The sequence below is a fragment of the Nicotiana sylvestris genome, chromosome 1 (assembly GCF_000393655.2).
Source record: "Nicotiana sylvestris chromosome 1, ASM39365v2, whole genome shotgun sequence".
Classification (NCBI taxonomy): Eukaryota; Viridiplantae; Streptophyta; class Magnoliopsida; order Solanales; family Solanaceae; genus Nicotiana; species Nicotiana sylvestris.
The window spans coordinates 124,250,241-124,322,329 of NC_091057.1; the positions used below are offsets into that span (position 1 = coordinate 124,250,241).

The 72,089-nt window shown below is 36.9% G+C and overlaps 3 protein-coding genes across 5 annotated transcripts; all 3 read right to left on the reverse strand.

The window, feature by feature from the left end:
• Window positions 1-9,784: 9,784 nt before the first annotated feature.
• On the reverse strand, window positions 9,785-16,093 carry LOC104214530 (uncharacterized). 3 transcript variants are annotated; one of them, XM_070167595.1, is made up of 9 exons: window positions 15,842-15,860; window positions 14,731-14,799; window positions 14,413-14,467; window positions 14,018-14,287; window positions 13,106-13,188; window positions 12,899-12,974; window positions 11,377-11,562; window positions 10,834-10,962; window positions 9,785-10,430 (listed from the first exon to the last, which is right to left on the reverse strand). In XM_070167595.1, the coding sequence occupies exons 4-9, from the start codon at window positions 14,138-14,140 to the stop codon at window positions 10,266-10,268; spliced, it is 762 nt and encodes a 253-aa protein (XP_070023696.1). In that variant the 5' UTR covers window positions 14,141-14,287; window positions 14,413-14,467; window positions 14,731-14,799; window positions 15,842-15,860; the 3' UTR covers window positions 9,785-10,265. The 3 variants fall into 3 exon arrangements, with proteins under 3 accessions (XP_070023696.1, XP_009762521.1, XP_070023698.1); XM_009764219.2 differs by lacking the exon at window positions 14,413-14,467 and having other exon boundaries at window positions 14,018-14,134; window positions 15,842-16,093; XM_070167597.1 differs by lacking the exons at window positions 14,413-14,467; window positions 15,842-15,860 and having other exon boundaries at window positions 14,731-14,754.
• Window positions 16,094-17,057: 964 nt separating this feature from the next.
• LOC138874337 (uncharacterized) lies at window positions 17,058-17,550 on the reverse strand. Its single transcript, XM_070152761.1, has 2 exons — window positions 17,449-17,550; window positions 17,058-17,363 (listed from the first exon to the last, which is right to left on the reverse strand). The coding sequence occupies exons 1-2, from the start codon at window positions 17,548-17,550 to the stop codon at window positions 17,058-17,060; spliced, it is 408 nt and encodes a 135-aa protein (XP_070008862.1).
• Window positions 17,551-28,102: 10,552 nt separating this feature from the next.
• Window positions 28,103-45,987, reverse strand: LOC104214531 (cullin-associated NEDD8-dissociated protein 1). The gene is made up of 29 exons (XM_070167599.1): window positions 45,739-45,987; window positions 42,567-42,639; window positions 42,271-42,440; window positions 41,144-41,354; window positions 39,796-39,961; window positions 39,418-39,547; window positions 38,551-38,665; window positions 38,307-38,464; window positions 38,099-38,222; window positions 37,829-37,879; window positions 37,677-37,759; window positions 36,567-36,651; window positions 36,386-36,487; window positions 36,187-36,285; window positions 35,390-35,500; window positions 35,236-35,319; window positions 35,020-35,160; window positions 34,373-34,465; window positions 34,157-34,278; window positions 33,849-34,011; window positions 33,504-33,743; window positions 32,191-32,439; window positions 31,913-32,089; window positions 31,677-31,823; window positions 31,351-31,467; window positions 29,683-29,851; window positions 29,378-29,455; window positions 29,152-29,290; window positions 28,103-28,666 (listed from the first exon to the last, which is right to left on the reverse strand). Exons 2-29 carry the CDS (start codon window positions 42,600-42,602, stop codon window positions 28,570-28,572), a joined length of 3,657 nt encoding a protein of 1,218 aa, XP_070023700.1. The 5' UTR covers window positions 42,603-42,639; window positions 45,739-45,987; the 3' UTR covers window positions 28,103-28,569.
• Window positions 45,988-72,089: the final 26,102 nt, after the last annotated feature.

The following is a 72,089-nucleotide window of genomic DNA, read 5'->3' on the forward strand; positions in this document are numbered from 1 at the left end:
ATCATCCCTTAGGTCCTTGAACCTCTTAAATATTTCTTAGCACTACTCACTCTTCCAAGGGACTCAGAATTTTGGCTAACTCCCTAAATTTTCAAAAATTTCGGCAGAGTTTCCCTTGTAAATTGGACTAGCCAAAAAAAATATCTCTGTCACAAATACCACGACTACGTCAACAACAACCAAATATACCATAACAGGCCATTCATAGGCACCATACGCAGCTCATAAATTAATTACTCATACTCCGTTAAGGAAGTACCACAATAACTAACAAGAATCTAAAGCACAACAACTTTAGCACAAGTAAATCACTTTATGAATTAAATATACTACGGCATAACTAAATTACTACAACAACTAAATATAATCTAGGAAGGACATAAATACTTGCTAACTTGTATTTAATAAATAAAATATAAATGTCAATCCAAACCTAGGTTCACATACCTTTTTCCTCAAATAAATATGGATATTTCTTTTTCATATCTTCCTCGACCCCCACGTAGATTCTTTTGAATCGTGATTACTCCACAAAACTTTTACCGATGGTATATCTTTTGTTTTCAACTTTCTTACTTGTCTATCGAGAATTTCTATAGGTACCTCTTCATAAGTCAGGCCTTCCTTAATTTCTATGGTATCGACATGTATTATATGTGACTCATCATGGATATACTTTCTAAGCATAGACACATGAAAGACAGGATGAACAGAGGACAACTCAACGGGTAGCGCTAGCTTATAAGCCACGTTTCCTTTCTTTTTTAGAATTTCATAAGGTCCGATAAATCTAGGGCTAAGTTCCCTTTCTTACCAAACCTCATAACCCCGTTCATTGGTGAAACTTTCAAAAACACCTTATCACCAACCATGAACTCTAACTCATGATGCCTCTTATCAGAATAAGACTTTTGACGACTCTGAGCCGCTTTAAGTCTTTCTCTAATTAGCTAAACTTTCTCCAAGGCCTCACAAACAAACTCTGGACCAATCAACGGCACCTCTGTTGGTTCAAACCAGCCCACTGGAAACCTACATCTCCGCCCATACAACGCTTCATAAGGAGCCATACCAATGTTGGCATGATAGCTGTTATTGTAAGCAAATTATATAAGTGTCAAGTGATCATCCCAATTACCTCCAAAATCTATAACACACGCACGCAGCGTATCTTCGAGAGTTTGAATGGTTCTTTCTACCTGGCCATCGGTCTGTAGATGGAAAGCAGTGCTTAAATTGACCTTGGTACCTAATCTTTTCTGAAATGCCTGCCAAAAATGCGTTGTAAACTGAGCGCCTCTGTCGGATATGATTGAAACTGGAGTACCATGCAATCGGACTATTTCTTTAATGTACAACTGCGCATACTGCTCTGCGAAATCTGTCGTCTTTACTGGTAGGAAATGCGCGGACTTTGCCAGTCGGTCTACAATAACCCAAATTGAATCATGTTTACGGTACGTGCGAGGTAGACCTACTACGAAATCCATATTAATCATCTCCCACTTCCACTGTGGTATCTCTATATCTTGAGCTAGGCCACCCGGCCTCTGATGCTCGGCTTTGACTTGCTGGCAATTCAAACATTTAGCCACATGATCTTCTACTTGTTTCTTCATTCCTTTCCACCAATACAACTCTTTCAAGTCTAGATACATTTTGGTAGCACCTGGATGGATAGAGTATCTCGAACTGTGAGCTTCTTCCATTATGGCCTTCCTAAGACCATCTACATCGGGCACACATAACCGATCATTCAACTTCAAAACTCCGTCACTTCCTAGAGTGAAGGCAATGATTTCTTTATTTTTGACTCCTTCTTTTAACTTCAATAAGTACGGATCTTCGTCTTGCTTAGCCTTAACATGCGCAACAAGGGAGGATTGCGCTAAGGCATAAGCAGTTATATCTCCTTCTTCGGTCTCATCCAATCTAATTCCATCATTTGCTAGTTTTTGAATTTCTCGACCTAAAGATCGCCTTTGTACTGCAAGATGGGCCAAGACACCCATTGACTTCCTACTAAGTGCATCTGCTACCATATTAGCTTTGCCTGGGTGATAAAGGATATTGATGTCATAATATTTCAATAGCTACAGCCACCTTCTTTGTCTCAAATTTATTTCTTTTTGCTTGAAAATATACTGGAGACTTTTGTGATCTGTAAACACTTCAGAATGCTTGCCATAAAGGTAGTATCGCCATATTTTTAATGCAAACACCACTGCTGCAAGCTCCAAGTCGTGTGTGGGGTAGTTTTTTTCATGATTCTTTAACTGCCTAGAAGCATAAGCAATAACTTTTTCATTTTGCATAAGAACACAACCAATGCCCACTCTAGAGGCATCACAATACATTGTGAACCCACCCAAACCTGTCGGCAAGGTTAACACAGGTGCAGTGGTCAACCTCTTCTTTAACTCTTGAAAACTCTGCTCACAAGCGTCTGACCATTGGAACTTAACTGCTTACTGAGTCAACTTAGTCAATGGAGCTACAAGTGATGAAAACCCCTCTACAAACCTTCTATAGTAGCCAGCTAGCCCCAAGAAGCTCCTGATTTCGGTTGGCGTTGTCGGCCTAGGCCAGTTCTTGACTGCTTCTGTCTTCTGAGGGTCTACTTTTATTCCTTCGCTAGATACCATATGGCCTAAGAATGCCACTGACTGCAACCAGAACTAACATTTTGAAAACTTGGCATAAAGCTCATTCTCCTTCAAGGTCTGCAAGGCTATTCTAAGGTGTTCTGTATGTTCTTCTTTGCTCTTAGAGTATACCAAAATATCGTCTATAAACACCATAATAAAGGTATTCAGGAATGGCTTGAAAACTCTATTCATGAGGTCCATGAATGCAGCTGGAGCATTTGTCAACCCGAAGGACATCACTAGAAATTCATAGTGCCCGTAGCGAGTCCTAAAGGTTGCTTTAGATATATCCTCTTTTCTGATTCTCAACTGATGGTACCCCAATCTCAAGTCTATTTTTGAAAAGTACTTTGCACCCTAGAGTTGATCAAATAAATCATCAATTCTTGGCAGTGGGTACTTGTTCTTAATGGTAATTTTATTCAACTGCCGATAGTCGACACATATTCTGAGAGACCCATCTTTCTTCTTGACAAACAGGACTGGGGCACCCCACGGTGAAACACTCGGTCTGATGAAACCCTTGTCAAGAAGGTCTTTCAACTGTTCTCTCAACTCATTAAATTCTACTGGAGCGATCCTATAAGGAGGTATAGATATGGGTTGAGTGCCTGGCATGAGATCAATGCCGAAGTCTATGATTCTTTCGGGAGGAAGTCCGGGAAGGTCATCTGGGAAAACTTCTAGAAATTCTCTAACAACTGGCACTGACTGAAGAGTTGGTAGTTCTGATTCTGGATTAATAATGTGAGCCAAATAGGCAAGACACCCTTTATCGATCATTCGTTGTGCCTTAAGGTAAGAAATAAACTTACCTACAAGAGATGCTAAGCTACCCTTCCACTCTAAGACTTCTTCATTTGGAAATTGGAACCTGACTATCTTGGCATGACAATCTAACATGGCATAGCAGGAAGACAACCAATCCATACCCATGATCACATCAAAATCCACCATTTCTAACTCTATGAGATCGGCTTTGGTGTTGCGACCTTGGACCGAAACTATACAACCTCTATAGACTCTGGTGACTTTCACTGACTCGCCAACTGGAATAGATACTAGGAACGGCTCACTAAGTTGTTCAGGTTCTAGTCCGAGGTTAATTGCAAAGTATGGAGTCACATATGAAAACGTTGAACCTAGATCCATTATGGCATAAGCATTATGTAAGCAGACTAAAAGTATACATGTAATAACTTCTGCAGATGCTTCTACACTCTGACGCAAGTGTAGCAAACAAACGGAGTTGTCCCCCTCCCTGAGTAACTCGGTCTGCACCTCTACCTGCTTCATGCCCGGTCTGATTATGAGAACCACGAGCCTGGGGGGTACAACTGTAGTAGCTGAGGAACTAGAAGGAAGAGTTGATCCACCACTGAAATTACGTCGCAACTTTGGGCAGTTGGCCTTTATATGACCAATGTCTCCACAATGGTATCAACCATGAAACCCGAGCTTGCACTGACCTGAATGTTGCCGCTTACATGTTCCATAAAGACTTTGCTGGTGTGAATGTTGCTCAGCATGACTCTGGCTATGTGAGGATGATGTCCTAAAATTCTGATTCTGGCGATACTGATTTCCATAACTCTGAGTACGTCTGAAGGAAGGCCCACCACCTTACTGATGACTAGACTGAGTTGGTGCTAATGACTCCTTATTAGAGGAATCCCTTCCACCTCCGTTGGATGTACCATTAAACTTGGCCGTTGTCAGCGCTTTCTTGTTATGATCTTTTTCTTCTCTCCTTAGTTGTCTGTCTTTCTCTAAGTGCTTGGCAAATCCGACAACAGAGGAGAAGGCTTCCATCCCTACTGTTGCAGCTGATGTCGTATCCTTAATGTGGTAAGCTAAACCGCCAACAAACCTGCGAATCTTTGCTTTTTCAGTCTTCACCATGTGAGGAGCATGCTTAGCTAACCTTTTGAATTCCATGTAGTACTCTTGCACACTTTTATTCCCTTGCTTGAGATGTTCGAACTCTGTAGCCTTAGCTTCTCTATCCTCTTCTGGGATAAAGTTAGCCATGAAGGCTTCTTCAAATTCTTCCCAGGTAGGCGGACCATCATCTTCATCTCTTTCCTTTTCCCATATCTCAAACCAAGCGCCGACCACATCTCTAAGCTGGTAAGCAGCTAGCTCCACAGCTTCATCATCAAATGCTTTCATCACTCGGAGGGCTTTCTTAACACCGTTCATCTATAACATTGGACCTTCATCAACTATAGAACCATGGAATACTGGAGGACTCAACTTCAAAAATTCATTCACTCTTGATGACTCAGAATTGTTCTGTCTATTTGATTGAGGTGGAATCTCATCTCTTCTCTCGTTCTGGTTGGTCATAAAGGTTTTAAACATCTCCATAGCATTGTTGACTGCATTAAACATCTGACCCACCTCTGGGGATATAGTTGTTTGAGTCGGAGCTGTTTTTGGGGTGGCGTTGGATCCTGAGGTACTTGCTCATCATGCTCCACCCCTTCTACATGTTCAATCTGGGGTACTAGAACACCCTTTGTGGATTTACCTCTCCTTTTCTTAGTTGAAGCCTTTTTAGTTCTGCCTTGAGCCATAATAGTAGCAATAGTTTCTTGAGCAGCATCCTGAGTGTCGGTGTCAGAGTTGCGAGTACGAGCCATTTCTGCGAGTTGTGAAGAACGAATACATTAGATAATTTCATATAGGTAGGATCTACTACACGATCTAAAGTATGACAAATATTTTTCCTAAATGCTTGTAGCCTCCTGTTTATAAGTATGGCGCGCTTCATGCCCATAAACAAGACTCTACTAACACGGCTTCATAGACCCCTAGGACTCCATAAACTTGAGGCTTTGATACCAAGTTTGTCACGACCCATTTTCTGAGCAAGCCGGGACCGGTACTCGATCACTAAACATGACCGAGCGAACCATCTCTGCTTATCAAATCTATTATAACTCCAAACTTTATATGCAACAAGGCAATACTCTAACCAAATACTTTTGATTACTTTAAATATTTAAATAAATCAACTCCAAAACTTTATTCGTAGTAACTACTGAATTACTGCTAAGTTATTATAAAAAAAACATCTGAATCTTGACCCAACAACTATGTCTATGAAGCCTCTACTGATAAACTGACGCATTGTTCAGGACTTGAGATTTCCTGGCTAGTTCTCTAAGTAAACAAAGAAATAGCTAAATAAAAATGACTATAAGGAATACTCCACGAACAAAAGCGGAGTTCACCAATAGCACTGGAAGAAAGGAAGTCCTAACTCGTAGCATGCTCGCCTGCAAATCCGGTTCTTACGTTATACCGCAGACCAACGTAGGTTCCCAAAAGAGAACGTCAGTACCATCCATTGTACTCAGTGAGTCTCAACAACAAGGGGCAAAACTTTAATAACATATATATTACGAGCAAAGGTTCTAAATGCATGTAAAATATAAAGCTTATAAGAATAATTCTAAAATAATTGCATAATAACAGTTTATGAATATTCTAAAAGAAATTCTCTTCTTTTTCTTTCTTTAAAAAAAATACTTCACTTTATACTTTGGTAGTTCCAATTATCCTGACTTAATTCTGTCTCAGTCACCGTGTGATCGGCACGGGTTCGATCCCAACCTGATCGAATAGGCTCAATCCACGAGGTGCCACTCGATTCATCGTTCTCAGCGCTCATGTATCATACCTTAGCATGGCTAATTAAATTCTCAGCAATGAGACCCTCGGCTCGTGTGCTCCCTACTTCGGCACAAGTAGTTTCAGGAAGTCAACGCCTTGGTCAGGACTCTCGGCCTGTACGATGACCCCATCTCAGAATAAAAGATACTCTCAAAAATCTTTTCTTTCTAAAACTTCTTCTTGTGATTTTTCAAGTCTAAATTTTTTATTTATAGAACATCATGTACATGCTCATTCTGGTGTCCTTAAATGTAAAGCATGGCATAAGAATGAAATAAACATGTAAAAGTATTTCTAAAGATTCTTTCTTATTCATAAATTTTCAACATGAAAATAACATATAAGAATAACCCAAAAATCTGAAAATTTAAGCACACATATCATAATAAGTCATCTAAAAATCTAATCTTTGACTTTCTATGCAAAGCTTACCAAATAACAAACCATTCTGCCTGATTGAAATTTCAAACAGAAACACTTGGAAATCCCTCTATTCTCCATGTAAAATAAGAGTACACTAAATTTATACTTACAAGACTAGAAGATGCAGCAGGAATGGACTTGCTGCCATTAGGCGCGAGAACACTAAATTTTGCTAGAACAATTCTAAGTTAATAAGTACTCACTCGCTCCAATTAAATAAATATAAACTCTTTTAAGAAATTCATCAAACACCTTGTTTGCGTGCTTTTATGAGTTAAACCACTTTAGTAAAGGGTTATATAAACTCACCTCAAAACTTCTCGAGCCAATACGTAGGCCCCAGTCCAATTGACATCATTCAAACAATCGATTCTACAACAACCAGTGCATTTCAATCAATTTTAAAGTACTACACATAATTATGAAATTTATTGATGATATAGAGGAAGAAAGAAATTAGCTATTAAATTCTTACCTATTACTACTATAGGGTAATTGACAATAGGGGATTTTACATACCTGAGTTCAAGAATAAATGAGTTATGAAAAACCCTAGGATTTTTTTCTGTTGCCTACGTGCTCTGTTTCGTGAGCGAACAGAACTTAGTCTTCTGCTTTTCATCTAAGGCAAAAGCCTTCGCCCTTTTTGAAGAATCAGAACGTGGGTTTTGTTCTCTTTAAGGCTTAAAGCCTTTAGTTTCCAATAGCCCTTTTATGGGCTTTTAGTCCCCTTTCCCTTTTTTTTAACTAATAATTAATGATACCCACTTTTAATAATTAATAATAATAAAATTATTAATATTTTTCTAATTGTATATCCAAATATATATATATATATATATATATATATATATATATATATATATATATATATATATATATACACACACATACACACACATCACTATAGGCAAGATAAAAATAGTAATAATTTAGTTCTATAGTTAGCGTGTCTCTAAACTTTTATAAATTTGAGGAGTGTTACAGGCAACTTTGGAAAGAAGTTAATTGCTTTTTGATATCTAAAAAAATCAAATATTATGGACCACAAAAAATGCCAAAAAATCATTTACAGCTTGTTTGGATGGTTGTTACCTGTTGTATTATATCGTCTTGTTACTTAAATTTTATTATATCACATCGAAATTCGTCGTTATGCAACTACGAAAAGTGTCACTTTATGGAACGACTGATTTGGTGTGGTCACGTTGTTCCCTTATTTTTTTTTTCTCTCATCTTGCTTCTATATTATTAAATAATCTTATTTTATCCTTTACCCTACCTTTTTATATAATAATTCTACCTCATACCTTATTTTTTCTTTATAATATTGCAAATTTACTCTTCATATTGTTGGTGCATGACACCCTAAAACGACATAAAACAATACAATCTATCCAAATATTGTATACATTAAAACAGTACAATATATTATGAAACGATACATATCAACCATCCAAACAAGCTGTTAAAGTCGACCGGAGGGAGTCATACTTATCATAGAAATTTATATATAACTATATGAATATTTTTAACACCCTCCATGCGCATAAAACTTACACTGAAATAAAAACAATTTTATTTGATTGTATAAAACAGTTTTGAAGTTGCATATATTTTGATGAAAAAAGGAGGTCCCCTTTTCAAAGGTTCTTCTAGTCTTCGGTCTCCGGCCACGAGCCTCTGGCTTTGAAGAATTAGGTAGCTTTCCATTTACAAGATTCAATGTATTTAATTTTTCTAGTACATCAATATCACTTCCTCGATCATGCAGAAAATTGTGGACCTATTCACTCGCTTTTGAATGACAAAAAAATAACAGAAAGCAAGTACAATAAACTTACTCACGATCGTTCACTCTAATTCAATAAATATATGACACCCATTTTTTTTTTTTTTTAGACAATCATCAGTTATCCTCTCAATTAACTAAAACACATTCTATCATTTTTTTTCCACTAATGATAATAAATTAATATACTTTTTCCAGTAAATCTAAAAACTGCTATGTGGTGCATATTCGTGGAACATAATGAAAGTAATATGCATAAAGTCAAAAAGAGTAAGTGAAAAGGGCAAGGTGGGGCTTTTTTTGGTGGTGAAAGGAAAAGGACAAACATAGATTACTCCAATGGAAAATCTAGTAAGCTTTTGAAGATGATGTCTTCATTATACTGTTGTTTCCTCTCTTCTCCAAAGAAACATGTCTGAGACATGTTTTTTATGTTGGAGATAGGATAGGCCCTCCCTCTTATAAACCATTGCTTCATTGCTCATTAATATGTTAACTAAAAGGGTTACAATGGCCCCTCCATACATTATTCTTTTTTATGAAAAAATATTTGGTTCCATTCTTTTGGTCATCATATGTATCATAGCTTATTGTAATACAACTGGTATTGATATGACTTAATTCTTTCAAATATTACTATCATTCTCTGCTTGCCCATTTAAGTGTGTTCTATGATCATGTATTTGTATATTGCATTAAATGTCACCATCAAATTAAGGGCATTTTCAGCTTGTGAAATAAAGGAACTTGTCGAGTGGAAGCTGAAACAACCTATCCAACGGCAAATAGAAGGCTAATCTGCACAATTTACTTCAATCTAGGAGGAAATCGAGCTTTTATTGTTGAAGATGCCGTCGTGACAATTATCTGAATGAGTTCAAGTTCTATACATAGGAAGTGCAAATTTGTTTTACGCTATCTTAACTTTTTTTACACAACCTGGTGATAAAAGAAGAAAACTACAGTTGATGGTCCTTAAAAAAAGGGCTTAATAACCTACAAAATTAAGGCCGGATATCATCTACAACTAATTAAATTATACAGATAATGCAAAAAATATTTATACCATCATTATATATAAATTAAATTGTTTTGCAGTCAATATTACTACAAGTGATCATTTATGTTCAGTTGTATATATTAATGACCAAAATGCAATACTTATATTTGCTTTTTCTCTTACGATGTTTCATTCTCATTCTATTCCTCTTGTACAAATGAACTCAATTGAAGGCCTTCATTAGGCAACAACCCTCTACTCATCTATTGACCACAGTTCCTTAATGGTTGAAGTAGATAAAAGCTTACAAGCTGCGATCTACAACAATAACAACAACAAAAAAACCCAATATCATCCACAGGTGAGGTCTGGGAAGGGTAGTGTATACGCAGACCTTACCCCTAAACCCCTACAAGCTGCCATCTGACTGTCTAAAATAGCTCAAGAAGAATCGAGGCCCAGGTAGATAAGAATATATCCAAAGGGGTATCAGAGTTAAGATTCGTCAGAGGTTGATTTTTATCCATAAAATCATGCTCTTCCAACTTAGGATTTATAAATTTCTAACAATCGCATATGAAGAGAACAACACCTATAGTCCTACTATGCAGCATCACGTTAACGAAATTGGGGAGGAACATCTGTTTACATATAGGTATGACACCTTCTAAACTTAGGCAGCAGATGGACAATGGTCTTGCAAAACTATGGGGACCAGCATCTATTCATCAGAAGCCTCAGCATTTGCGCCTTTTAGATGCAAATGTTTTTCCCTTCTCTGAAAATCTGTCAAACCTTTGCCACTTCCGGTTACACCAACCTTACCATGAGGATCTTCTGGAGACTTGAAGATACTCTCACGCTTTCGACCAGAGAAAAATCCCACCTGAAATATAATTAATACATTAGCAACGCATAAGATATCAGCAGCTTAAAAGGCTTTAGAAATAATAAAATGATATAAGTGGTAGTGCCACACGGATCTGGCTACTACTTTTAAGACCAAACACAACTATGGATAACGAAGACAACTACAGGATAAAGATATCCAATAGCAATGTGAAGTACTTTACAAATAAATGCAGATTTTTACAGACACAAGTAAAATCATAGAGTTGCTTATGAACATGAAAAGCATGTGATTCTAGTGAGAAATATAATTTTTTTGATAAGATAGAAGTGAGAAATACAATAGAAAGAGAAATCATCATATTACACAGTACGCACAATCTCTTAAAATTGTGATTCATATATGAGGTTATCAACCTGAGAATAAGTGACCAGCATACCTTCTTAGTCTGACCTTTAGTTGATTGAAATTGTTGCCAAGCGTTTTGCCTCTTGTTTTGAGCAACCTCAAGTTGTTCAATCCGCATCTTAGACTTGAAAGCATGAATCTTTTTACGTTTGGCAGCTTTCTATGAAGAATAAAGATGAGGTCATTAGTCGGGATGAAAATAAAAAAAATAAAAAAAAAGACAATTTTTGCAAATAAAGAAACAACAGAAGGCAAGAGGTGAAAGCAAGTAAAGGTGGATTAGTCACCATGTACAAAAGCCAATTAGTCCCTGCTTTTATGAAGCCTTTTAACTTTTACATTCAGTATGTTGGACTACTTGAAACTGCTTTGAGATTATAGTACCTAGCCCAGCCTGCAGATGGTGCAGAGCTAACCTCAAGAAAATTAGGCCTACTTTAAGCAAAATAGATCCCAACAAATAGACTGTCCTATCTATCAACCCAAGATTCAGACCTTCACCCCCAATCATATTTCTGAAGTAAATAATTGGGCAAAAGACAACAGACAACCCTAAATTTGACATTCAACATACCACATCTTCTGGATCATTAGGATCAATGAGAAGCTTTGCTGGCAAACTCCGCGATTGGACATCACTAGCTGCAGCTTGAGCTATCTTTCGTTTGAGAGCTTGTTTTGTGGCCTCAGCTATCTTTTCTGCTTCAACCAAAGGGTTGACAGGTCCCTCTTGAAGTGGTCTTATATTAGCATGATCCACCTGAAATTACAAGTTGATGTTACACTAATCTAAAATAACTCCAACACTTGATGAATATTTTTTTTATTTTTTTTGAAACTGGTAACAACACTTGATGAATAATAATAAAGTAGAACCAAAAAGTAACAGAAAAAGAAAACAGGAAGTACACAAACATCTTTAGATGGAGCGTGCGCGCGCACACACACACCATGTCTGTGTATTTATGTGTGTGTGACAGTACGATATTAGCATTAACACACATCTCACTGTACTTCCATTTCAACATCTATATATACATGTATGCATACACTGAAACAATTATTCTCCAAATCTTATAACAAACTAATACTACACTAATACTTGACACATTGTCCCCTTTTGCACAAGTATATCAGAGGAAAAACAAGAGCAACAATTTAAAATATGATATAATCCAGAGCGGCCTAGAAGGCTAGAACAGAACTATTAAGAATTACCAAAAAGGGAAGCAATCCTTTCTTAATTTCAATACGAGAACTAAACCAAAACAGTCACGGTGGGAGTAGAACCTGGAAGTCGGCAACCACAACAACTGCACACGCTTAAAGAAGAAAAATTGACACAACTCAATCCTTACTTGTGATTACATAATTAAATTAACAGTACCCCATAACCTATGCTCAATTTTCAAGACAACGAGAGATTTTAACCCTTGGTTGATCACCAAATAACTGCCTTTTTATAACAACAATAACAATAATTATTATTATTATTATTGTTGTTGTTGTAATTATTACAACAACTGGACATATTGTTTGGCTACAATGGACAACTTCCCCTTGCAAACACAGTTTCTTTATCGATTAACAACTAAATAAGCAGAATAAGCATATCACCAGACTGATTCTTGTGATGTTTGCATACTTCCGTCAACATATTTATGTTGGTCGGACTTGGGTGCGGGTACCGTATCCGGGTGCAGATCTAGAGGTCGGATTCTTCATCACTTAATATTTAGGATCCGGGTTTATGGATCCGAGTGCAGATAAAGGTGTTAGGATACAGCCAATAAATATATATATTACGTCATGTATAAGTATATATTTTATTAATTAAAGTTATTGAACTAAAACTAATAAAATTTAATTCCTTTTTCCTTTGTTGGCACTTTGGTTTAGACTAAAGACAACAGAGAAGCTGGAAAATAGATATGGTCTAGCCTAGCTAGAAGGATAAACAAAATCACAGATCATTTAGACGAAAAACAACATAAGGAAAAGAATTTAAAAGAGAAGAAAAAACAAAAAGAAAAACTGAAACAGTGCTTTAAAGCCAATCAAGACACTTCCATTAAAGCATAAAAAGAAGGCAATACCTCTTCCTTGTTACCCCAGTCATCATAGCAAACATAATAGCCATTTGGAGTATGTGCATGAATGGTGGCATCATACCTGGAAAATCAACTAAATCAACAACAAGAAAGAGAAAGACAAGGTAAAGAATAATTGAAGAGATTATAAAACTTCAAAAATTGAAAAACAGAAAAGAAAAAAGAACAATCACCACAGAAATTTCTACTCACCACTCTCCATCTTCACTCCAAACAGCTTGTACTTTAGTGCCTACAGGAAACTTATCGGCATGGTCCAATGTTGACCCTGATTCCTGCGGAAAGAGGATGTTAGGAACCAAACATAAGAAAAAGGACTTTGTTCCATCCCTCTCTCTCTCTTTCTTTCTTTTTGGAACACCTCTATGGGGGTATAGTGCATAAATTGATGAAAAGTGAAATGGGAGAAGCCTTACAACAAAACATTTATGGCCATTAACCAAAAAAAGGATAAAATCAGTAATACGCACGTACAAAAAAATGAAGATGCCAATTACTAGTGCAAAAAAAATGAAGATGCCAATTACTAGTGCTTACTATGTAGATAAATCTATAATCCATCAAAAGGAAAGAAAACCAATACTCCATGTTGACCCAACAGAGTATTTATGATATTGAGGATTCATACAGCTGACCCCAAATAGCTTGGATTGAGGCATGGTTGTTGTTGTTGACGAAAAGGATAAATCTATTATACTATGATTGAAGCAATAATGTCAGTCTTCTTCCCTTAAGATAATATCTTTATTGTTTGCAACTTCCAATTCCTTAAAAAGCTAAAGGAACTATGATCCATCAGAAACTTACCCCCCCCCCCCCCCCCAAAACCAAAAAAAAAAAAAAGCCTTGCAAAATTACATCCACAAAGGTTTCCTTACCAAAATAGTGGTTCCGAATTCCAACAAATTTTACAATCTTCATTGGGGAAGGGAACTTGGTCTTTGGTAGAAATCAGCCAGAAAACAATTTAGATACACCATCATTAACTGCACGAAGCTAATTTTCATCCTTTCCAACTAAAATCTAACACTTTTCAAGAATTATAGGGAGAGAAATATCCACCAAAGGATGATAACTCTTAACAATCTAATCTTAAGGATATACCACATTAGAATTCCCAGAATGGTGAAAACCATGAGATGCATCACCACTGGTCCCGGTACCCATCCCATCATCACTTTGTTTTGCAGTTGCAAGGAGCTCCTCCGTTAAGGCAATCACCTGCATTTCAGAAAGTTATCCTGGTTTAGAACTATTTTCCTAGCACAAGCCAAGAAACAAATTAATCTTTTTTTAATTCCAAACTTAGATTCACAGAGTGACATCTGAAATCATGGGATAGAGGTATGCTGGCCACCATCAAATATCGCAGACCTGCAATTGAATCAAGACATGAAAGTGATGGACACCTTGAGAAAGTTGCTAGCTCCAAAATTTTACAATCGCCACACCCCTCACTACCATTGAGGTAATTTACTCTATCAAAATAAAATCCTCACCTTCAAAATCAAATGATTAACTTATGTTTCTTCAGTCACGGATAGTTCCTTCACACTGCTTGTTTATCGGCAATATAATGTTCGTGTAAGAAAAAGAGAGAAGAAATAGATACTTGTAATAAATTCAGAATAGAAAAACTAATAATTAACTACGAAGACGACTTACCCCATTGTGCTAATGGATATAGAGACTAATAAATATCTCACGAAAAAGGATAGTGGTAATAAGCTAAGGGGAGATTTCATTAAGAAAACACTTTAACAAAAAGAAACGAAGGGGGAAAAGTAGAGAACTAAAGAAAAAGCGCAAAATGTCACCTCAACAAGCTCTTTCTCCATGTCCACATATTCGGAGTTGCGTGGTTCATCACGTAACAGTTGTCGCACCTGGTATATAAGTAAAAGAAAATTTATAAATTTGAAGTGCAGGAGCAGCAACAGTTTAGATACGAGATTTACTTAAAGTGAAAGAAAGTGCAACTAGGATTGACATATCAGCATCTTCTTTGCACAATACAGTCTTGGTGGTTGCAAACCACTTTCCTGACCTTTCTAACGCAAAAACATTTGATAGTTTTCAGTGCTACCAGTTCATTAACCTTTGTAGCTAAACCTACAGGAACCATTCACTTCGCTTCTCGTCCCACCCTCAAACAGCACTAGTCAAATCTTCCAAAATACAGTGAAATACTGAAATCTCGTAATGTTCTAATGTTTCCAAGTTGATTTAATATCTATCATACAACAAAAAATCAGACACAGCACAGTCATCAACTGGGACAATTACCTCTTATGCCTCCTATCACATAAAATTGTCCTTAAACAAAGGTCCTTTTTTTGGTTGAGAATTTGTCCTTAAACAAAGATCATTCTGATGCAACTTTATGAATTGTTCCACAGGCATGAGTTGTGGTATCTATATGGGTTGGATCACCAAGCTGGAAACCATATGTATATTAACTGCAGCTCCTTCAACTCAAACGCAAAGAAAACTAGCCCGGTCGTGCTATTCCTTTCTTCAAATTACAACACAACAGAAAAGTAGTAGTACCTAGGGATTTTATCTTTTAAAAGCAAACGAAAAAAGACAACCCCATCCAAAATCCTTTTTTTTTCTAGTACCCGTACTAAAACTAATCTTCTTATCAAGGACATGACAGAATGTGCCTTTTTAATTAAAACTCCACACCAATACAATTATGTGCATGCGCACACAAGCTGAATTTTGCTTGTATAAACAATAGCTTGAAGATAATCAATACAGTAAAGTTTGTTCAAGAGCACAACTAATTATCAACAACAAAAAAGAAGAGAAAAGTGCTTTTGAGCTGAACATGGCATAATTTAAATGAAATTAAGGAAAAATATTATTCAAAAAACTAAACTTACAATTCAGAAAGCGCAGAGGGAATAAGATTAGGGTTTATACCTGCAGAAGTTGTTCTTTATAAGTAGAAAGATTCGAAGACAATTCGTCAATGCTAACTTCATCTCCACCGCTTTGCATTTTCTCTCTTTTTTTCTCTATCCAATTGAGGACTTTCCAGTAACAAATTCGATTTCCCGGTATACGCCGGAGAGAGATAGTCGAAGAAACCCTCGCACCTAGGGTACAAGATTTATCAGAATCGGGTCTATTTGATTCCTAACTTTCGGGTATTTTCAGTTTCGCCGCTTTGCCTGCGGTTCCCCACATGTGTATCTATATTTATTAAAAAGTTGCACTGCACCCTTTTAAGTTTCAAACGGTAGCATTTCGACCCCTTTCTTTTTGTACACCTTGTCAATTTAAAAAATCCAACGTTCTCTTTTGTTTAAATTTCTATATAACATTAATCCAACCAACTATATAGACTGTAATGTCTATCTTTTGACTCTCTTAGTATACACTATTCCCTCCGTCTTACTAAATAATACATTTTCCTTATTAGTCCCTTCCAAAAAGAATAACATATTTCTGTATTTGAAAACAATTCAAATTTAAACTTTTAATTTTACCTTTACCCTTAATAAAAAGTTTTTATAGTCACACAAATATCATGACCCCACAAAATTTTTGCCCCTTAAGCTTTTAGGACTAAATGTTTCAAAAAGAATTTCTTAAAAGTGTGCCAAGTTTAACCACATCAACTGAAATAAATGGAGTATTGTTTATCATATTTTATTCGAAAGTCTACATTTGGCTATAGAAAGGAAACAAAGGGAAAGTCTGCATTTGGCTATAGAAAAGAAACAAAGGGAAAGTCTACATTTGGCTATAGAAAAGAAACAAAGGGTTATGCTCATATCGTTGAATGATATTTTCCCACTCTACTTTCTAGAAATTGTAGTAAAATTTGAAATTTGATTGATGTAACAAGAGGAATCCTCTTGTTACTAGCGAGAATAGAGAAGAGAGGGAAGATGAAGATAAGGAAGAAGGAAATTTTTGATTAATTATCGGATGCCTTTCTCTCAGTACAATGACAACCTAAATAGCAGAGAATCCAATCTGGGCTCTTCCTAATAGCTTGACACATGTCCAATTCCACTAACAGAATTATGGCCTTCATTGAACATAAATTATAACCTAAAGGACTCAAATAAACATAATAAAAACTTAACTAACGACTAGTAATGACTCAGCTAATTCAAATAATCTCTACTCATAACATTTCAAAATCTGGAAACTGAGATACTATGAAGTTGTAATCCTCCCAGGTAGCTTCTTCTGGTAGCAGGTTAACCCACTGCACCAAAATCTGAGTAGATGCTTTGTTTCCGTTCTTCACCATCCTCCTGTCCAGCACAGCAATTGGTTCTATAAGAGGTTGTCCATCAGAAGAGCAAATTGGAGGATCGATAGATGGAATGAATTGTTGTCCAATCCTCTTCTTAAGCTGAGAGATGTGGAAAACAGGATGTATCATGGAAGCAGGAGGCAAGTTGAGCTTATATGCAACAGCTCTAATCTTGACCATAAAACTTGGAAGTCGGCTTCAAACTCTTTCTCACAGCTACAGAGGTCTGTCTATAGGGTTGCAGTTTCAGAAATACCCAGTCACCAACATTGAACTCTCTTTCTGTCCTCTTCTTGTCAGCATTCACCTTCATTCTGTTTTGAGCCTTATCCAAATTCTCTTTTAATACCTTAGCCATAATTTATCTTTCCTTCAAGACTTGATCTATAGCAGCCACTTTAGTCTGTGAAATCAACTCAAAAGAGAGTTGTGGTGGTTCATACCCATACAATACCTTGAAAGGAGTCATCTTTAAGGCAGAGTGGTAATTACTGTTATACCAAAACTAAGCCAGTGATAGCCATTTATTCCACTCTTTAGGTCTATGCCTTGTCATGCACCTCACGTAATTCTCCAAGCATCTATTCACTCTCTCAGTCTGTCCATCTGTTTGTGGATGATAGGCTGAGCTAAAGCATAAATGTACCTGCAAGTTCTTAAAAAGTTCCCTCCAAAAGTTACTGAGGAAGACTTTATCCCTGTCAGATACAATGCTCTTAGATAAACCATGCAACTTATAAATGGTATCCATAAACACCCCGGCAATCTGTGAGGCAATGAAAGGATGAGCCAATGCAATGAATTGTGCATATTTACTGTATCTATCTATCACTACTATGATGGTGTCTTGCCCTTCTGACTTTGGCAAACTCTCAATAAAATCCATTGATAAGTGTTCCCAAGCCCTCTCAGGTACTGGCAGAGGTTGTAATAATCCTGGGTAAGCCACTTGCTCATCTTTGCAGCTTTGAGAGACTTCACACTCTTGAATTATCTTCTTCACATCTTCTATCATAGCAGGCCAATAGAAAACTGCCTTTAGCCTTTGATAGGTTGTTGTTACTCTTGAATGACCACCTAACCCAGAGTTGTGAACGGTTGAAATCAGTTGTTGTTTTAGAGTTCCATGGTTACCAACACACTTTCACTTTATGCCTTAAGATACCTTGTTGTAGGGTGTCATCCACCAATGCAGAAGGGTTGCCGCTGAGTAATGTTACAACCTGCATCGCCTCCTGGTCTGCTTCATAACTTGCAATCACTTCATCAAACCATTTAGGTTGCAACTGAGTTATCAGTAGACAGTGTGGCACACCAGCTTCAGATGGCTGCTCATTTATCCTCGACAATGCATCAGCCATAATATTCTCCACTCCCTTCTTGTACTGGATTTCAAAGCTTAAACCCATCAGTTTGGTTAAGCATTTATGCTGCAGGGATGTTGTGATCTTTTGTTCCTGCAAGAATTTCAAACTGAAATAATCTGTTTTGATTATAAAGTGGTGTGGGTGCAAGTAATGTCTCCATCTAGCTACTGCTATAAGTAGAGCTATCAACTCTTTCTCATAGGTAGATAATCCTTGATGTCTCTTGCTTAAAGACTAGCTTAGGAATGCTAGAGGCCTTCTATCCTGCATTAATACTGCTCCCACCCTAGTGTTGCAAGCATCCACCTCCAAAATAAAAGGTCTACTGAAATCGGGTAAAGCTAGAACTGGAGCAACTGTCATAGCTTGTTTGAGGTTCTGAAAGGCTACAGTAGCTTCCTCATTCCAGTTGAAATTCCCTTTCCTTACTAAATTGGTTAGGGGCTTACTTAGCTGAGCATAATTCTTGATAAACTTCCTGTAGTAACTAGTCAGCCCTAAGAAACCTCTTAACTCTTTTGCAGAACTTGGTTGTGGCCATTCTAGAATAGCTGATACCTTTTTATGATCAGTGCTTACCCCTTTGCCTGAGATTACATGCCCTAAGTATTCCACATGTGATTGGCCAAATTTACACTTGCTTTCTTTTGCAAATAGACAGTTCTTTCTTAGTAGTTGAAGTACCCTTTCGAGATGCTCCAAGTGTTCTTTCATACTCTTACTGTACACTAGTACATCATCAAAAAATACTAGTATGTACTTCCTCATTTGTTCCTTGAATATAGAATTCATCAATGATTGGAAAGTGGCTAGGGCATTAGTTAATCCAAAGGGAATGACCCTGAATTGCCACAGCCCATGATGAGTTCTAAATGTTGTCTTGTACTCCTCTCCAGCCTTCATTCTCACCTGGTGGTAACCAGCTCTAAGATCTATCTTGGAAAACACAGTAGCTCTATGTAGCTCATCCAATAAATCATCAATCATAGGGATAGGATATTTATTTTTTTATAGTTAAACTGTTCAACCTCCTATAGTCAACACATAGTCTTCAAGTGGAGTCCTTCTTTTTGACTAGCAAAGCAGGTGAAGCAAAAGAAGACTGACTGGGAACCAAGGTCTCAGCTTCCAACGTGTCATTGATAATGAATTCAATAGCTTTCTTTTGATCATGAGAATACCTGTATGGCTTTAGATTGAAAGGTTGAGCAGCAGGAATTAGGTTGATAACATGATCACAATCTCTTCAGGTGGTACCTCAGTTGGCTCCTGGAACACATCCTTGTAAGTTGTCAGTAACTTTTTCAATGCAGGGTTCATCTCTTTCTCCCCCTTTGCTCTAGGACCAGCAGTTGTTATAGATAATTCAGCCATCACCTCGCAGGTACCACAATGCAACATCCTTCTTAAAGCTTCAGTATCTACTGGGATCACCTCAGGTTTAGCATTAACTCCAATTAGAGTCACCATCTTGCCCTCCTTCATGAAGCTCATGCTGTAAGGTCTAGTATGCAAGACCACTGGGGCTACTGCATCAATCCAGTCCATCCCCAAAATCATGTCACATCCCCCAACCTTGAGTAGCCTGATCTTAAAAGCAAAAAGTTCATTCTGCATTTTCCAATTGAACAGAGGGCTTTCCTGATCACATCTCATGACTTGGCCATTGTCCACTACCACTCTTAACAGAATGGTCATAGGTTGCACAGGTAATTTTAACAGTTTCACTATATGTGGATCAATAAAAGAGTGTGTAGAGCCACTGTCTATCAATATAGTAAATGGGATCTTTTTTGCATATCGCAATATTTTGATAGTTGAGATGGCTCCTTCAGCAGAACTTAACCCCATCACCACATTGAGGGAGACCTCAGCTTGCTCCTCCACTTGTTCCTCCAAAGTCTCAGGAACATCCACAAATTCTTCTATCTTCGGTTCCCCTTCAGTTGTGACACCTTCCATGGCAAGTAGAGTTTCAGCCTTGCATTGGTGTCATGGCTCATACTTCTCGCGTCACTTATAACAAAGACCTTGAGCTCTGAGTGCCTCAAAAGTGTTTGGTTTGAAGGGAGCTCTATTGACAGCTCTTTGATTGGGATAAGTAATTCTCAGAGGTTGGTTAGAGGTTGGTTGGGTGCTGGGAGTTGTGCTGGTCTTGATGTTTGTGGTGCTCTTGGATATGTAATGGCTAATGGTCTGGGGTAGGGAAGGTTTTGGTTATTTCTGGTTGTGCAGTGAGAGCTGAAAATGACTCCTCATATAGCTTTGCAATCTCATAAGCATCCATAATAGTCACAGGATTGGCCAGCTTGACTAATGGTTTAAGCTCAGGTTTAAGACCACTAATGAAACTGGAAATTAAGTGAGCCTCATTCAAAAGGGGGTTTATAATAGTCATATAGCGTGTCAGCTCTTCAAACCTTTCCTGATAATTGGTTCACACTCCCAATCTGCATAATTTTGTTAAACTCATCCACAATATCTTGAGGCCTAATGTTACCAAATCTCCTGCAAACCTCAGCACAAAACCTTTGCCAAGTCATCCTTCCCCTGTGGTTCACTAAATAACTGTCAAACCATACATCCACCTTATCCCTCACATGCATTGAAGCGTAGCTTAGTTTTTCTTGCTCCGAAATGTCGTACAACTAAAAGAATTTCTCACACCTTCGTAGCCATCCTCTAGGATTAGTTTCATCAAAATCAGGGAAATTGAGTTTTGGCTTCAAGGTTTTCCTGGTTTACTTTAGGCTCAACAGGGTTAACAGGGGTTGGCAACAAGGGGGCTAGAATGATAAACAGGGTTTTGGAAATTAGGTGGGTTATTAAAAACTGGGGCTGGATGGAAGGTGAATCCACGGCCAACAGTGTAAGTCGAAGGGGTGAAAAGAGTATGATTTAAGGGAAAAGGATTCTTAGTACCTGAAACGCCTCCAGTTTCTGTTATTGTTTGACTGAGTAAGCAGTGAACATCGTGACGGGTTGAGCAGAGTCTGAAGTCACCGGTGTGAGCTGATGATCTGTGCTTTTGGTTGCCAGAGATGGCGTCACCGGCGTAGAGTCAGCTCGTTGCGACAAACCCATGGTCGAGATAATGAAATCGAGCTTTCGATTTGCGTCCTTAACATCATCGAGTTGAGTTTGAAACTGATTCTGGCTGGTTTCTATAGATTCGAACCTTTGGCTTGCATGTTCCACAAAGGAGGAAAGCTGCACACGCATCTCTGTTTGCAAAGTTTGAATCACTGGATTAGGGGTCATGGCAGCTGAAGATTGTAACAAGAGGATTACTCTTGTTACTAGTGAGAAAGAGAAAAGATGATAAGGAAGAAGGTGTTATAAAATAAAATGTAAATAAGTAGAGATACAAAGAAGGAAGAACATGTAACATAATGTGACTCGTTAAGAACTTACAAAAAAAATTCTTGGTATGTACATAGTTATTTATAATATACCTTGCCTGTTGTCTCATTAAAAACCTTACCAGAAAAATTCAATGGGATAAAACTTTGGTTAAGCAAAAGAGTGCAGCGTGTAGTTACTTAATGTCTCGAAGACGACGCATTCCAACCTTATATATCAGCTTTTCAAATATTGAGGTTGGTAATGCCTTAGTGAACAGATTAGCCAAATTATCACATGAACGAACTTGTTGTACATCTATTTCACCATTCTTCTGAAGATCATGAGTGAAAAAGAATTTCGGTGGAATGTGTTTTGTTTTATCTCCTTTGATATATCCTCCTTTCAATTGAGTTATGCATGCAGGATTGTCTTCATACAATATTGTTGGAATATTCTCTTTCGAAGAAAGACCACATGTTTGCTGAATGTGTTGAGTTATAGATCTCAACCAAACGCATTCTCAACTTGCTTCGTGAATGGCTATTATCTCTGCATGATTTGAAGAAGTAGCAACCATAGTTTGTTTTGTCGAACGCCATGATATGGATGTACCTCCACTTGTAAATAAATAGCCTGTCTGAGATCGACCTTTATGTGGATCAGACAAATATCCTGTATCTCCATAACCAATCAATGATGGCTTGGATTCATTTGAATAAAATAAACTCATATCAATGGTCCCTCGGAGGTATCTGAATATATGTTTAATACCATTCCAGTGTCTTTGTGTTGGCAAAGAACTAAATCTTGCCAATAAGCTTACTAAGAAAGTTATATCTGGTCGGGAATTATTGGCAAGATACATTAATGCCCCAATTGCACTAAGATATGGTACTTCGGCACCAAGAAGCTCTTCATCATTTTCATGAGGTCGAAATGTATCTTTCTTTATATCAAGTGATCTCACAACCATCGGGGTACTCAATGGATGTGCTTTATCCATATAGAATTGCTTTAAAATCTTTTCGGTGTATGTTGATTGATGGACAAATATTCCATCTTTCATATACTCAATTTGTAGACCAAGACAAAATTTTGTCTTTCCAAGATCTTTCATTTCAAATTCTTTCTTCAAACAGTCTACTGTTTTTGGAAGCTCCCCAGGAGTTCCAATGATATTTAAATCATCAACATACACAACGATTATAACAAATTTATATTCAGGCTTTTTTATAAAGACACAAGGACAAATTGGATCATCTTGTACCCTTCTTTCAACAGGTATTCACTCAGGCGATTGTACCACATACGACCTAATTGTTTCAATCCGTATAAAGATTTCTGAAGCTTTATTGAACAAGTTTCTCGAAAACTTTTATATGTTTCTGGCACTTTAAATCCCTCGGGTACTTTCATAAAAATTTCGTTGTTTAATGATCCATATAAATAGGTTGTAACAACATCCATTAGATGCATATCAAGTTTTTCTTGCACTGCCATATTTATGAGATACCTGAAGGTGATAGCATCCACTATAGGAGAATATGTCTCCATATAATCAATTTCAGGCCTTTGAGAAAACCCTTGTGTCACAAGTCGCGCTTTATATCTAACGACTTCATTTTTATCATTTCGTTTTCGCACAAAAACCCATATACCCAGTAGGCTTTATGCCTTCAGGTGTTCGAACTATGGGTCCGAAGACTTCACGTTTTCCAAGTGAAGTTAACTCTGCCTGGATAACTAAGTGAAGTTAGTCTTTCCATTTTGGCCAATCATTTCTTTGTCTATATTAATTGACAGATTTTGGTTCAAGATCCTCATCTTGTTGCATTATTTCAACAGCAACATTATAAGCAAAAATGGTATCGATAACAATATTATTTCGGTTCCATATTTTCCCGGTTGAGACGTAACTTATTGATCTCCATTCTCATTATTTTCAGGTACCTGGACCTCCCCTAAGGTCTTCTCATTTGTTACGTCTTGGGGCTCTTCTTGAGCCACTACCTCTGTGTTATGTTCACTTTGATCACTTGCTCTTTTTCTTCTTCGAGGATTTTTATCTTTAGAACCGATTGGTCTACCACGTTTCAAGTATGACTTACACTCATTTGCTTTAATTAATTGTCCTGCCGGGATATCAACTCAAATTGGAGCATTAGCAGCTGGAATATGTGACTTAGTCACCCTTGGTAGGTCAGTGAATGCATCTAGCAATTGATTTGCAATATTTTGTAAATTAAAAATCTTTTGAACCTCTTGTTCACATTGATTTGTTCGAGGATCTAAATGAGACAGTGATAATGCATTCCAATCTATCTTCTTTTTCAGCTGCTTATTTTCTCCCTCCCTAATGTTGGATATACTGATTCATCAAAATGGCAATCAGAAAATCTTGCCATAAATAAATCTTCAGTCATCGGCTCTAGATATTTTATAATAGAAGGAGATTCATATCCAACATATATCCTCAATCTTCTTTGAGGACCCATCTTTGTGCGTTGTGGTGGAGCAATTGGAACATATATCGCACAACCAAAGATCCTAAGATGGGAAATATTTGGCTCCTGACCAAAAGCCAATTGCAATGGGGAGACTTTATGATAACTTGTGGGCCTTATCCGCACAAGTGCTGCTGCGTGCAAAATAGCATGACCCCATACTGAAATGGGAAGTTTTGTTCTCATAAGCATTGGTCTAGCAATTAATTGGAGGCGTTTGATCAATGATTCTGCTAGACCATTTTGTGTATGAACATGAGCAACCGGATGCTCAATTGTTATCCCAGTTGAAATACAATAATCATTAAAGGCTTGGGATGTAAACTCACCAGCATTATCAAGACGAATTGTCTTAATTGCATAATCTGAAAATTGTACTCTTAGCTTTATTATTTGAGTCAACAATCTCGCAAATGCCATATTGCGAGTTGATAGTAAGCACGCATGTGACCATCTTGTAGATGCATCTACCAAAACCATATAATATTTGAATGGTCCATATGGAGGGTGAATGGGCCCACATATATCACCCTGTATACGTTCCAGAAATGCAGGGGATTCCATCTTAACTTTAATAATTGATGGTCTAATAATTAATTTTCCTTGAGAACATGCAGCACAAGAGAATTCCTTAAATTGAAGAATCTTCTGATTCTTCATTGCATGTCCATGTGAATTCTCAATTATTTTACGCATCATATTAGAACCAGGATGGCCCAACCGGTCATGCCAAATAATAAAATTATCTTGATTAGTAAACTTCTCGTTTACTACGGCATGTGTTTCAATCTTGCTAATACTTGTGTAGTATAAGCCGGAGGAAAGAGCCATATTTCTTACAGGACATTATTGTGGTAATATAAAGATATTCAATCTTTTCATCATTTGTAGTCTCAATATGATAGCCATTTTGGCGAATATCTTTGAAACTTAATAAGTTTCTTTGAGATTTACTACAATATAGTGCTTCATCAATAGCCAAATTTGTTCCTCCTGGTAGTAATAAATTGGCTCTTCCAGAACCTTCAATTAATCTTGTACTACCGGATATTGTATTAACATTCGCTTCTTTCATTACCAAATAAGAGAAATATCTCTTATCTTTTAAAATAGTGTGTGTTGTAGCACTATCCAGAAGACATATATCATCTTTATTAATCTTGAGTCCAACTGAAGACTGGGGAATTTTCATATTCTTCATAAAAAAGACAAATAATACATCATAAGAAATATGAAAGACAAGCAGGAAAAAAACATTAAGAAATACATTAGAAATGTAGAAACTAGCAACACATGATGCATTAGGAAAATACACTCAAGAAAAATAAACTAGTTGCAAACATAAACATAACAACTTTTATAGCTTCATTCCCCAGTAAGATGATTAGTTCTTCAGTCAATATCCTCAAAGAAGTCCCCAACTTCTAAATGAGTAATATTTGTTAGGCCTTCAAAATCATCATCTTTATATGCAAGATGTGCCTTAGAATCATATTTATTTGAGGGACCTGCTTCATCATCATTATTTTGAAAGGTCAAGTGTGCCTCCACATTATTTTCTTTTTTCTTGAGGGAGGCTTGATAAAGTTTGACAAAATGTTCTGGCGTACGACAAATGCGTGCCCAATGACCTCTCATACCACATCGGTGACACATACTAGCTTTACCTTTTGAATGATTAATTTGAGAACCCTTATTGTTCTCCAATTTATTTCCACCATAATGACGATAATTGTTTCGCCCCCTGCCACGTCCACGTTTACGACCATGTCCACGACCACGGTAATTATTTTGTTTTCTTTCAAACTTATCATATGCTGCTACAACATTCACTTCCGGAAATGGAGCTAACCCGGTGGGACGGGCTTCATGATTTTTCATTAATAGAGTATTATTCTGCTCTACCACAAGTAGGCATGTGATTAACTCAGAATATTTCTTAAAACCTTTTTCACGGTATTGTTGTTGTAGCACCACATTTGAAGCGTGAAAAGTAGAAAATGTTTTTTTCAATAAGTCTTCATCTGTGATAGTGTCTCCACATAATTTTAATAGAGAACTTACTTTAAAGATAGCAGAATTATACTCACTTACGGTTTTAAAGTCTTGCAATCTTAAATGTATCCACTCATACCGAGCTTTCGGTAATACCATAAGTTTTAGGTGGTCATACCGATCCTTCAAATTAATCCATAATTCAAGTGGATCTTTTACGGTTAAATATTCAATTTTTAACCCTTCATGTAGATGATGACGAAGGAAAATCATGGCATTCGCTTTGTCCTGATTTGATGCTTCATTTCCTTGTATAATAGTATTTCCAAGACTTTTAGCGTCAAGGTGAATTTCAGCATCAAGAACCCATGATAAATAGTTTCTCCCGGTGATGTCAAGTGCCACAAATTCAAGTTTTGATAAATTTGACATAGTGAAAACTATCATAAAAGATGAATAAGTTAGAGAAATAATTATAATAATAAACAATTAATGAAAACAAAACGATTAAGGTAAAAGAAATGAAAATAGAGCTATATCATGTTAACAATCTACTATTTCATTTTATTCTTGCCATAAAGTAGAAATTACATACTTGTTTCATTTCACTTTATATTATTGATATATATGTGTTAATAGAATTGAACGTGACTAACATTATTTATATGTTCCAATAAATATAAAGTAATTAAAAAATTATTGCTTGTCAATTCATTTCTCACAGTTCTTCAAAATGCCTTAAAGATATGTTTTGATCCAGGGAGTCCATGACATTAGTGCATAGCTAGTTTGATGACTTTGAGGTCCTCTAAGAGTTGAGCACGGAAGGAAATAGTTATTTAATCACTGCAATGTACTTAAACTATTTAAGATGCCCAAGCGCACAAGTAATCTGCAAACAGTGAGCATATGATATGTACTGCCATAAATAAGATGATTATAATGATACATACCTTAATAAAATATGGCTCAACTTAGCGGGAGTTAAGAATAAAATTAGAGCTTCGTGCTGATAACGTGTAATAAAATAAAAGTAATGCAGTAAAATGTAAATAAGAAGAGATAGAAAGAAGGGAGAAGTGTTTTCTTCTTTCACTTTGGTGTATCTTTCTATTGCAATTACATGGCCTTTTATAGGCATAAAAAGTAAAGACGAAGTAGGAGATTTAATCTTTAAGTTATTCACAACATGAACATCCAATGTAGCATCCAATGTACAAACTATTCATAACAGAAGGAATTTTTTAATTAATTATTGGATGCTTTTCTCTCAATACAATGACAAACTAAGTAAGCTCTTCCTAATAGCTTGACACCTTTCCAATTCCACTAACAGAATTATGGACTTCGTTGAACATAAATTATAAACTAAAGGACTCAAATAAACATAATAAAAACTTAACTAACGACTAGTAATGACTCAGCTAATTCAAATAATCTCTACTCATAACAATTGAGCGAGATGGTGCATAGCGTGATAGTGATAATATTAACAATTTTACGTTAATCTTGATTGTCTGCACTATTTACGATCAAGAAATATAAAGTATAACGAATTTGGTACATATAATAATTTGGGAATCGAAACCTTGTCTAAACTCCTTGTGCCATTTCGTTGTTAGAATTGTGACAATGCTTCCAAGCGATCACTCAAAGATACCAAATTCAAATTACAATTATTTTAAGATAACTCCCTAAGTAAAAATTCAACAGTATTATAACTTAAAGAGAATCCAAAAAGAAAAGTATACGTATTTAACCTGAATAAATACATGCTTCAAGTAAATACCAAAAAAGGGGAAAAATATCTCATGAAGTACTCTAGAATAGGTTCAGACTTCCGCACAAGAAAACTCAAATGAACATCCATGAACCCAAAACCAATTAGACAAAAATAAGGAGCCAAATTACAATGTGCATTGCATATATGACAAACCAAAATGCTAAGACTAAACCTATACAAGGTAAAGTGCTTTAAATATTCCATGGTAGCATTGATTCAATTAGCAACCCTATATGCTTCTTCGCCAGGCCATTTTTCTATCAGAAACACCAATGTACTTTCCTTGCTGTAAAACTATACTTGTACAACTGAAATTTAAGGAACCTTGTTTGGAAGTTCTCTCTCTGGCACTTGCAGCCGAAAGGGTAAAAAGGCTAGGAAAGTCACTCATTCCTGATAGAACAATACTTCTCCCAGAGTGTCTGTGACTTCCCAATTTCACCCATTAGATTCTTGAACTTGTGGCTGTAGTCTCCTCCACTGCAAAGGATGGGGAGAAAAGAGGAATACGTCACCAAACTAGGTCGTGCAAAGCAAGATTGAGAAAACGGGAAGAGAGAAGTATCAAATAGCATTAAGAATATTTGTCTATCATGCATACGAATATTAAGCTAGAATGGAACTTGTATCTGTAGCAGTAGAAGAGTAAAAGTTCCACTATCTGAAATTTTTTTGCTACTACTTGTACAATATCGATGACACATTACTTCATTTTGGTCATGAAATTCCAAAATTGACGCTACAATAATCCATTCAGCAGAGTGAACAAGAGCATTGATGAAAAGGATAAGAAGGTAATATCCACCTATATTCTCAATTAAATTCACACCCCACTAGTGGGATTTTACTGGGTATGTTGTTGTTGTTGCAATTTAATTCACATGTTTATTTCTTGGGGGTAGATTCTCATTCCAGTAACCTGCTCACCAAAGTAGTTATGATTTTAAAGTACTGAAGATGCTCACCTGATACGATTTAAAGATGCAATTGCTCGAAGGGCACTTCGAATCATGTCTTCGTTGCGATCAACTTCTTGCTTGACAGCATCCTGTTTTGGTCTGAAATTTATTGTTTTCTGCAGAGGATCCACCAAAGAATCCAGAACTGCAAAGCAATAATATTGTAAGGATAACTTCTGAAGAAGTACAGTGCAAACTACTTCATTAGAAAAAAGCAGCAAATATGTTGTACCTGCTAATACCGCTGAAGGGCACTTATCAGCAAGTTTAGAAAGGATAAGGTGGCATGGCATTTTAACATCATAATGATCTGGAAGAGGAGGCAAAAGACTCAGTTCAGCAGCAAAATTCTTGTATGTAAGCAGTGACTTGTCTAAATGACACCACTCCCCACCCCCAACCCCAACCCCAAGAAAACAGAGAGAAAACTAGCAGAGATCAATATAAATATACATTCAAGAACCAGAATAACACATTTCAAAACGAAAACAAAGATAACAGAAAAAGAATCAGGTCTATCACAAACTGTCAGCTTACCATCCAGACCAGATTGAAGATATGGAACAATGAAAGATGAGGGATTCACTTGATCAAGACATGTGTCCAGCAAAGTGTCTACACATTCAAAAGCCGCCTTTCTCAGTTCAAGTCCATCATCAACTGTATGCTTGAAGGGACCTAGATCAACCGTCCTTATCAATTCTTTCTGCAACAAGGAAGAAGCATAGTCATGATGGAGAACAACACCAATCAACTGATATTAGTAAAACTATTAGAGCACACGAATTTAAACAACTGATGTGTCCTAAATTATCTTTCAAAAATGACACATAAAACTAATTCAACTTTTTAAGTACATGCCAGCAAACACACATATACCGTCTAAATAATATGAGTTAGAAGTTTCCTTCAATAGAATCTGTACAGGTTCCCTTTGTTCTTATTTTCCTTATAACTGTGAGATAATTGTCCACAGATGAAGGGAGGGTTCTGAATTTAGAAGTATAAAAACCAACAGGGGATGCAAAATGAGGCTGCTAAGCAAAAGCAGCAAACCTCTAATAAGGAGAATGCCGTACTATATATGACTTCAAATGGGTACAAACATATCCTAGTCCTTATGACCTTAAAACAGGAGGCCATAAGTTAATCATGTTCACAAGAATGTGCATAAAGATTGGCCATAAGCCTATTGACAACACTCTGGCTACACTTTCTTTTTTGGTTGGAGAAAGTAGAGAGGGCACAATTTTCATATAATTAATTTACACCAACGTACATTGGATATATATTCAACATAATAATTTACACCAACGTACATTAGATATATATATGATTTGGTAATAGTTGAGTCTGTTATGTTAGTGGCATGCTAGCTGATAGCATCCAACGGTTGTCTTGGTCAATTACCTGGAAATTGTGAAATATGATGGAATTTTGACTAACCTATCGCCAAATTCCATCCACTAACAACAACAACAACATACCCAGTCTTATCCCACACCGTTGGTTCTGGGGAGGGTAGTGTGTACGCAAACGTTACCCCTACCTTGTGAGGATAGAGAGGATGTTTCCAATAGACCCTCGCTCAGGAAAGCATAAGCACCACATTAACGAAAATATAGACAAGAAAGGACAGTACCAAAAAGCCATATAAAAGCAGAATAAAAACAACAAGATATTAAGGTAATCAACAACGAAAGAAAACAACGGTTAGTCATAAAAACCTACTGTCGACAGAAAGCGAGACTGCGTGCCAATACTACTGTTATGAACACTCTAGACTACCTACTCTACTACCCTAATCCTCGACCTCCATACCTCTGACTCAGATGATTAGCTTCAAATACGTAAATATACAGAAGTAAAAGTACAAAGAAATGATGATGTGCTTCATCAGTGCACTGTAGATTCTTGCTTTATAAGTTACATCCAATTATCCTCCTAATAGGGAGTAAGAATATTCAGCAGGATGGAGTGTTATCCTTGGGCCCATTGCTCAAGAAAAGCATCACATACATATTTCAAAGAACCAAGAGACGGAGTTAAACTATGCATGTGAGTTTGTAAATGGTGTTAAACTCAGGTACGAACACATGTAGCCAAAATTAAGGTGTTGTGGTTTCAAGTGCCTTTAAATACATTATCAACTAAAATGCAAAAAAAAAAAAAAAAAAAAAAAAATTATAAAGAGATATTTGACACCTTAATTATTGTCTGATCATATAGAAGTGGCAAGAGTTCAGGTAGAAGACCCTTTATCAGGTTAGGCTTGTTATGAGCTGCAGTACTCAAGGCCAGGACAGCTGCACGCCTAACGTGCTGCATAATCAACAAAGCATGGGATGCAGAGTTAAATTAGTGGAACATAATGAAAGAATACAGAAGATATGACAGAGAACAGGAGAAGTATGAATCAAAATAAGCGTAAAGTTAACAGACAACCACTGAAAAGGGGGGTGGGGGTGGGGGGAGGCAACAGAATATTGTTTCTGGAATGCAAAATTTCTTAAATATCAAGTTAGGAATACCCGGTCTTTATCCTTGATAAGCATCAAGAAAGATGAAATTTCATGAGACAAGATTTCATCTATCTTCTCTGGCCGCTCAACTATGGAATATTTCACCGCAATTACGACAGTCGCTCTGGTGAATGCAGCTGGGTTACTAATCCGCTCCTACACCAAAAATAAAGTTAAAAACTTTGCAGACGGAACAATAAGGCCAAAGAAAATTGGTCTACAGCTAAGAATATCATTAATCATACCTTCAGTGCTGGAACGAGTTTGCCAGGTTCAATAAGTGCAATTTTTCCCAGGCACTCAGCTACGACATTCCGAACACCCTCTTCGTCACTTTCACAATGATTAAAGAGCAAATTAAGTATTTTATCCACACTTGAGTCCTGGAATTCAGCATTATCTACAGACTGTCTCACTATGACCTGTTGTCCAAGGACATATTACAATATAAGACGAGAAATCAAGCAATTACCTAAGAGGGAAAAGTATTCCTGAAATAAAAGATCAACCAAAATGCAGATACCTCTTTCAAAGAATGGAGCAGTAGGTACTGCTTCTTCTGCTGATTATCAATTTTGTCTAAGATAAAGGGTAAGTACTTCGGTAGATTACCCACAGCAATGTTTCCAAGAGCATAAGAGGCAGCTGACTTTATCTCTTCAAAAGGTGATTGGAAGGACTCAATGACAATATTTTCGATATGGGCATGTGAACTTAAGTCCTTCCTTCTTCCAATTTCCCCTAAACATAGCAACGCAAGATGTTGCTTTGCCTGCAAAGGATAAATGAACTCAGAAAAGCAGGGTTCTCTTACAGTTATTACAACCAATTGAAGAAAGCAGAAGAAACAGTGTCACGTAAATTTACACTGCTCGGTGGCAGATTCATTTTTTTTTTTATCTCGCAGTCTATCTCAAAAGGAAGTCCAAGCTCATAAATTTTATCTGGCATTGAGAGCTTACCAAGGTTCATTCTTAACATGGCATCAAAGCCTAATCTAACCCTGTTATTGCGTTTTTTAATGTCGGGCACCCTTGTTGGTATGCACTGTTCTGTCTTCAGTCCTAGGTGTGTGGGGTTATTAGAGTGTCCAATATTGGTTGAGGATATATATATATATATATATATATATATATATAGTCTTTTTTTATGGGGGTGCCTTGGACAACCTCACTTCATAAGCTAGCTTTTGGGTTAAGTTAGGGCCAAGACCCACTATTTTTGCATCTATTCAGAGTCAATCCAGTGCAAACTTAGGCAGTGGCGGGGCAAACCTCTGCAAGAACACTAAGTCCCTATAGGGGGGGTGTATGTAACACCCTAAGAAAACCTCACATTGGCAAAACATAGGAGAGATGCTAGGTATTATATAAAGAAGTAATCTTTGAAACTCTAGAAACACGTTTTAAAGCCCGCAAAGCTCTGACACAAAGTGGACAATAATATCACTAGTGGATTAGACTGTTACACTTGGTAAAAGAATGGGTTATTGTTTCCTTATATGGTCTCGGGTAATCCTCACATGAGCTAACTTTTGGGTTTGAGTTAGATCCAAAGTGTGTTTTCTTAAAATGGTATCAAAGCAGGCAAAGGTGTTGGATTCATGTGGATTCATGTCTCACCACCGCCCTCTACCAAAAAATTACGTGCTTGCCCCATGAAAAAGAATAGGGTGAGAGGCAGCATATTGGTGTAATTAGGTAATTGTAGAAGTGGACTATCTCTAACTGCTCAAGTCTTTACATGAGATTGCCACACAAGTCAACATCAACAAACAACTAACCAAAATACGAATAAATAAATAAATAATAAACAAACAACAAATAAAGGGCCTACCGAATTAGTACTACTATCATCTTTCAGGCTGTCTGTCAACATGTTTACAGTAGAAGAACACTTCTGATCACCAGCGGCAAGACAAAGAACTGCCACACATTGAGCAATGGAAAATAAAGCTTGTTTGGTAACACCGCCAGACTGGGGAGATGGTTTAGCAGTTGAAAGGAGAGAATCCAGTAAAGTATCAAAGCTTGTATTGGCAGAGTAAACCAATGCAGCGAAGAAGTTTTGAAGAGCCTGTCATGTTAATAAAAGTGAGTATTGTCTTTATCAACAAAAAAAAGAGTGTTGTAAAGCAAACAGCATAGATCAAAATGGAAACTAACAGAAAGAAGGAAGTACCAGAAGGGCTTGCCCCTGAAGTAGTGAACTTCTCACTAGTGTTAAGGCTTGAGGAAGAACTTTATTTCTCACAGTCAACCCCACATTTGCGCTTGACCTTCTGTCAGCCATTAATGTACAGCAAAGCTCCAGCGCAAGTGCCGTCATGTGTAAGTCTGAGTCACTAAAGTCAAAAGAATCAGAAAGTCAGAAGATGTTGATGATACTCAGAAAGTCAGAATATATTGATGATACAATCGAGGACTGAAATGTTGTAGGAACATCTGACATGGGAAAACTAGTCAATCAAACTAATCATAAACTCAAACCTTATTAGTGTAGAAAGTTCCATAACAATAACTTCATAAGCAGCAGATCCAATTTTATCACCATAAGCAACGATGAGGGTGTTCAAGGTCCCTAGAGTAGCTTGTCTGAGAGCCCGATTGGCCTACTCTCCAAAAATAGCAAAATTGTTGAGACTTCCTAATATAAAATGCAGTGAAATTTTTTCTACGTTAACATTTGAGAACATCTAGTTTCACCTTGCGTAAGAACGCGGTTAACTCAGAAATCACTTGCTCGATGACACATGAAAGGTCTAGGTGCAACGGAGAAGCAGCTATGACAGCAAAAGCCTGCAAAATGCAAATACGTGATGCACTCTGAGGAAATTCCAATACAAATCAATGTAACCAAACCAACATGCAATTTAAACCGCTTGCCATGGAAAGAGAAAGAATATTGGAGGTAACCGAAGATAAGAGGTCAACAACAAACCCAATGAAATCCCACAGGTGGGGTCTGGGGAGGGTAGTGTGTACGCCCTTACCCCTACTCCTGCCTAGGAAATGGTGAGTGTAGAGGGGAGGAGAAGTCTTTTATGTGTTATATACAGGGTACTTCTCTTTTCTGGTCATACCAACTCATGAGCAAAAAGCTTAATTGTTCATTTTCTTTGCTCCTATAGGCTATAGTTTGTGAAGAGTTATAATAATTTAAATTCTTGAATTATTTTTAAGGAAATAAAAAATTAAAGTGGTACCCTTTCTATCCTACATATATATAACCTTTTTCCAATTCATGTTCAATTTTGTGATTGATGGTCAGCCTGATGAGAAAATAGTTATTCATTGCCAAAAGTCCAAGACAACCTAGTCATAGATAGAGCTCATTGCCTAAGCAAACGAACCTTGACAGCTGTCAGTCTAGTTATTTCATTGCCCATTCGGTCCACCAGAACTGGAAGACATGCAGATAATTCAGCTTGCAGGTGATCACCAAATGTTGAAACTACGAGCCCCATGCAAGAAATTGCACACTCCTTAACCTCCTGAAAGTCGAGGACAGTTACATAGACATCAACTTAGATAAGAAAGTTCCCGTTTCTCAAAAGCAAGCAACTAACCTGATCCTGATCTTGGTTTGTCAAACGCGCCATTATGGCATTATATATTGGATGAACATAGGGTTTGAAATCAAAAGCGGAACCCTAAAAAGCAACATCATCAGTGTTTCAGACAGCTAAAAAGTTGTTGATTGGCACAGTAAAGAAATCTAACCTCGATATTTGGCCGTAATACCCGCACAAGCTCACCACAAACTCTTAATGCATCTGCAGTAACCTTGTAATACCGTTCACCAACAGCAGATATAACAGGACTAGATATGGCCTAGTTAACATAACAGAGAGTTAAGTCAAAGACAAATCCTGGGACATACAGACTAAGATGATAGCTCCTATAAGAAAATTTAAATTCGAAGGCTGTAACAGAGAAAATTAATTTTATAAAATTATCTCAATCACAGGAAAAAAAAGAGAGATTTTGCACAATACAACGAAAGAAAATAACATTATTAGATCATCTCATTATCGATCAGTCAAGGAATGAAGCCATACAACTCTGCTGAACAATCCTGTTGAGTGTTGACTATCTTTTCTTTTTCAATATCATGAGCTCCTTGCATTGATCATGCCTGTTGAGTACCATTTCTCAATCAAGGAGTAAAATTTTATTTTATTTTTCATTTTCTATGTGAAAAGTAGGTCAACCAGAGATTTACAAGCTTTGACACAGTTCTACAAGTACACACCAGTCCGGGTATAAGATCATATTTATGCATGATTAGTACCAGTTTTCAATCAAGGAATGAAGTTCTCCTCTTCTAACTTTTTTACAAGAGAAGTAGGACTCCCATAAAACTTTCGAGCGTCTAAGAAACAAACTTTTATAAGTTTGCACCAGTCCAGGTATGTATTTCATTTACTACAATTATTCCCCAGGCGCTATGAAATGGGGGTCGAGCCCTTTTTTATTTGGAAGACGGGATTAAGCAGATAAGCCGCTAGATGTCTTACCTTAATATGTGGGTGGAAAACAGGTGGTGAATGTGATGCCAACACTAATCTTGTAAATATGAGAGCTTCAATCTTTAAATTTGATGTGGAAGACTTGTCCTGTACAAAACAATCACAATATTAATAGGAAAAGAAGAAGCAAGAACCTAGAAAGTTCGAATTATAAAGTACAAACACAAATAGCGAAAAGTCAACTTACACATAATGCCTTCTCAATTCCAGGAATAAGGGATCCAATGTGCTCTGCAAGGCAATCAGGAAGGACGACCACAAGTTCTTTCAAAACTGAAAAGGCGCCAACCTAAAAAGACAAAGACTCATGAAATGTAAAGCCAACACATAGACTGCAGCAAAGATGGCAGTAAGCAGTAGACACATACCTTTGTCTTCACAGATTTTTCCCGAAGCTGCTTATTTAAAGATCTAACAATCTTGGGCACTTCTTGCTTCAATAGCCATCTAGGACTGCATGATACAATGGAAGTTAACATTGAAATCATAATTTATTTGACTTATCCAAAAAAAAAATATTGGGATCGTCGATACTATCAAACTGGCTATGCCAGTAAGGAGTAAAGCATTAGGAATCTCCCAATCCATGTTATGTTTGGTGTGGTAAAAAGAAGTGAAATCGGTCCATTGAGAGGGGGAGAAAACAGTGTTGTCAAAGGCGCGCTTAAGCCCTGAAGCGAGGCTCAAAACACGTTGAGCGCTTCGCGTCGCTTTGTGGGCGCTTTAGCATCGCATCAAAGCTCTAAGGCATATTTTTCCTTCCCAATGAGTGTAATCCTGAAATGGCGACCTTAAACAATTGATATTTCACTTTATCGTAATTTTTTTTTCAATTTCGTGTCCATCTAATTGTTATTCATGCTTAGAGTGATTATTAGTCTTGGACCACATGCATATTTTTACTTTTTCTCCCGTTGCGCCTTTTTTCATTAAAGCCCACGCTTTATTTGCACTTTGCGCTTAAAGCCCCAACGGATCTTAGAGCTTTTTTGCGCTTTTCGCCTTTGATAACACTGGGAGAAAAACCAGTTGTTATACCACAACAGAAGGAAGGAAAACAAAGGTTATACCAGATGGGATTCTACAAATGATTAGGTCCATACTGTCTTAGCTTATTTTGAAATGAAGAGTTCTAATTCATCAAAAGTAGAGAATGAGAACTGCCTGGCACAACTACAGAATAAGAAGGCTTTTGTTTGAAAATTCTCAATCTCCTTTTGCAGACAGTGTTTTTTTTGTTGGTTTTGCTTAATGAGTAAATTAGAACTTTTATTATCCCCAACTTTCACTGATCACTTAATTTCTGCACTAAACTGTCTCTGCTCAAGATCGCATTAAAAATTGCATATATTTATATTCTAGTCTTCTGAAGGAAAAAAGTGTTTCCCAAAGTGACTGTCTTCACAGATGAAGTAGAATGATATCAGAATTAACAAAATAAGGCAAGGTCATTCAAAGTAACAAAGAGATGATCTTACCTAGATTCATCCAGATCAGTATGTCCTTTTGTTACATTGCCCGTTTGTCGCAACAGCTCAATGAATGTACTAAACACATCCATCTGTTAAGCAAGTATTTAGAAAATTAAAACCAGCTCGCTTAGGAAGTTCAAAGTACATCTGAAATTTACCTTAACATTCTCTTCTCTTTCTTTAAACCTATCAATCAACTTTGGACAAGCCTGCACAAGGTTAGAGTTGGTATACTAGCTTATTATGATTATGTGACAAATGGATAGTATTAGAAATATTTCAACTGCAATAAGAATGCACAGCTACATCAGAGAAACACACTTCAAGGAATCTTGTGATAAATAGAGGTTTAAACACTATAACGAAACTTCAGATATAAAGTAGCTTAAAATAAGAAGGCCAAAATAGGTCACACTTCCTAGTCATACCTGCTCATACAGCTTTGATAGCATCTCAGGCCGAGTAACTATCAATGCTGCTAAGCATTTGGCAGCAGCTCTTCTAACCTTCCAACTGACATCTTCATCGTCAGTGTATTCATTAGCACTCTCGCTAGATCAAAAATTTACAAGTGATTAGATTAGCAAATATAACTCTATTGGGTCTTTGCAAACTCCAGAGCATAAGTGAACATACTCATCTTCCTCTTCATCAAGAATTTCTTCATCAATATCTTCCTCCATATTGTCGGTGAAGTTGGGGTCATAGCTAAGATATTCCAGGGTGAGGTGCAAAATTTCATCACAGTAGTAAGAAATATCCCGGGGACACCTTAGCAAAAAGCTCTCAAGTGCCTGGAAATGAAAATACTTCAAAACTCAGGCATCCAAGGGGGAAGTAACAAGCACAAAGTAGAAAAGACAACCGATTAATATAACACCTGCAGACTATATTCACGAAGCTCCTCGTCATTTTCAGATGCACTTGTACAGTAGTTAATTAGCATTGGAACTGTCTCTCCGAGGTGGGGACCAAAACGATAGCCAACAGCACGGCTGGAATCACAGTTTGACAGCTTAGTTAAATTTAGTCAACAAAATAGATAGATAATAAAGGAGGAAGGGGTCTCCGAAAGGAAGCAAACCATCTCAGAAGACAAAAAATAGAGGATCTTAAATGGAAAAGAGACAGGGGTGAGCATGCATGTGTCAGTTTGACAACCAGGTTTGACACCTTTGATCTTTTCTATTTCATGTTTACTTAAGTCCAGAATTCTCTACTTAAAGGGTAGACACAAAACACTCATCTCCAGCAGAGAGCACCCAGATACAAGTCACTTGACCCTCTTTTGTTTCATTTGATACAAGTAGGAAGTTCTACTAACCAAGAAGAAAACCAGGCCAAATAACCATGGTCTACATACTGAACCTACTTCGCTTTATCCTTCTATGTGCATCTCCAGTACACGGAGGAACCAAAAAAAACTGAATACTCAAATATTTTCACTCGATTCTCTTGTCTTACTATGTTTGCTATTCCAGTTGTAAAAATAATGTCAAATGATAACGGGATTCTTTTCGCTTTCAACTGTGTTTCAGTTCTCTATGACAGTGACAAGCATACAGTCCAACAGGGTGAAGAATATTGAGTGAAATCTGCTGATCGAGTATCCACTATACCTACTGTCAAGAGAAAAGTAAATTGTCCTCGCACATTTGTCTAAAGTTAATCAAGTATATCAAAATTACATGTAGAACATTTGAGAGGACAAAATGCAAAGTATCAATTTATATTCAGGTGTTGCTACCTTAAGGCCCCAATCATCTGAATGTTAGTTCGTATCATCTCCGATTTTGAGCCCTTCTTGCTCAAAAGGCGAACAACTTCAACAGTCGCCTTTGCCAGCAAATCATCAGACAAACTCGAAGATAAAGATGCTGTATAGGAAAAAGGTTAAACTGAATTTACTGCAGGAAACTTGAATGATTGGTCAATAGTCCAACAGTACATGATAGTCTAAGAAGTCTTATGAACCCATGTTTCCATGACTGAAAATGGAATTGCAATTACTACCCCCCAAAGAACCTATGACTAAGCCATCAAACAACCCCTGCTTTAAGTTGATAAACTCATCATTCACAATTTAAAATATATACAATCAAAGAAGAATTGATAACAAAGTTACCTATACATGAGACTGTCTTCTTCCTAACACTGGCTTGATTGGAACTCAACTGGGGCAATAACGAAGTTAACAATGCCTCATGATCAGAAGCCATCAGATTCCCGTACTTGTGAAGAACGTCACATAGTATGTCAAGACATTCACACTTAATCTCAGTGCTCATTCCCTGGAAAGGAGACAATCATAGAAAGAATTATAAAAAAAAAAGTAACTAGAAATACATGCATTAGCAATAAACATAGTAAAGAGTGTGTGTGTTTGAGTTCACCGAATGAAGGCTGATAAGAGAATATACAGAAGAATGACAACATCGCTTGCTGAGAACAAATTGTAAATTCATTGACAATTCATCTAATCCTGCCTTGTGTTAATGAACAGCATAACATGTCCTTCACTTGGAATGATGGAAGAAAATTTTGATTTCATAGAAAAGAGCAGTGAACAAAAAGATTTGAAACCAAGTAAAAAACCAAATATGGACATTTGAAGGCACTTGCAGATTTCGTACGTTAAATAAAAGATGGTTCCCATTTAAACTAGCTTAATCTTCATTAGAACCAAACATTAAGCAACATTGATTAGTCTATCATCGCGACAAGTTTACAGGTAAGAGAACAATTTGCAGATCAAAGTCATTTGCTTTATGTTTCCTCTTCCTGAAATGAAATACTTTTCAAAAGCAAAATTTCCATTTCAACTCCCTAAAGCTGTCCTACAGAAGAAGGTGCAAAAGCTCCTCCCTATCCCCTCTTACCAGTTACTAATCACTAGTTTAGTTCACATCAATTGCCTAGATCTCTCCACTTACTATTGCAGTTAACTAAGAAGGCGATTTGGCTTGACGAGGAAACTAGAACTGGGACCAAAAACCAAAATAAAAGAACGAATTGAATCAGGATCATGAAATTAACACCAGAAAGTCTCAAAATTAAAAAGGAGAAACCCAAAATCCACCATAGGGATGTATATGTTGTAATCTTGCCATGCACCAGAGTAAAATAAGATCATGTAGAGCACCAAATTTGAACGATCCAATCTCATTCAGAGAAGGTAATCTCTACATTACCTATTGATAGCCAGTTATCCATGCAGTTCCCAAATTCAGGAGACCGTTTTGTGTTTTTGCTCAGACAAGTTTAATGTGGTGAAGAAACCACCATGCGACATTACTCTTATATTCATGAAAATCATATAGAAAAACACATGAAAAAAGATAAATTGTCCAACTTCAAACATCAAGTTGTTTCACTTGGAAACGATCTTCTAATCCCAACTTACAAATGATATGACAACCATGTTACGATATTATGTACAGAATCCACAGTAAAGTTAGCTTTGCACAACTCACCGGAGCAGTGATCCCTTTTATTAACTTTGGTGAAATTGAGACGAGGACGGATTGAGCAATAGATGATGAAGGAACTTCAGAAACAATAGTCTTCAAAGCTATGCTTGCAATATCCCGGTGTTGTTCTTTTCCATTAAGAAGTTTATCACAAAGCCTATTAGTCATCTCTAAAATTTGCTGCTCACTAACCTTCTTCGCCAATGGAGCAAGACTGGAAAAACAAAAGTAGTCAAAAAGCAACGATCAGAGATCAGAGTGCAGTACAATCTTCTCATGCTTAAGCAATGTTGTAAACCAAGATGACGCATGTGATAGAAATTAGTACCTATTGTAAGTAGTAACATGCTAACCGAAAGGTATTCTCTGATTCTTTTCTCTTTTATCAGTACAACGATTTTAAATTTTACAAAGCCAGACAAAAAATGTGAAATCCGGAAAATAGAACTAGTTATATCAAATTAGCAGTCAACAAGACTATAATCAGGACTGGGCATGACAAACAGGAAGTGGAGGGCAACCTCAAGGTAGCTTGGACTAGAGTTAGTTCATATTGTTGTGACTATGCTTTTCCTGAGCCGAGGGTCTACCGGAAACAGCCTCTTTATCTTCACAAGGTAGGAGTAAGGTTGCGTACACACTACCCTCCCAGACCCCCACTAGTGAAAATTACATCGGGTTTGTTGTTGTAGTAGTAAAAAGAAAAGGGTTTAGGTCTTTTCCAAGGATCACATGAAACGAGATCAGAATTCATCTAATTGCTAGGTATAGCACAAGAGAGTATAATATTGGATTAAAAATTAAAGAAAAAGGAGTCACAATCAAAATTCTCAAATGACCTCTACTTTACCTTTTTCCGTTAGGCATCTAATTTCATGTAAAAATATTCAGAAAATAACCCATCAAAGAGGGTTATATAAAACAAATTGCTCAACATAATCGGTCTCAATGCCAAAACAATCATCAACAAGGAAAATGAAATATTTGACAGACCTTTGATGATTATGCAATAGGATCTATAACATGAAAAAGATTACAATCAGTTTAGTAAGGTCAATTAGAAGCCCCTACGGTCCAAGCCAGGAACAGCACTACAACTATACGAAACGACAAACGGGAAAAGGTCAAACCATTTCACAGCCAATCCAGAAACATCACCGGCTGCATCATCAAGCTGCTGCAAAACCGTGCTTGATAACTTCCCTTCAAGCTCAACATCAAGCTTAAACCCCTCCTTGTTTAACTCATTCAGCAAGTCAGAAGTCGCCATATATCTATAGTCCTTGTCCTTGCCCGTCATCTGCAAAATAGAGTCAAGCTAAGTCAAATCGCACATGTGGATGGAGGAACAGGAAATAAATATCCCAACCAAATGAGTATAAGAAATGGATCACAAAAGAAAGTACACAGAGCATGAGAAGTTTACCTTCTCGAGTATGTTTGTAATAGTCAAATTTGCCATTTTTGGGACCTCCAAAGTCTATGGGTTTGCTTAATTTCTACAACAGAAGGAAACAATTGCAGTTTAATTGGTTGCAGATGGAAATTAAACTAGCAATGATGATAATGATGATCAGAAAACAATCATGTGTAAATTAGCACCTTCAATTCAATGTATAATAACTACAATAAGTGTCTTACCAACAAGGATGCATTGGTCAAAAGTTCTACATCTCTGAATAAATTTCATCACAGAAAAGTAAAAGCTCTAAAAGTGAGGAAACAGAAAAAGGAAAAGTTACACATAATATAGCTGGATTCTGACAACTGCTTGAACAAACCACTCTACCTACTTAACTATAGAGCAAGGTAACATAACAATTGTCAATCTTAATATGTTTAGATGAATAAGGAGTGGATTCTCGATGCTGCAAAAGTATATGGTTAGATATTGAGCAGCACACATTCAAGGAGAGCAAGCTAGTTCACTCTACCTGAATGTCTGTATTCCAAGAGTTTACCATCTCTAGAACTAAACTGGCAATGCAGGATGTCAGTGATATCTATAGGGTTCCACAAATAGGTTTGCCTGTAACCCATTAACGTAATATATAGATGTTATTTTATAAGAAAAATTGCAGTTGTCAGAAAGAGAACAGCGCTAGAAGGAAATATTTTAGAGAGACTGACTGCATTAGAACCTCAACCTCTCTCATGATAGCGCATATAGATGTAAAATGGCAGAATTTTCTCATAATACGTCATAGCTATGGATATGAAGCAAACATGACCATATTTGTGCATCCATCCCCAAGAAGATTTCTCTTCCAAAACATAAGAAAGAAGGGGGTCTGGGAGTTAGAAATCTTAGAGCTCACAATCAGAGCTTGCTATGCTAACGGCTATGGAGGTTAAACGATGGGAAAAAAGCTTCCTGGAAAACAGCGGTAAAGGTGATATATGGTAAAGAGGGCTTCTTTGCACCTAAAACAATGAAGACTCCATATGGGGTAGCTGTTTGGAGACAGATTTGTAACCTATGGGAGAAATTTAATATGTATGTTGGCTTGAGGGTGGGCGACGGGAGCAGACTTTGGGAAGATAATTGGGATGGTTCTGGTCTGCTGAAAATTCAATTTCCCAACCTGTACAGATTGTCCAATAATCCAAAATCCTCTTAGCTGATATATTTACTGATACAGGTTGGGACTTCCAGTTCAGAAGGAATCTCTTCGACAGAGAAATGCATGAGGCTGATATATTTATTCAGAAGATGCAATCAGTGGTGTTATCACCAGAAAAAGAAGACAGCCTACTCTGGAAAGCTAGTAAAAAAGGTTCTTTTACTATTAGTTCACTCTACAAAATACTAAATGCTACCCAGCCGGTGCAAGCACAAAAGTGGCCTTGGAAGATGATATGGAAGATTACAGTCCCAACAAAAGTGGCCTGTTGTGGCTGGTTAGTAGCACATGAAGCATGCGTGACTCAGGATAACTAGATGAGAAGGGGTTGGATAATGTGCAGCAGGTGTTACTTGTGTGAGAAAGCTTGTGAATCTGTGGACCATCTTTTCTTGCATTGTGAATTTACTTGGCATGTGTGGTCCATGTTCACGTTCACGGCTAACTTTGGCATCCTTTGGGCAGGCCCTAAGAAATTCAGGAATATATTAGAGTGTTGAGAACCTGCATGTCCAGAAGCATCCTTAAAGAAGATTTGGAGAGATATTCCTCTTAGCATAGCTTGGACGATATGGAAAGAAAGAAATAATAGGTATTTTGAAGGCAAGAGGGAGCAACTGCAATATGTGAAATACAGTTGTTTACATTATTTGTACTATTGGAAAGATGGAAATGTTGTTATGAATTTTCATGATATGCTCGACATGCTAGACCGCATAGGATTTTAATGTTTTTAAGCCAGCGGTATCTCTGTATTTTTACAGTATCAGCTTGATACTGTTTTTAATAAAATCTTCACCTTATCAAAAAAAAAAAGAAGATTTCTCTTCCAACCATGAAATATTTGTTCCCTAAAATTCTGCAGTTATCCCTATGATGTACAATTGAATCTTCATCCTACTTGTACTTTCCATTTATATATATACAAACATTCAGCTTATGCAAAGTAGTAGTATTTTATCGGCTGGAACATTCACCTCCAGTCCATGAGTTGGAGATTATTCGAATCACCAATGGGGCCAGTGAAAAAAGGCAATGTTCGCCGTAGGGAAGCCAGGTTTACCATATCAAATATTTAAAATAAGGAAAATATGTTAAGCACCATTATTTTATTTTCTTGAAACTTCTTGTTACATCTATCCTTTATCTAGGACCAAATACTATTGCTGATCAACTAATAGAATGTAACATATTTGCATAATGATTTCTGTTATCTGTAAATATTTGCAGAGTGCTTGCAAAAATGAAGCAACTCTAGGCCAAGGACAGATTTGTCTTAAAAAAACATGCAATCCTAATCAGAAAATAACAGAGGGCATTTAATTCTTGACAGAGTTAAAAGGAAAAACAAAAACGTAAAATAACCCAAAAATCTATTTGATTTTTTCTTTCGCAGTGACAAGAAATCCGTCTGGGACCCTTAGGACCAATCGCAGCTTCCGAAACTCTATCCCTCTCAACTTAAATACCAGGCTTAGTTGGCATGGCCCAGGGCTCAAACTTGTGACCTAAGTCCCAAGTCCCTCAACCTTTGTAACTTGAACTAGGCCCTGGGCTTGATCTTATTAACCAAGAGCTTCACCATTATAGATCCCAACAACAACAACAACCCTAGAAAAGAGCCTAAAAGTAGCGACCGAAACGTTCACTTTCCATAGACAACTATAGGTCCCATACATTCTTGATTCTGCACAGTCCACGCATAGTAAACTTTTTTTTTATCAGAAAAATTCAAAAAGACAGTGTAAATTCTTGAAAGACATTATAAACCACTCAGGCAAAACAATGTTTAATACATTGCGAATTCAAAGCAAGAAAATCAAAGTAAATAGACAAAGTAATGCAAGATAACTACCCTAACAAATTCTCCAATATAAAACCCTAAAGAACCTTAGAGGCAATTAAGAAACAGCAGATATATCATATGAAAAATCTTGCAGTCGCTATGAAATCCATGAAATAGAAGAAGCTTACTTCAAAAACGATTGCCTCCCACGACCCCACACACACACACAAACAGCGACTAGCTCAGTGTGATGATGCAGGAGAATCGCTATATATAGAAAAAAATATTATCGATCTGTTTGTTCACTTTAATAAACCCTAAACGGTGTAATTTGTGTGTCGATTGAATGTGAGCATATCGGAGAGTAGAGGCAATAATATTGGGAGTGTCAATTTTAGAGTGAGGTAGTGTTTCTTGAGAAGCTACTTCACCCCTAGGGCCCTTTATGCATTTTATAGACTGGAAAATTGGACAAAACGAATGATTCCTGCAGGTGCAGTTGAATGCCACTTTGGTCCCCAAAGTTATTCAATATATCGTGATTGTTCCCTATTATATTTCTCTTTTTATCAGGTCCCTATTAAACTTGATAAATAATTAAATTTATATTTTACGGCCTCTAGCAATCCATTTGATCCTAAATTTGAATGAGAAAATTGATAATCATAAATAATGAATGAAACAAAATAAAATCCGTAGTAAAGAAAATCTTATTAAAGATGAGCCTCGGTGGTCGTATTGGCTACATCATTAACAACCCTTAAGATATCTTTTAACAAAGTTTGAAGACAAAATTAAGTAAAGAAGAACACTCTATAATTTTCTATCGTATGCTTTTATCTCTGTTTTTCGATGGTCCTTTCTCGCAGTGTTAGGATGGCATTTATAATCATGGAAGAAGCGTTATCGCTTCGAGTTTTGGGCCAGCATGCCATAAGAATAGTTAATGGAGAGCGACATTCTCGATAGTGGTAACTGCCTTAACGTTCATGATCTTTGAGCGCGATTGGTTGAGTCTCTAAATGTACACAATTGTTTTCTGAATGCTCGGCCTTCCGATAACTACTGCCTCATGAACAAAGAGATTGCCAAACCTAATAGTGGGTCTTGTCATCTATCTCAAATTTTGAGTCTCTCTCACCGGAGGGCTTTCCTAGCACGCTGGCGGGAGATGGTAAATTTTACCAATACAAGAACTTAGAAGTATTAGCCAATGCATTGCTCTTTAGACTACCTTCTCTCTGCCTGTTTTATTATAGATCATTGAATTGTATTTTTATTAATAGCATTTTGGATAGTTTGAGGTTTTCATGTTATTTATAAAGATCTAAGACTACAATTATAGAATAATAAATTTAAACTATCAGTATACTTTAACAAGTCTTGTTTACATGCAGTTAGATGTTTAGTAACATTATAAAATAATAAATTATTTAAAAATTAAACACATCTGTTAATTGCTCGCTATATTTTTATTTTACTTATCCTATAAAATATATATGCTCATATAACAACAACAACAACAACAATAACAATAACAACAACAACAACAATAACACACCCAGTAAAATTCTACTAGTGGGGCCTGGGAAGGTATAGTGTACGCACACCTTACCCCTATCCCGGAAGAGTAAAGAGGCTATTTTCGGAAGACTCTCGGCTAAACAGAATAGACAAATATACGCTCATATAAAAGGTGTGAAAAAATGAATTGGTGCCAATAGGACTTGAAAACTGAATCTGAGACCAAATTGATGTCTTTTTGGACTCACAGCACCAAAATTAGTAAAAAAAAATTATTAATGATCTTTCTATATATAGCGCATGAAATTGTTCAGGTATAGCGTACTTTCATGCGCTATACCTTAACGATACGTTTATTGAATGCGTTATATCTTAACGGCACGTTTGTCCGTTAAGGTATAGCGCATGTATTACATGTGTTATACCTAATTTTCAAAAGGTGGTCAAAATACAGATATAGCTAGGGGTGGACGTCGGTCGGTTCGGTCGGTTAGTATGGAAGTACGGTTCAATTTATCGATTTTTGATTTTGTAATATTAATAATCAAATCAAACCAAAGCATTTACAGTTCGGTGCAATTTTTTCAAGGTTCGGTTTGGTTATTTCCGGTTTGATTTTTCGGCTATTAACAGTGCAAGTTAAACGTAGCCAAATTAATTTGTGATAAGTGATATATGCTATTGATTCAGTTTGTTGCCTCTGGCTCTGCCAATTTGAAAGTTAACACTTTGTGTAACTAACTTTAACCGGCTGATGCGGAAGAAGATGGTTGAAAGTGTTAGGACCGAAAAAATTAGGTGTCATGCGGAAACTAGCAAAGCAAACTTGAACGACGATATATCAGACAACAAAAGAGAAATATACGAAAAAGGACACAAATATTTAACGTGGTTCGGTCAACTGACCTACGTCCATGACGGAGATGAGCAATCCACTATATATAAAAGAGAGTACAAAATATCGAGAGAACAACCTCACGAAGAAGCAAACACAAGTGACACACTAACACTTGTCCCGTAAATTTCTCCCCCTAAACAAGACTCTCAAGCCCCCCTATGGCTACATTGTGGATGTTGTTGAATAAGAAGGAAGGATCCTCAATTTATAGAAGTTCAAACCTTTTCCTACAAGAAAAAGGACTAGCCAAGTATATGAGAATTATAATTTCCTTTTACAAAAAGGAAAATCCAATTAAGGTAATTATATTGTCATTTTCCTTCAACAAATAGGAAAACCAAATATGGTAAGAAAATTATGGCAAATACCTAACAGAAAATGCAAAGGAAAATATCAGGCGAAAAGCTAGCAGCTCCAAAATCTATGTCAACATGCAAATTGTGTTCATAGAAATAGACACTTCTCTTGTTGTAAGTCTATTTTATCCAATTCTTGACCGTTGATTCACTTTTCAATTACTACCGAGACTCTTGACACATCTTGTGATTGCATGCTCTATATGGAGAATCAATCTTTGTTTTGTCAAATGCAGATGGTTGTAGTTAAAGAGTTGGAACACTTGAAGGAGGCACTAATAAAACATGAACTAAATGAATATGAAAATGGATTTGCAAAACAATAAGAAGAACCTATATTTATGAGTTTTCTCATAACTTCGATTTCTCGATTTAACCGAAAACTGAAACACCAAAATCGTAAACCGCATTGAATACCGAAATTTAATAATTTTAAAATCGCACACTGACCGAATAACTGATTAAACTGAAACCAAAAAACTAAAATTTATGGTTCGGGCGGTTTTTAAGGTTCGGCCGGTATTATGTCCGCCCCTAGATATAACACATGATTCTGTTTTAGCGATCTAATACCTGATCCAAAGCGTTGTCGTATAGTGGAGCTCTTTTATTGTCCGGTTCGGTGGTCAAATCTTCATTCTTTCTCAATTCAAAAAAGTCAAAAAAGAGGTATTCCGAATCATTTTTGTAGTATAACTCATATATATAATTGACTAATTAGTTATTTTTACTGTATTGTATGTTTTTTGCAATCATTTTTAATTTTTAATTTTTTTATTTTTTATCCAGATTAGTTTATTTATGTGCAAAAATTATGAAAATTGTATATTATTCATTTATTGAATAATTAGTGTTGTATGTGACTTTAGTGTTATATATACAATAATATGTGACTTTAGTATTGTTTAATACCCTTTAGCTTTATGTAGTGTCTTTTAGTGTTATGTAGTGCCCTTTAGCGTAATAAAACTGGTAATAAATTTTAGTTTATGTTAGTTGATGTTGTTTATGGCCATTTAGAGTAGTGTGACTTTAGTGCTCTTTAGGATTTTTAGTGTAGAATAAAAACTATGTGTCCTCATTAACTAAACTGATTAGAGTACTCAATTATGAATCAAAATTTAATCAATTATTAAGTGTATAGTAAATGTATTATTAAATAACAATCAAAAACTAGATATGAATCATAAAATAATTAGTTGGCAGTACAAAAGAAACTCTGCAGGATTTTTTTGTAAAATATAAAAGTTAACTGTCACGACCCAAATCCACATAATTGGCACCCGACACACTATCCGATACGAGCAAACCAACACATATGATTCACCCAAACCATATGCATGAAAACTAATTGCGGAAGCTCTTTGAAAAACATATATATTTTCAAGTTAAATGATGGAAAGTTTTCCAATTAAGAATCATACATGAAGTCTTTCATAATAATACAATGAGACTAAGTAAAATAAATATATTTTCATGTATGTCGTGTACAACCCCATTACTACAACTTTTTACAACTATTTATGGAGCCTTTATACCAAAGAATATAACTAAACACTAGGGCTAATGCCCGACTAACATAAATTAAGAAAATAACACGATAGCTACCACGAAATAGGAGCGGTGCCTCACCATATACCTCGAAAAGAGAGTCATCCTAGTCATGTCTGCATGTCACGTATCAAATCTCATCTTGAAACATGTAAAGTAAGTGGGGCCTTGGAAAGGGGACCCTAAGGGCCGAGTACACCACAACGTACTAAATAAGTGTCATAGACTTTCTCTAACTCAAGTTCTTGGGACAAGATTTTACAAAAACTATACAACAAATATTTGATATAAGGTGATAAATAATTATATAAATCACGCCTTTTATCAATTCAAATAAAAAGACAAGTGAAGTATAAACCATGATATAAATTCTTAGAATATTTCTATCAATCTAAGATTTTTAATAAAATCATACAAAATTATTTCAACTTCATTAAGTCATTGAAATCACTTTCGGTTTTTTAGGTCTAAACATAAGAAAGTCTTCTTTATCTTTCATCGGGAGTACTATACCGACACCGGCATAATAAACAACTACTAGGTGATCGGCCTAGCAACAAGTATTTGACCCTACTTGCATGGGCGGTTTCTTGTAGTTTTGTACAGTCGACTTAACCTCACTACTTTAATTAATGATCATTTGCCCTTTTAATGGCAGACTATATCCCACAAACCTCGGCCTAGCCTTGGAATGCATCCCTACACCGGCACGTATAGTTTCATAATAATGAACTTAATATTCGAGCCAATCTCGGTTGTCTCCACTAGTAACTCCCAAAATATGTCAATATCAAAAATAGATTCATAGCCTAATAGCCTCAAAAGATCTATTTTATCAAATCATGATTTTCATAGCCAATCGAAACCATTTGAACAAAATCAAATGAATAACTTTTTTTCATGTTAATGCCTTTAGCAATTTAACATCAATCTTTTAAAGATACAATAAGTGCTACTCCATTGTTCTAATTTCAAAACACATACTTTTTCATGAAACATATCTTTATCACTCGAATAATTTATACTCTTATCAACACATAAGTTTTAATAAAACTTATAACGTTTTTCTTAAGTGTCATCTTGTAAACTAGTTTTGAAAATAAGATTTTTATTGTCACGACCAAAATTGATGGACCGCGACGGGTGCCGAGTCCTATCTGTCGAACACCCTTAAGCATGCGTCTAAGATATAAATCTGGATGACGTTTGCTAAATTTTGAGAATAACATACATGAAGAAAACCTGCCAAAAAGGCATATATATATAGGAATATAGTGGGCAAGCTGGCAAGGCTGCTATAGACAACTATATACCAAAACTGAAAGTTGACAAGGCCACATACTATCCAACTGTACATAACTGTCTATAGACCTCTAATAGAATATGCTTATGTGTGTGTGTGTGTGTGTGTGTATATATATATATACAAGCATATCGTGCCAAAATCGAAAGCAGATCTAGATCAAGTGGAGCACGCCAACTCTCGCTAATCAAGGATCCTAAGAAGGGAGATCGTCAGCTTGCCTACCTGCACGTGCGGGCATGAAATGCATGCCCCGTAAAATAGGGCGTCAGTATAAAAAATATACTGAGTATGTAAGACATAAAAATCAGTACGTAAAAGACATAGATGAAACATGAAAATAAGAAATCCATCTGTAAATCTGAATATCTTTGTAAATTCTGAAACATTTATAATGTCATGCACGTGCATATAAATGTCGTGTCATGCATAGGTATAGGTGTACATAATATCATTAAGCTTCTGAGGGCATTCCATCATATCGTCTCGGCCACTGTGGGTAACATCATCAATATATACCAACTGATCAGGTGGTGGTGAGTATATAATGCCGTAACATTTTTTCCATATCCCATATACATAAATATATACATATAAATACGCGTATATAATGTCGTCTGGTCGTGAGTCAATGTACATGCATAAATAAATAAAATGCATGAAAATATGTTAAAAATCTCAATATTCTTTTCGGATAAACTTTATCAACTGCGTATTAATCTAAGACCCATGAATAGAAAATATAATAATATGTCACATGGGGAATCAAGAACACAGAGACCCCTAGTATTTCTATGAATAGAGTCGTTTATGAAAACTGTGCATTTGTTCGTTTCTTCTGTATAACTTAGATCATACCAAAAAGAAAGAAGGGATAGCCTTAATATACCCGGAGTAGAGAAAACTCCGTATAATATTCTTGGAGTAGATTGAACCGTACTCCTTTAGAACCGCAAAAGTTTTACGTTGTTAGGCTTCTAAAAATCCTCGTTGTTAATAAAGTGTTGAAAATCATAAATTTAAAAGTTTTGGTAAGATGACAATGTTCTATTTTTTGATAAACTTCCTAATGTAAGAATTGATAAGAAATGATGTGTCTAATACAATTGTAAAAGTTCCTAATGTAAGAAATGATGTGTCTAATACAATTGTAAAAGTTCCTAATGTAAGAAATGATATGTCTAATAAGAATTGAATTGATAAGAATTGTAAAAGTTCCTAACACAATTCTGATGGTAAGAACTGTATAGAAATGATGTGTCCCTTTCTTTGCTAAATTAGTTGCCACCTATCAAAATGACTTAAGACTATCTGTTACAAGAGGGGGTTGCCACGTTTTGGGGGTGTTAGCCTTATCCCATAATTTAATAATTAATTGGGTAATATTTCGCTACCCGATAATTAATCAATTACCCACATAATTAGGAATTATCTCAACTACTTAAAATTCTATTTATTTTTAATATACTTTATACATCATACTACCGTGGTCATATGGTACCTTGTATGGTACTAGTCCACAATTATCCGGTATTATCACTCCATCCGTATTTTATCCCAAATCGGCAACCTTCAACGAAACTCGTTTTCCTTAATTCGTGTACCCTTTATCCTTCATGACGCTTACTTATCGCTTGTTATAAATAGCATAAATACGTTAATCTCAAGATAATCTCATCCCCGAGTCTATGTCGATTAACTGAAGACGAAACTTTAATGTACGAAAATGTGAGAAGTAACATCTATATAAAATCACATGACACTTCAAAATCGACAAACTTAGAAGCACGTGGTGACATCCTTCCCGCTTGTTCCCATAAGTACAGATGCACATTTATAAATAATATCACGTATTAAATCAAAACATGCTTTTAGAGAGATTCTCTCAAGAAGAGTAAGTCATAATCAACTTACCTAAATCTTCAAGCTCCAAATAATACTACAACGCTCCAATTGATTAAGTGGGGCGTTTGGACATAAGAATTGAAAATTTTCAAAAAAAAGTGAAATTGTTTTTCAAGTGAAAATGATATTTGAAAATTAGAGTTGTGTTTGGAAAATGAATATAATTTTGAGTTATTTTTGAAGTTTTGCGAGTGATTTGAGTGGAAATTTTGAAAAATAGCTTTTTGGAGTTTTTCAAACTTTCGAAAAGTTCCAAAATTCATCTTCAAGTGAAAATTAAATTTTTTATAGCTAAACGCTTATTTCGAAAAAAAGTAAATAAAATTCGAAAAAAGTAAATAAAAACTTATGTCCAAACGGGATATGTAACAACCCAAAATCCAACTAGTTGTGATGACACCTAACCCAATGCGTTAGATAAGCCAATTAACAACAACCCGATTCAATGAGATTTTCTAGGAAAAAATAATTGATGAAATAACTTAACTTCTATATACTTTTCAAGGACTGGTAGTATAAATCACGTTCATCTAAGAATTTATTTTACAAAGCTGGTATGAAGTAAATATATCATCTGTTAAAAATGTACATAAACAGATTTTTATAAATTTAAGACTACCATGAACAAGAGGCAGGTACAACCGGAACGCAGGTACATCTTCAAATCCAGCTCCCATCGAACATAGCAACATCAACAACCAACATCTGCACGCAAGGTGCAGAAGTGTAGTATGAGTACAATCGACCCCATGTACTCAGTAAGTAACAAACCTAACCTTAGGTTGAAAGTAGTGGCGAGCTGGAATAAAGGTCAGAGTCTAACACCAATAGCCAACAACAGTTCATAACAACATAATGAAAGTAATAAAAGAAGTAACTCAGAGATAAAATACTCAAATCATCCTCAGTTCCAGAAAAATAGGCTTGCTTTACAAGTATATCAATGAAAACCCAAATCTTTTACCGAAATCGCCAAAAAATATGAGTAAGTTTGAAAACTAAATTTTTCCCACAAAAAGCTTTCAACGGGAAAATGTTTCATTTTCAAATGGCATGAGGAAAATACATCTATATGTTATATGTCAATATGTGTGAGAAGTCATTAATGACGTGATACCGTACAACACAAGGAAAATGCATCTCTATGCCTGTATGTCAAGTGTGCATGTCAAATCCGATGTGACTCAGTGATAAAACCATATGCATACTCTCGGAGTATCAATTCACTCAGTCTTCCCAGTCACTCAGTCCTCACAACCACTCAGTCCTCCTAATCACTCGGCCCTCGCACTCAGTAGGTACCTGGGCTCACTGAGGGTGTGTACAGGCTCTGAAGGGGCTCCTTCAGCCCAAGCACTATAACAAGCCAATTATGGCATAAATCAATAAAATATATTGTGATGTGCAACCCGATCCCATAAACATCCTCACCATCAGGCCCTCGACCTCACTCAGTCGCCAATCTCTCCAGTCTCTCGGGCTCTCTATGTCATGAAAAATCAGCCCAAAAATAATAATGTGATGTATTAATAAAATGGTAACAAAGACTGAGATATGATATGCATATGAATGTGTATGACTAAGTATGTAATGGAATGAAATCAGATAACTCAATAGCAGAAATAGCCTTAGTGGGTCCCAACATGATAAACATGTAGCCTAGTTATGGTTTCTAACATGGATCACAACTTAATAGCTCAAGTATGAAGAAATTTCATGGTTACAGGTAAGATCAGGTAAATACACAATACCACAGAAATAACAGAGTCACAATTCACACAATGCACGCCCACACGCCCGTCACCTAGAATGTGTATCACCTCAACACCAATCACATAACACGTAATTCGGGCTTTCTGTCACGACCCCAAACCAAACCCGGTCATGATGGTGCCTCTCGTGAAGACAAGGCCAGTTGACACAATTCCCAAATCAAACATTTTCTAATAAAAGTTGTTTTTCTACCATTTATAAACCAATAATCTCATAACGAACATTTAAAAGAAAAATACGGAATAATTACACAAGCCCGACATCGGAGTGTCACTAGTCATGAGCATCTACCAAGGTCTGAATACAACAACAACAGTCAAAAGTGCACTAAGTACATTAATGAAAATGAGAGGAAGGAAGCAGTGCTGCGAACGTCGTGCAACCACGTTGCTAACTCTGATGACTCCGCGTCTGAGCAATCAACACCCGCTACCGGGTTCCGAAATACCTGAATCTGCACACGAGGTGCAGAGAGTAATGTGAGTACTCCAACCTAGTAAGTAATAAGAGTAAATAAAGACTGAGCAGTAGGAAATGATGAATCCACAAATATGATAACTCAATAAGCACAACAAGCTTTCAATCAGAATACGAGTCAAACGTCTCATTTAAAATCCAGCTTTTAGTAAAAATCATTTAGAATGCTTTCCAACAGTTTCAGTAGGGGTTCGATACCATTTATAATAAAAGATATGAAAACTATAATCGGCCTCTCAGGCAAAAACCTAGTTCGTATACAGCCCCTCCGGCATAACAAAAATTCACAACCCTTTTCGTAACTTAAAAACTTCAGTTTAAATGAAAGATTATTTAAAACATTTGTTCAACATTTCCAATAGAGGCTCGGTCTAAAGATGAGTAAAAGCGGTAATGAAATCAACATATTCAATAGAAACTCACCTTAAGGAGGGGTGAAAAATAGTAAGTTCACAAACAGGCTCCTCAGGCAAAGCATCACTCATGTACATATATATCTATAGCCCCTTGGGCAAGCCTCTCAGTCACTCGTGACTCAACTCTTACCAATCAATGCTCACACTCAGCACTCGCACTTAGTAGGTACCATATAGTAATCACTGCGGCATGCAGCCCAATCCATATATATAGTCGACTGCGCTCACTGAGGGTGTGCAGACTCCGGAAGGGCTCCTACAGCCCAAGCGCTATATTGCTGCGGCGCGCAGCCCGATCTAATATATATATCGCTGCGGCGTGCAACCCGATCCATATAAGTATCGATGTGGCCTGCAGCCCGATCCATATACATACACACACACACACACACACACACACATATATATTGTTGCGACGTGCAACCCGATCCATAGATATATAATCCTCACAACCAGGTCCTTGGCCTCTCTCAGTTATTAACCTCACAATCAGACCCTCGATCTATCTCAGTCATCAACCTCACAATCAGACCCTCGGTCTATCTCAGTCAGCAACCTCACAATTAGACCCTCAGTCTATCTCAGTCATCAACCTCACAATCAAACCATCGGTCTGTCTCAGTCATCAACCTTACGATCACTTGGACCATCAGTAAAACAGGGAACTCAACCCAACCAGTTTTCACATTTTAAGAAATAAAGTGATAAAACCATATTCAAACAATAAAAAAGTAAAACATGACTGAGGATATGCTTTCAAAACAAATAGAGTGAGGAAAAATAGTTAAAATGCCCCTAAGGGTCTCAACAGGTCGACACAAGGCCCCAAACATGACATACAACCCAAAATATAGTATAAATCTCTAGAACATGGAATATCATAAGATTTCAAATAAAATACGCGACTTAACAGTCGTACGGGACGGACCAAGTCACAATCCCAAATGGTGCACAACTCCATGCTCGTCATCTAGCGTGTGCGTCACCTCAAAGTAACACAACGATGTGTAATTCGGGGTTTCAAACCCTCAGGACAGTATTTACAATCATTAGTTACCTCGATCCGGTCCAAACTCTAGCCTGCGATGCCTTCTCCCTCACGAATCGACCTCCGAATGCTCCAAATCTAGCCACAATTAGTACATAACTATTAAAATATGCTAAGGGAACAAAGCCCACTCGAAAATATCCAATTTACATCCAAAATCTTGAAATTGCTCAAACCCAACCCCCGGGCCCACGTCTCAGAATTCGATAAAAGTTACATCAATAGAATCCTCATCCTCTCACGAGTCTATACATACCAAGAACATCAAAATCGGACCTCAAATGGCCCTTCAAATCCCAATTTCTAAGTCAATTACAAGTCCTAATTCTCCAATTTTAGGCTTTAATTTCCACATATTTCATGATTAAACAAGTAAGAATTAATATAGGATTGAGTATAGAGTTGAAAAATCTTACCTCCAAGTGTTACCTTTCAATTCCCTCTTCAATCTTTCTCAAAAGCTCCAAAAATCGTTCAACAATGGATAAAATAGACCAAAGCTTGCGAAACTCATTTTTAAGCATTCTACCCCAGGTAAAATTTCCTTCTTCGCGAATGCGGTCAAAGCCTCGCGTTCGCAAAGCACAAAATAACCTTGACCAGAATTTCCTCTTCGCGATCGTGACCTGCCCATCGCGAACGTGATGCTTCCTCGGACTAAACCTTCGCGATCGCGTTACACCACTCGCGAACGCGATGAATAAAATACCTCAAGCCCACCTGATCAAATTACTCTACGCGAACGCGGCATGGACCTCGCGAATGCGATGAACAAGACTCTAGCCTTTCGCGAACGCGAAGCCTTTATCGCGAAGGCTAATTCCTCAGCCTCACCAGCTAACCCTTCGCGAACGCGAGGACCTACTCGCGAATGCGAAGGTCAAATTTCCTGAAATCCTTCAGCAGTTTTTCTACAACTTTTAAAAACATGAAATGACCCGATTGACCACCCGAAACTCACCCGAGGCCCTCGGTACCTCAACCAAACATGACAACACATCCCCTAACAATATTGAAACTTGTTCCAACCTTCGAAATGCTCAAAACAACATTAAAACACCAAATTTGCATCAAATTCAAGCCTAAGAATTTCAGAATTTTCCGAATTACGCTTTTGATAAAAAACCCAACCAAACCACGTCCGAATGACATGAAATTTTGCACACACGTCACAAATGACACAAGGAAGCTACTGCAACTTTTGGAATTCCATTCCGACCCCTATATCAAAATCTCACCTATCAACCGGAAAGCGCCAAAATCTCAATTTCACCAATTCAAGCCTAAACCTTCCACGGACTTCAAAAATGCATTCCGATCACGCTCCTAAGTCCCAAATCACCTAACGGAGATAACCAAATCATAAAAATTCCAATCTGAGATCATATACCAACAAGTCAAATCTTGGTCAAACCTTTCAAATTTTAAGCTTTAAACTGAGAACTGTTCTTCCAAAGTCGTTTCGATTACCCTGAAACCAAAACCAATGATTTACATAAGTCATAATCCTTCACACGGGGCAAGTCATTCCCAAGAACTGACGAGCAAAGTGAAAAAGCTCAAAACGACCAATCGGTTCTTTACACTTTCATACCTTCATCACCAAGTTTAGAAGTGTTACTTATCTCGAACAAGTCAAATCCAATACCGAGCAAGCCAAACGATACTCCACAAATTCCATCCCGCACGTACCAACCTCTGAACGGCTCGAAACTATCCAAAAGTAACTCAAATACATCAAATAATGCCAAAGGAAGCAAACCCAATTGATAAAGGTCGAATCTTTAATCAAAAGCCTAAAATCGGCCAAAAAGTTAAAACCCAGGCTCGCACCTCTGAACCCGACAAAACCCACAATATTCGATAACCCATTCAATTAAGAGTCCAACCATACTAGTTTCACTCAAATCCGACTCTAAATCGATGTTGAAAACTCAAATACTCACTCTATGAAACTTTAGGCTAAAAGCCTCAATTTCTCTTTTTGGAACCCTCAATCAAATGCCGAAAACGAAGATATATTAATGATATAAAATAAAAAATGAGTAAAGAACACTTACTCCAGTCACATGGTGAAAATTACTTCAAGAATCGCCTCAATCCGAGCTCCATAGCTCCAAAAATACAAAAATGGCCGAAACCCCCGAAATAGAGTACTTTATAATCTGCCCAGGCATTCCTCTTACGCGAAAGCGGGAAGTCAATCGCGTTCGCGATGAACAAAATATATTGCCACCAAAATTACTCTATGCGATCGTGTAACAAACACTGTGAACGCGAAGAAGAAGGAAACACTAACCAGCTGAGTCCAAACTACTATGAGAATGTGTGCGCGCGAACGCGATGCTCACTCCGCAGCAACCTATGCGGACGCGTCTGAGAACCTGCGAACGCGTAGAACAACTTGACACCAGCCATAAAAGAACCTTATGCGATCGCGAACCATGCTCCGCAATCGCGATTAAGAAAACTAGATACCCAGAGTTCTACAGAACCAGCAATGCAAAATGAAGGAAAATAGTCTGAAATCAATTCGAAACACACCTGAGTCCCTCGAGACCCCAACCAAATATGCCAACAAGTCCCATAACATAATACGGACCTACTCGAGGCCTCAAATCACACATAACAACATCAAAACGACGAATCACACTTCAATTCGAACTTGATGAACTTTGAACTTTTCAACTTCCAAAACTCGTGCCGAAACATAGCAAATCAATCCGGAATGAACCCAAGTTTTGCACACAAGTCTTGAATGACATAAAAAAGCTATTACAATTCTCAGAACCACAATCCGATATCCATAAAGTCAACTCTCGGTCAAACTTATGAACTTTCCAAACCTTTAAATTTTCAACCTTCGCTAATTAGTGCCGAATTCTTCTAGGAACATTCAAATGCAAATATGGGCATACGCCCGAGCCCCAAATCACCACCTAGACCTAACGGAACCATCAAAATTCCAATTCGAGGTCAAATACTAAAAAGTCAAACTTGGTCAACTCTTCCAACTTAAAGCTTAAACCATAAAATTCATTATTCCAAATCGATTCCGAATAACATGAAAACCAAAACCGACGATTCACATAAGTCATAATACATCATACGAAGCTACTCATGCCCATAAACTACCGAGCGAAGTGCAAACACTCAAAACGACCGGTCGGGTCGTTACATCCTCCCCTACTTGAACATGCGTTCGTCCTCGAACGTGCCCAGAGTTGTTGTTAAGCCGCAAGATCATCGCATAACCTTACCATATACATATCCGAGGGTGATCTCACATCACCCTAATCCATATAAGCCTGACGACACAACCTAACTGAAGATCCTTCATTCAACCTTAGCTATAAACCTTAGAACCAAATTTCCATCATCCAGAATTTCCTATAAGATCTGAATATCGCACCTACACACTGTATAAGTTTGAACAAGTTATATCAACCCATAACCATAACCCAAGATGTAATTACATGATACACCGCATAACTCGCGTACTTGTAGCAATAACTTTTGCCCACAATAACTTCTCAAAACAAACTCGATACCGGTAATAAATCTCATATCAAATAAAACCTCATTCTAAAACCTTCTTAAACTGCCAATGATGAAAGAAACATGCAGAAACTCATAACCACTTATCAGATTAACAAGTCATGGAGCTCCATCTCCTTCAACAAGAATTATAGCCAATTTCTACATCGATTAACGACATTATCCTCTCAAATATACTGTAATCAAATCCAATAGCACTAATTCTAACGATCCCATCTTATCAAATACAAGCTGCTATACTGGCATGCCTCACCAATATACCTAAAGCCACAAACTATGAAATTCATGCACCAATACGCAACAATTCAAATGTGCTCAAACATAGAAAATGACTCAAACGAGAGGGTTGTCCCGCAAGCTCAGTAAGTACCACCACAATGCAATGCTAAAAACCCATCACACACTGCAAAACTATAACACACGAACCTAATACAAAAGGATCATATCTCAACATAACCCTGTTGCAATGCATGACCCCCTCCAAACACCGGTCCATGGGAAATACCTCAACTTACTCTACTCAAAATCGATAACCACGTGCACTTCGACATTAAGTAACCAAGGTGCATAACCATAACCACAGAGAATCAAATAACACAATTCCATACAAACCCTAATGAACATAACCAATGCGTAATCAATCATGTATCACCCACATACCTATATCTCTTAAAGTTCGCTATAAAGCCCCAATAGAACCGCACCATGTGTGCATATAACCAACGGATTACAACCCCTCGTAGCGTAGAAGAGTAACTCACAGAACATATCAGAACACAAATAAGCTCAACAACCGAATGGCACATCCCTCAATAATAGCAGTACGGAGTCGACTAATCTGACCTAGTGTAGATACACATCCTCATTGGCCTACCAACGAGCCCCTAAATCGACCCTGGTCATCCACCAATAGATAATTAACCTTCCGAAGGTCCACAATAACCTAACATAACACATACTATCATTTGGCTAGCTTTGGCCAAATCTTCACAGTCCGCAACCACAAAACAACCTACTTCTGAGAATTCCCGGTCTCCAATTCCATAGAACATATGAACCACCATATCTGATCCTAACTCCGCCACCCGAATGACTAATACATCTCTCACACATAATCATCGCCCTGAGAAATACTTATATAATTCTTCCATGCCACATAGCAAAATCTGAACATCAGTGGTCGATCAGCCAGGCGAGTACCACAATACCTGTGAAACATCCATAAGTCAAAACTCAGTGCACCTTCTAAATATACACTCTCCTCAAGCAATACCAAGTAGTAATATCCTTTAAATAGTCATTTGGAATCGTCTACATTGCATATGAATTCATGACCCTCCCTTCAAAACTGAATCGTGGCCTTGCACATGCAAACCTCAGTCTTACACAACACACCGTACCTATTATGTGATCGCAGCAAACTCAACCTCACACAATGGTAGGAAGAGCGGGTGCTAAGACTTTTACCCGAATAGTGGTATCGGGGTCAATTTCCATAGGGAGCTTGGGATGGAGTTGCGTATTTGTTCAGACTAGGAATGCGTGCTTGCTCCTAGTTGTACTTCTAAAAGTTTTTGGGGTTTTTGTTTAATAACTACTATTATCAACTACAAATTTAGGCTAATTTATGCTAAAGAGAGATGTTCTAAGTTGTGATTAATATAGAGAAAAGCACTAGGGTCGTGGCATCACCTAGGTGGTTAACTAACGGGTAGAGACTACTAATAATAGATTGACATATTTGGGATCAATGTTATAACCGTTGCACAATTATACCCACTCTCACATCTCTCAGTAGAGAGAGCGACTTTGCCCAATTGACTCTCTCGAGACCAATTGGGTAGGCCAATTAGACCAAGCAACTAGGGTTTAAGTAGGGTGATTACTCTCTCGAGGTTTAACCCGTTAATTGGGACTACCATTTCTCATAGGTCCACCCCAATTCCTTGTTGTGTCAATTTTGGGGTCATAGACTCTCTTTCTCAAGAAGGGTAAGACCCACTAAGCTAGAATCAATGTTTGCAACCAACAATCCTTAATTAAACCATAAAATTAACCTAAATAACAAACACCCAATATCAATGTATCATTAAAAAGCTACACCCATTAATTACCCACACTAGGGTTGAGCCACAACCCTAGCTAATGGGTCTAGCTAGACATAATTAAAGAAGAAAATGAAGAAATAGAAGATGAAACAACCATATTAATTAATTGCTAATGTTAAACTACAATAATCTATGATGAAACTAAGTTAAAAATGCCCAAGATAGGCCAAAACATAAGTCTCACGAGTGCAGCAGCTATCAGATGTACCCAACTGAACCTAAAAATGGTAAAATATTCTATTTATAGTGGGCTAGAAAAACTGGACAAAAATGCCCCTGCGGGGTTAGTGCGGACCGCACAAAGTTGGAATGCGGCCGCATGAAGACTGGCGCGGACCGCACAAAGTTGTTGTGCGGCCGCATGAATAGTTTTGGCAGCTTTTCTGAACTTCTTGGACGCGGACCGCGTGACCATAGAGTGGGACCGCATGGAGAGGGACGCGGGCCGCATGAAGTGGGACGCGGCCGCGTGGTTTGCTTCTGGAATATGACACTCTCTGAACTTTTTGGACGCGACCACATAGCAAGATTGTGCGGCCGCATGAAGTGGGACGCGGGCCACATAAAGTGGGACGCGGCCGCATGAGCTTGACTTGTAGTTTCACAGTCTCTGAACTCCTATGGTTCGGCCGCATGACATGATGGTGTGGTTCGCACCAAGTTCTGAATGTCCTTACTTTAATGATCTTTGACACTTGAGCAGGTTTCACTCCGATTTGAGCCGATCTTTGACGATTTGTCACTTTATAGCTCAAACCTGCAATCAAGCGCAATCTGTAAGCATTTTGGGACTATTTTGTAGCAAATTACACTCAAAGCGCAGGCAAGTATGGGTATAAAATATGTTAAAATCCTACTTATCATCATGCCATCATATGAAAAGTATGAGAATCTCATAATCAACTCTGAGTCACAAGCAAACTACATACTCAATTAGCCAGGAAACTTCCATTTGATCTCATCCAGGAGAAAATCACAATACACAATATGTTCCACCCACCAGTCGGAAATATACACCTCGAACTATGGTAGAAACTATTGAGAACTCTTTGGAATCCATTTGCAAATAACCAAACTATCAGAACCGAATCCCTATAACTCAACCAAGCCACGCAAGTCACCAAAACCAAAGAGCATTACCGTGAAACACCTGTAGAGACTCGCCACATCATAAGTACCCAAAGAACCGATCATATCCATTATTGTGCTAATACAACCTACTATCAAGTTGTCCTACTTCTCCGAGTTTCTTTCGAACTGCCTTCAAGTCGATACTTCTCCTCGCTCATAATACCACAATCCTCAACCAAAAATCACCACACGAGACCCTAACATAAAGTCATACTGCCATAAGGCCCATATAATGTTGTATCCCTTCTTAAACACCCCAAAAGTACCACAATCGAGATACCCATTCTGAAGAGACCTTCTGTGAGTCTGAAGTCATTTTCTTCACCTTCTTGAATGCTGAAATGTATAATTCATAATGATATAGAAAGGCCACAAGTCTCGATACCATCCAACTCAAATCTCCGATTCTAGCCATATACAAATCTGTAAAATTCTCAATTCCTACATATAAATCTTGAATCCATTAGAACATTCTCGAGAGTCGTCCACGCTACTCAAGTCTCAATTGCGCTGCCCAAACAGGCCAAATGACCTGTGCCCTATTAGCACAACAATACTCAAAGAAGTAATCCACACCTCTAAACAACCGAGTAAACCCATACTCCATGCAGACTACATCCATCACGAATAACAAACTCAAATCATTCCACGATTTCATATACCAATAAGGTGTAAAACATTATGCATCTCGAAATTCTTACTCAAGCCATCCTCAAAACCGACCCCTGCAAGTCATATCTGATTCATAAGTATGCCTCAAACACAAATCCAACACAACACACAACCACGCAATAAAATCGGTAATAACAGACTCCCTTAGTTGGCTCAAAGCCATGAATCAAAACAGTTGATAACTCACAAACTCATACTCTATTCCTGCCATAATATCGTAGGGAGATTCAACTAAATCCTTCATAAGCTCATGTAACACAAACCATATAATACCTCAAATTATCTGCTAAGCTCACGTTCATCTTCATAACAGTCAAGCCAACCTCCTCAAGCGATCCAAACTCAAGTTGCTACACATATAACCCACTAATAACAGAAAAATCTCCACAGAAACAACATAAGAATCACACAGCCTCAGGACACCTCGCATGTGATAACCCGCCTACTTAGCCTCAAACTGATATCTCTCTACGCCCTTTCACAGCCACAACTCCTACGCAATCACTTATTCTTCCTGAGTTTGAACTCATCAATAAGTCATGAGAATCTAATTCGTTCCATAATTAAACAACATGAAAGATCCTTCAACACACTCATAACTCGAGACTATATGTCAAATTTAGACAGAAATCGAGCACCCAATAGTCCTTTTTACATCACAAGCAAACTCTTCTTGTCACATTCAATCTATCTGGACACATCTCGCAGCCACATCATACTCATCATATAGCTATCCAACTACTCATCTAGTCACCAGTTCCACTCATATGGATGCTACCGGACGTATAAGTCAAAAAGCATGTGCTCACATAACTGAAATCCCTATGCACAAGCTACAGTCAAAGCCCGGCCTCAAGTCCTCCAGACTGGCCTATCATCAACATGCCAAAAATACATCTCGCACCTCATCCATGGAAATCACAAGCTATCGATGCACAGCTGACACCGAGTGCTCATGTGCGCATACAAATGCGTGGAAGGAATTTAAAGAGTTACGCTTCAAGCTGAATCAATGCTGCATGATAATAAAGAAAGATGAGAAGTTTATCCTAAATGCCCTATAGCCTCTCGAAGATAGGTATGGACGTCATCATACCGATCTGCAAGACTCTACTAGATAATTGCTCATGGCTTGTAGAACCTACGAAGCTAGAGCTATGATACCAACATGTCACAACCCAAAATCCAACTTAATGTGATGGCACCTAACCCAAACCGTTAGGTAAGCCAATTAACAACAACCTGATTCAATGAGATTTTCTAGGGAAAAAAAACTCAACTTCTATACACTTCCCAAGGACTGGTAGTACAAATCATGAGCTTCTAAGAATTTGATTTTACAAAGATTGTATGAAATAAATTGTAAAGCCCCGTAAATTTTTATAGTTAATTCAGACTAATTTTGAGATTAAGGATGTAAGTTAATTAAACTAAACTACATGAGATTAATTAATAAAACTATATTATTGGATAAGTAAGAAACTAAGGGATGTCCATGACTAAGGGGAAAAGGAGACAAGAGCATTAAATGGACTTAAGAATGAACAAATGAATGAAAACTAAGAAAAGTTTAGTAGCTTGATAATGGAAATCATTTGAATATAAAATGAGAAGTCAAAAAAGAGGTCCAAGGCAAGTTAGAGCAACTAACTTGCAAAGGCAGTGCACTGTCGTGGTAGTGTCGAAGTCGGCATCCGCACATTTCAGAAAATAGGATAGGTCGCGCGATAGTGGCACGTCGCGCCTGTCCCCGCGTCCTAATGACTGAATCATTTTAATGCTTTACGGGATAAGATATTATAATTATTTGGGACTTAGTTATTGGAAGTCTAGAGAGAAGGAAGATCCATCTACCATTAATACATCTTCAAGGTAAGAATTAAATGCCTTTCTTTAGTAAATTTAGTTCATTTATTACATCTCTTAACCCTCCAACATCATGGAATTCATAGATCTTTGAAGAAAATCTCAAGGATACTTCAAGAACTCAAATCTTGAAATTTCTAGAGTTTGACAAAGAGGTAATCTCTTCACTCTAAACTTAGGTATTGTATTAGTAAAAATTAGACTCGCCATGTGGGTCTATTAAATGACGACACGTGTCAGTAAAGTTTGAAGAAAAGTGAAGAATGACATGTAAAGATGATATGTGAAATACCCCCGGGACCGAACATACTCATATCGTGCCTGTTAGTCCCGAAACTAATCATCATGAAATAGCCTAAATCAGACGCGAGAGAATAGCTCATAGTTACAAATGAGGAAGGAATAAATTAATTCCAGATTATATGAGATATACCATCATTACATCATCAGTTACAAATCAATTACTAAATGCAATAAATGATTGTAACAGTCAGAACAAGGCAATCAATTACGAGATTGACTCAACAGGCACGGGATTGACTCAACAGGCACGGGATTGACTCAACAGGCACGGGATTGACTCAACAGGCACGCGATTGATTCAACAGGCACGAGATTGACTCATTAATTACAGAATTAACTCATCCGTTATGGAATTAACTCATCAGTTATGGAATTAACTCATTAGATACGGAATTCCAGCATTTACACAGCTGTTACAAGTCTTCCAAAAGTAATGGATGAATTGAGTAAATGCTCATAATAGACCCATAATTCAAGGAGACTAGTTACTTAGATTTAGCCCTACAAATACATACTTTTACCACCATCAGGGCAATCTAATTTTCTTCTCTACAATTCTATACATTGTAATTTATAGCATATTGCTCTCAAATTAGCCATAATTTATCCCTTCAAGCTCTGTTCGGCTCATTATCCTATCAAGGATCATTCAATAAGAATTATTTCTTCTCTGCTTTATTTTTATTATATTATATGTCATTGAATTTATTTCCCACTTCTCTATCACGTTGTATTAACGAAATTTTATATCTTTCGGATTGAATCGGTTGCTTGTGGCCTGTCATATAAAATTATTGCTTTGACCTTGAAGACTATTTTTTAGGTTAAACAGTTTGGTTCCGTTACCGGGAACTCAAGCAAATTTGCTATTCATCCAAAGATAGTAACAATTTTTGTTAATATTCGGTTGTTTTCAGTTTAAACCTTCATCATGGCCGAAATTTACCAATCAACACAGTTGAGGATAACCAAGTTGGAGATGGCGTACCATGCAAAATAAAAAGGGAAGAATAGCCATGATAATGATATGTAAGTAATAAGCAGAGAAAAATAGAGAATGTACATCGATATATTGGTACCGCAACTATATGTACCAGAGCTAATTATAACGGATATGTATGAAACAATTCCGAAATAGGAGGTTCAGATACACAGGTAATTTTAATTTGCAAAATTTAGGTCTAACCTTACAGAAACAGATCAAGGAACAGAACGAGCGGATAAAACACCTCCGGGAATTCCTATCTATCCCGCGAGAATGATATGCATAACCATTGCAGCACCAGAATTTAAACAGAAGAAGACACGGTAAGTCGAATCGACACTAATAAGTGTCCAAAAACAGGTTCGAAAACCAAACCGAGGTGATTCCGGATATGATTGAAGGAGTTAGAAGAATAACGCCGGACCTTCCCGGAACTGAGGAGTAAAATTTACATTCAATATAATACAAAGCTTCGAATAGAGGAAGACATGTTCATTCAATTGAAAGTCAAAAATAGGTCCGGAGATCAAGTAGATGTGATTCTTGGGTGATTCGAATCTAAATGCAAAAATCTAAAAAACATGAGAAGAATGAAGATTAGGAAGAATATGGGTAAAACACCCAAGAGATTGCTTACAAAGATACCACACCTAACAAAAAAAAAAGAAGAGATAGCCACAGGATGGAATAAACACGAGGAAGGAAGGTTCATTAATAACCTTGGACAATTATACAAATATTTTCGGAAGCAATCATTGAACCGAAAGCATCAGAAGCCATGAGGTCAAATGCTGAAGAACTAGAAATTATCATTGACTTCTCAAATAGGAAGGTTTACGTTGGTCGAGACTCGACACCGAATTTAAAGGTAAGGTGATTAAACTTTTACATGCTAACAAAAATTACTTTGCTTGCCTCCATGCTAACATAGTAGATGTACCACCGGAGGAAAAGTTTTATATGCTCAATATTAACCCGCAGTATAATCGGGCCAAGCAAAAGAAGAAACTAGAATCAAATCATAAAAGATAAAGTTACAGATCTTCGAAAGATCGGTTTAGTCCGAAAAGTCGAATCATTCGAACTTGCTATCTAACAACAACGCATCATTACTTTCAAAATTCCGAGGAGAAAGATGATTGCCGATACACTAAATTATCTCGGATGTCTCGATAAATGCAATTTTAATTCATGAAGATAAAGATACACATTCTCCTATCTATTATAAAATGCTCTTAGATACGGAAACTACATATCTACATTTTGATAAGTTGGCACTAATTATAGTTTCCCTAAATCTAAGGCCTTATTTTCAATGTCATTCAATTCCCGCAATCACTATATTTTCATTACGCAATATTTTGCATAAACATGAACTGTCAGAAAGGCTAGCTAAATGAGCAGTCGAACTAAGTGAATATGATATTGTTTATGAGCCACATACAACTATAAAATCACAAATTTAGCAGATTTCATGATTAATTTTAGCTCGAACATATTACCCGAACATGTTATTTCTGGGATAATTCTCGGGATATAGACCTTCTACACAATTAGGTCCACTAGTACTAAACTTCCCGAGTTAGGGGCAATGCTTAATGCCTATCAGGAAAAGTAGTTAGATAATTCATAAAAGTTATTTTATTACTAACAACAAAGTCGAGTATGCTACAGGGCTTAAATTAGCTTGGGGACTCAAAGCAAAAATATTGATTTAACGATTGATCAAATCCAAGAAAACTATGCAGTCCAAGAAAATCGAGTCGGATGTGTTAGTCTCAGATCTACTGCTGATATTACTTACTTAGAAAGCAACTCCAGGCACTTATTGAGAAATATCATTTCCAGATCAAACAGTCTCGGGATCGAGCCATCTCTTATTTAGGCGATTCCTGATCTATCATCAATTAGAATAAAAATAAGGTAAGCCTGACTAATTTAATTTGAAATTGGCATAATAAATTCATTTATTACTTGCAGAATGGGACTTTACTCAAAGATAAGCATTCTATCGATAACTCTGAGTGCGTCTCATCCCGTACTACCTGCCTTGTTGGAGGAGAATTATATTTAAGAATATTCAAGGCTCCAAAAGCTAAAATTCCACATGGACCAAACAAACAAAATATATGATGCGAGAAATTTATAAAGAAAGTAGTGAAAATTACTCCGGTAATAAGGCTTCAAATCAAAAACTCATCAAAGTCACTATGAATAGCTCAAATCAAGATATGGCATGATTCTCGACAATATTTTGGAACCTCCGTAGTTCCCGGCCAGAGTACAAAATATTTGATAAAATGAGTTTCGGTACCGTCCCTATGTTGGAACTGTACCATTTGAAAGTCCATCAATATCGAAATTAACTATCATACCGGGGACTATTAGACCGCGGATTGTCAAATTATGATCCCATTGTTTGAGTTCTCATACCTCAAAACTCAAACACTAGGGATATTACTCATACTTGAAGATTAGTCAATTTGACCTGACATTATTTACCAGCTCAACTCAGTTAGTTGTATTACTCATATCAAGCATAAACACTTCAAACAATATTAAATGAGTTCTTCAAAAATACATATTCTATACAAAAAGGATCAAGAACTCCATGTCAGAGTCAAGAATCCCACGATAAAAAATGAGAGTTTTACATCTAAGTCAAGATAAAGGTATGCAAATATGCCATCAGAATAAAGTTCACTTTGAACAAACACGTGACTTATATTCGGTCCAACAACGATCATCCAAGTTAAATATATAGGCCTTTCTTAATGGCTAATTGTATTATGACTCAGATCGATTATCCCGTATATATAAATGAAAATCTCAAATATTATTTCGGAAATGTGTCCCTCTCTACTTGGAAGTATGTTCATATACTCCAATTTGGATTCAAAATCCAATCAGATTAAATATCTCTTCAGGACAAATCTACTAAGATATATATTTATTTGGAATCAATATTCCCTCAAACTCAATGTCTTACCGGGATCAATATTCCCATAAATCTTAATGGGGTCAATACTATTGTAAATCCTACCTGGATTAATATTCCCTCAGACTAAAAGTCTACTCGGATCAATCGATCCTATTTTACGCCTGAATGAAAAAGAGACGTCCTCTTCATAGTGTTTAAAGTATATAAAAGAGTCCCCTTTTATATAAAAGTTAGACACCCAAAGATGCAACATTAAGACATCGCACATGTAACGATGCATCCAAATATATATTTTAAGTCTAAAAGACTAAGTATGAGCATTCAAATAATTTTCTAAAGTGCCAAGAAAAACTTGTATTCGGATAAATTCCCTAAAATTCCAAATGATGATATTAGACCGAAAAGACACGAGGAACACTGTATTAATCCCGGTCTAGGTTACAACCCTTTTGGTAAAAAGGGGGGGGGGGGTTAAGCAAGCATCATCTAAATATATACCTCCGAGTCCCGTATGTTTTTTCTTTTCAGGAAATGGACCATATGGAAGGAATAGTCAAGTGCTCGAGATTTTATTCTTCAAAGCTCAAACACTTGGGGGACTATACAGTATGGAAGGCAAAGATGAAGCAAAGAAGACTATCAAAAAGTCAAAGCTCGAGCCTGAAGATCCATCTTCCCAACGAGTCAAGTACTATGAGCAAAATCAAAAGAGCCAAAGAATCAAAACAAAAAGCCTGACTCAAAAACCAAAGAAACCATATTCATAAATGTAAACGAATGTTCAGATTAAAGGCAGAATATTAGTTACGGGTAAAAATGCACATCTTTGTACTTACTCAAAAACTGTTGTAACTAAAAACAATTATGGATGAAAGATCATTATCCTTATACTTATTCAAAAAAAACTGTTGTAAATGAAAACAGTTACGGATGAAAAAGCATTACCCTTGTATTCATTTGAAAACTGTTATCAATAAAAAAATATGGGTAAAAATTCATATCCTTATATTTAAAACCGTTGTAAACAAAAATAGTTATCTCCTTGTACTAATTCAAAAAAAACTGTTGCAAAAGAAAAACAGTTACGAGTGCAAGCTTATATAGAATCTGTTAAAAGAAAAAACAGTTGCAAAATGAGTTATAGACAATACACAAACACATGTGAAATGTTATGAAAGTTAAATGTAAAAACTTTCTTCAAAACATTGTTAAAGAAAAACATGTGAAAATTCCTATCTCTCTTTTGTATATTTACACCATTATGAAGTTGAGACGTCTTCTTCATTAAGTGTCGTTCATAAAAGGGCCCTCTTTTATAATTCGTGCTAATTCAAAAAAATCACAGAGCATTGAAGCATTTTTAATGCAAAGTTAAAAGGGTGAAAGAAAAAAACCCAAACACTAAAATAGGCAGAAAATAAAGCCGAAATATATATATATATATATATCAAACTTTGCAAACATAAGGCAAAGATTTGTCTTCAAACCCCGAAACAAGACAGGGGTAAACCAACCGATTATTGATGAAAGGAACATAAGCGATAGAGTTATCATCTGAATATCTAAGTTCTGCACTCTTTTTTTCTTCGTCTGATTTTTGTCCCTATTGGGTTTTTCTGGCAAGGTTTTTAATGAGGCAGAGGCAAGGATGGAAAGGATAAAATCTTCTATTTCTCGATCACATCATAGTAAGTAACCGGAAAGTGGGGGGACTATCTGTATTA

What these genes read in the sequence shown, in the direction of transcription:
- LOC104214530 (XM_009764219.2), bottom strand. Translation starts at nt 15,919, where the DNA reads ATGCAAAGCGGTGGAGATGAAGTTAGCATTGACGAATTGTCTTCGAAT. An exon ending in ATTCTGGGAATTCTAATGTG is followed by an intron (nt 13,189 to 14,017) that starts GTATATCCTTAA and finishes CTCTTTCCGCAG; the next exon opens with GAATCAGGGTCAACATTGGA. An exon ending in ACTGGGGTAACAAGGAAGAG is followed by an intron (nt 11,563 to 12,898) that starts GTATTGCCTTCT and finishes TTGTAATTTCAG; the next exon opens with GTGGATCATGCTAATATAAG.
- LOC138874337 (XM_070152761.1), bottom strand. Translation starts at nt 17,550, where the DNA reads ATGGCTAAGGTATTAAAAGAGAATTTGGATAAGGCTCAAAACAGAATG. An exon ending in AGTTCAATGTTGGTGACTGG is followed by an intron (nt 17,364 to 17,448) that starts GTATTTCTGAAA and finishes TTTATGGTCAAG; the next exon opens with ATTAGAGCTGTTGCATATAA.
- LOC104214531 (XM_070167599.1), bottom strand. Translation starts at nt 42,602, where the DNA reads ATGGCAAATTTGACTATTACAAACATACTCGAGAAG. An exon ending in TAACCGCGTTCTTACGCAAG is followed by an intron (nt 34,279 to 34,372) that starts GTGAAACTAGAT and finishes TTTGGAGAGTAG; the next exon opens with GCCAATCGGGCTCTCAGACA. An exon ending in ATGATAGTAGTACTAATTCG is followed by an intron (nt 32,440 to 33,503) that starts GTAGGCCCTTTA and finishes TATCCTTTGCAG; the next exon opens with GCAAAGCAACATCTTGCGTT.